Here is a 60,948-nt window from a genome sequence, read left to right as displayed (position 1 = left end):
GCACGTGTTCCTGGAGGAACTTGCACACAGTTTTCAGGAGCCAAGGTGGGCACAAAAGACCCCCATTCAAATATCGGGGATGTGCACTTTGCAGATTGCTGCTGCAGATCACAAAGGTGCAGACACAGAGGTGGCAGCCATTGTCCCCTACTGTTGCAAGACACCCCCCTCCAGCTAAAGTGACATTCAGGGCTAGTGCTCTTCCTCTCCTGCTTTCTCTTTTTCCCGTTTTGGGAGCTAGACATTAAAGACTAGGACATTCAAAAGCAACTACATCCAAGGGAGAATTCAGAACTCCCTCACACATGCCCAGGGAGAGGCTCTGACTCAGAACAGACTTGAGAAGACTTTACATTCCACATGAGGCTGACCCTTGCCCAGAGATAGCCTCCAATAAGCACAGGAAAACAAAACCAGTTAACACACAAGAACAGCAAACCCTGAGAAGAGGGAGCATCCGGTTTCCAGAGTTCCCACATGATCAGATCCAAATGTCCAGGTGTAACTCCAGGGAGAGGAAATCCCGGGGCAAAATACCTCTAAAAACAGAAATCAGTCAAAGGGAGAAATAAAGTTTAAAACCCATTTATTGCTTACAGACTGCAGTCCAGGGCCATCTGTCTCCTCTGTTACATAAGAAAGCCAGCCCCTCCCCTTTAACTCTTAGGTTCAGACACGCCCTCCGTTGCTCAGGTAATCACCCATTGACATGGAGATGAACTTCTCACCACCCTTAAGGATACGCAAATGCACAGAAGCCAGGCAAAATAATCTGGAAATGTTACAATTTTATCCACAGGCCACCCCTCCGGAAATCTCACTTTACAATCTACTCGTTCCCTTCTTCCGCAATGGTCCCTGGGTGAGAAAACTGGAGAACTGTGTCCAGACTAATGACATAACAATAGCAACAGCAATAAAATTATGACAATCCTCAAACCAGATGATTCAGTTAGATTCAAAGACTTATGCAGATTCAGTCCATAGCCCGTCCATTCCATACACAGGCAGTAGCTGAGGGTTCAGAGCAGTCAACACACAGCGGCTGCAGCCAAGGGGCGCATTCAGGCCACAAGGACTGTAGGAGAAAATAACCTTAAGGGCGGAGGCACTGGAGGAAAGGGCGAAGACAGTGCAGGCAGAGCAGAGACAGCGCCAAGTAGCTCTGTGCCTTACGGGGAAGGAACAAACAGCTCTTCCTGGATGCCAGTCCCATGACTTGCCGACAAACCCTGGATGCAGACTCCCTCCATCTGGAAGGAGACTTCTGGCTGCCCATCACCCAACCCTGAGCCAATAAAAACTCCCCACCTATCCCTAGCACAGCCCCCTTCCCCCTTCCCTGTTCTCTTAAAAAATCCCCACCTCCCCTCCTGGGCGTGACTTCCCCGGCCTGTGATAGCCAGACCTGGGAACATCACCGGGGAATAAACTGCCTGACCCTTTGTTGCCTCTCCTTGCGTGTTTATTTTGGCTAGTATTTATCTTACAGTGATAAGATACATGTTTTAATGACACCAGCATAGGCAAATCTTGTCCATCAGGTAGGATACATGCAAGAGAGGGGCCCTGTGATAGGACAGTGGCAGGAATGGGATCTCGTCCTGGTCTAGTACGCCAGACTTTCACCCCCCTCCCTGTGGGCGTTACAGATGGGTCGATACACAGGGCTACGGGAGGTACATGCACTGGCTGTAAAGATAAAACAAAACTTCCCCGCAAGATGCCCTGACCTCCTGGACGTTTCAGGTATAATACCGTGACCTTTGGGGGGCCATTCAGCTGATACTCCAGGAATACACACACAGGAGGCCAGCTTCCAGGCCTTTCCCCGAAGGGGCCAGAAGGGCCAGCCATCACTGGTCTGTGTGTTAAAATGTCCAGGGCCATTCAACAGTGTCTCCAGGGCTTAATGCAGCAGGGGCGGGTGGCAGGATGTTGCTCTGCTGGCCGTATCCTGGCCTCAATAGCTCTTCTTTGGTTTGGACATACAATTGTACAGGAGAGGTGGCAAGGTGCGTGAGCACATCCACAGGGCTCAAAGCTCCTTTACGTGGCTTCTCATTCAAATGCACAGCACTGTCCACAGGCGAACTGACCAACCCCATAGACTATTGGTGTCCAACTTCAGGCCAGATTTCAACAAACCACTGTACCTCTCTATCATGCCTGCCCCAGTAGGATTATATGGTACATGAAATTTCCATTTTATTCCTAATTGCTGCACCCATTCTTGTAACCCATGTCCAGTAAAGTGGGTGCCTTGATGGCTTTCAATCACCTGTGGCCGGCCATACGCTGTAGAGATGCTCCAGGCCCCTCTTGGTGGTTTGCTGATCTACTACTCCAGTAGATGTGTTCACACAAGGTATGGCATACAGACATACTTCTGATATGGGCAGAGGCCCAATATAGTTTATTTGCCAGCTGACAAGGGGTATTGGCCTTCCTATTGTCCCATGTTGCTGTGGGACTCAGTGTAAGTCCCTCTTAGAGCACACAAGGCACTCCTTCCAGGTTCTGCTGACTTCTTCAAAGGTCAATGGCAAGCCACACCTAAGGACTAAAGCCCACATTGTCTTTTGTGCGACATGCAACAAACGCTGGTGTAGCCCCTGGGCCACCTCAGAGGCAGGCTTTCCTTCTACCCAGCGCACCTGGGCCAATGTGTCTGCCTCTTCACTCCCTGGGGATGCCAAAGGCAAATGGCCAGTCACATGATATACAGTAACCGTCTTAAGTCTGACCAGAGGCCCATAGGTCTTGCCACAACTCTTGCCCCTAAAGGGGCCAGTGACCATCAGCTGGCATGATACCATGTCGGTAGCCACACGGTCAAGCCCAATAGAATGCCCAGCTGTTAGTGCAGTTATACGGGAAGGCTCCTGTGTGAACATGAGCCATACTGCCCGCAACTCAGCCCACTGACTGCTCTTCCCCTCTCCATCCAACTTCCATATTGTCTCAGTCTTAGGATGCAGAGCAAGAGCCCTCAACTTTGGGGCTGCCCATGACTGGAGCTGTCTGTGTACCAAGCATCTTCAGGTATAGGGGCTTTTCTGTCCTGATAAGGAGTCTCGGCTACCAAGGGCTGAAAAGCAAGTTCTTCCTGTTTTCCACTGGTATAGGTCACTGGCCCCAATAAGCACTGGAGTCCTCCACTTAAGGGGCTAGTAGAGAAGGCACTGTGCTGCTGTAAATACACGCCCCATTTGGCCAGTGTAGGTGTCTGTGCCAGGCCACTCCATGGCCTTTGGGTCCAGTCGCACACCCACCCCGTGATGGCATAGGTGGTTTATTACCTTGGTTGGAGCTGTTCCCGTGATGGGCTCCATAGCCAGCAAGGCCTGGTACACAGCAGCCAGTTGCTTTTCTATCAAGGTGTACCGGACCTCTGCTCCTTTCCATAGTTGTGACCAGAACCCAGGAGGTTGCTGTGTCCATTCAAGCCACTGCCCAAAGGCGCCATCTGTAACTATCTGTAATGTATGTTCACAGGGCCTTGATGAGTCCATTACATTCAAGGCCTACATGGCTTTGCCCACTTGGCAGCAGTAAAAGCAGCTGCACGTCTCATCCCAGTCCCACCTGATGCCCTTTCGTACCAACTGGTATAAGGGCTTCAGAATTTGTGCCAAGTGCAGGATAAACACTCTCCAGTAGCCCAAAAGACCCAAAACTCTTGTAATCCTGCCACAGTGGTAGGGGTGGGGAAAGCCTGGACCTTGTCTATGACTGTTTCAGGAACAACTTTAGTTTTACCCGACCAGACAACCCCCAAGAATTTCACAGACAAACAGGGTCCCTGAACCTTGGGGCTGTTCACAGCCCATCCTTTTTCCTGTAGATGTTGCAGCAGTCTAGGAACTGCCCCTTCTAAATCTGAAAGAGAATCAGATGTGAGCAAAATATCATCAATGTAGTGATACGACAGCACTGTTTGCGGTTTCTTCCACGTGGCCAAGTCCTGGGCTGCAAGTCCATGACAGACGGTGGGACCGTGGAGATATCCCTGTGGAAGGACAGTGAATGTCCACTGCCGGCCTTCCCACATGAAGGCACTGTTCCTGGCTTTCCTGTGCTATGTCAATGGAGAAGCATTAGCAAGGTCTACTGCATAATGATACGCTCCCAGCTCACGGCTGAGGGTGTCCAGAATGTCTGCTGTAGAGGGGACAGCAGCATGCAAAGGGGGTGGGACTTTATTCAACTCCCTGTACTCTACAGTCATACGCCAGGAGCCGTCTGGCTTTCTCACTGGCCACACTGGGGAATCAAAAAGACTATGAGTGGGCTTTATGATGTCCACCCTCTCCAACTCCTGGAGAGTTTCTCCACTTTCCTTGTGCCCCCCAGGCAATTTATACTGCTTAGTATTTGTCACCCGCCGAGGTACAGGCAGAGCTACAGGTGGGTGCTTAGCATGTCCCTTCAGAACTGCCTTTACCACATGTACCTTCAGTCTAAACTCACCTGCAGGGGTCTGTAACCACAGGCCCTGCAGGATGTCTACTCCCAAAATATATTCAGGGATGGGAGAAATGTACACAGTATACTCCTCTGAGGGTAAACGCCCTATCCACAATGAGATTTGGGCTTTCTTCACTCTGACTGCCTTCTCCCCATAGCCACCTATCACAGCAGGGGGCCCAAGAAAACGCTCAGGGTTGGCATGAATCAGATAACATTCAGCACCTGTGTCCACCAGCCTCAGTACATGTTGTACATTCACAGGGGACCAATGAATTGCTAATTCTACATGTGGCCTCCCACCCCCACCATGTCCCCCAAGATGGGGACTTTGACTCCCCTCAGTCGAACCGCGATGCCCAGTCATCCTCCTGTGGGGGTGAGGGCCAGGCAAATCCTGAGTACTGTCTCCCATGAAGTTTTGCAGGGACACAGGCCGGGCATGAGGCCTTGGCTCTGGTTTCTGTGTCCCGGACCTCAGTGGTTGGAACTGCTGCTCTGGCTTTAATTGGTGCCACAGTTCTTACAATATTCTATTGGGCTGCCCATCGAGTTTTTCTTTTACTACCCAGGCCTTTATCAAATCAACCCACATCTGGGTCCTCGAGACCTCCATGGGGGGCCTTTTGCAAGTCTCCTCTCAGTTGTGGCCCATACTTCCCTTCGTGCCCTTATTGTTTCAACCTGGATCTGCTAAAGTATGAGTACCCTCACTTATGGGTTGCCCCAGGTGGTAGACAAGAGTATTCACTAGGGACCCAAAGAGAGATGGGGGAGCTGTATGCAGCACCAGGTTTCTCATTCCTATAGTGAACACCTCCTCATCTGGGCCCTGGGGTTCCATATTACAGATGATGTTTTTCATGCCCAATTCCCACAGTACCTGTTGGAGCTCTGCATATGTTTTCCAGCTACTGGGAAAATGTTAAATCCCCCTGATTAGGCCAAACTATCCTGACAGCAGCTGTCAGCCATTCCAGGAGTGATGGGCATTTTGCAACTGCTGCCGGAGGGAACGGTGAGTCATCAGGGAAGTCGTTCTACTCATCTCAGTACCCGACACAACAACGTTTTCCACCCCCATATCCCAGAGACGTAAAAGCCACGTAGGCAGATTCCAATGGCCTCTGCCTATACCGGACATTCATGTCCACCAGCTCATCCTGGGTGTAGAGGCGGAGCATGGGGCGCTCCACAACCTGGGGAGGGGGCTGCTCCTCCCCGAGGAGCCCGCGGTTGTTTATTTTCTTAATTACAGCTGGGCGGGTCTCTGAAACAGGAGAAGATGGTGCCTCTGGGCGGTGGCCTGGGTAGTGGAACCGCCAATGGCCCCGCCCCCTCCTCCCTCAGGCTTCTCCCTCCACCAGCGGCTCCTCCTCCACCATTTTCAGGGCTGAAGGCACCACTCCTTCCTCCCCCTCCCACACGGCCTCCTGCAACACGGCTTTTCCTGCTGCCTCCCCCCTCGCTGCTGCTAAGGAATCTTCTAGGAGGGTGACCTGTCTTTCCAGTAACTGTCTCTCTTCTTTAACAGCATCCCATAGGTTATCGCCCAGCGCCTTGAAGTGATGCTGAAGTCCCTCTCTCCCCTCACTAACTGGCTCAATAATCCTTTCTCCTGTGTAACATTTCCCACTATCTGGATGAAAAGAGACCCTACAGTACCAGCCGCTACACGACCCCCTAAGGTCTCCAATCAGTCTTCTAACTCATAGAGGACTAATTCTGCAGCTTCCGGTGTTTCCACCCTTCCCCAGTTCTGGGGAAGGCCCCACCCCTCTAGGAGGTACTTTACCCAAGATCAATTCCCCACTAGGGGTTTCCAATTTGGAAGCCCCACAGCTGGGGGGATAATAACAGGTGAAGCGGCACCCTCTGCTGCTGCAGCCTCTGGGGCCTCCCCACCATCCACAGGAGCAGCCCTTCCAAAGGTCACACCCATTATGACAGATTTCAGGTTCAGAGGCATCCTGCTGACTACGCAATATATAAGTCCGGGGAGAGGAAATCCCAGGGCAAAATACCTCTAAAAACCGAAATCAGTTGAAGGGAGAAATAAAGCTTAAAACCCGTTTATTGCTTACAGACCGCAGTCCAGGGCTGTCTCTCTTCTCTGCTCCAGAAGGAAGCAAGCAGCCCCTCCCCTTAAACTCTCAGATTCAGACAGGCCATTGGTTGCCCAGGTTTACCAACTGACATGGAGATGAACTCTCCCCTATGAACTCTTTGAGGATATGCAAATGCACTAAAAGCCAGGCGAGATAATCTGGAAATGTTATAATTTTACCCACATCAGGTAACAAAATATCACAAGGCAAACATAGACACAGGAAAATATGGTCCTTTCTAAGGGATAAAGAAAATAAACAGAAACTGTCTGAAAAAACACCTAAGATGGATATCTTCTAGACAAAAACTTTAAAACCGTGGTCTTAAAGGTGTTTAAATAACTAAAAGGAGGCCAGGGACCCAGAGGCCACGTGTGGGAAGGACTACCACTGTGAATGTAGAGGTCCCTGAATATGCCCACCAGGGCGTATTGGTCAGCGGCCAATGGGGCTAAAGGCTTTGATGAGGAGGCAGCAATGGGAAAGAGTCAGCCTACTGTACAGGGGGGGTGAGGGGTGCTGCCTAGGAGCGGTACCTCCACTTGCTCGGATGAGCAGCCCTCTGTTGTCCGGGACCCATGGTGTGAAGACCCTTCCTTCTGAAGTATCGCCTCATCTGTGATCGCCCAGGCCACCTGCAGCCCACCTCGCACTCCATTCCCCTTTCCCTAACATTCGGGCCTCAGAACCGGCTATCACATGGGAGCCGCTGGGGCAGCAAAGGAAGTAGATGCAGGGTCAGCATCCTGGCTCCCTCCTCCCCTCCCCCACCTCCCCATCCCCCCGACCCCCCCACGCTTAGAATCACCATGGAAACCCTTGGATGTAATGCTCGTTAAGGACCCCAGGGTGGATCAGTGCCACCTGATGAACTTCTAGCCACCCGCCAACTCTCAGGTTCCCATGGGTGGAGGATCAATGGTGTCCCCTGCCTCACTGGCTCCCCTGTGAAACCAAGGCTCCCTGATGCAAGCAGGCACTGGCAGGGGAACAGGTGACGTCAGTGGGGATGCGTGAAGGCCACCAGAAGTGACCCTAGGCCACAGTGAGAGCAGCCCAGCTATTGGCTGAACAGGCAGACCAAGATAAGAGCCACCAGCTGATTGGCCAGAGCCTGGAGGTGACGTCACAAAGAGGCTTTGCAACACACCAGGTGGATATAAAAACTGACGCCAAGAGCCAGCCCAAGGAGAGACGTAGCATTCTCACTATTCCTCATGTTGCTCACTACAGTCTGCAGTGCATCCCAAAATGACGCTCATGCCAATGCCCCATTCTGCCTGCCCGGGGCCCCTTGCCCACACCCTGCACAACAAGGTTACATTGGCATCCACCATCACGTCTCTCTGCAGCCCCATCAGCCTGCACACCCACACCCAGCAACTCCTGGGTCTGGGTCCTCCAGTCAAGTTACTTAATCTCATATCCGCGATCCGCGGCTGGAGGTGGGTGGCTGGGAATCAGAGCACGCTGGAACCCCTCTCCACTGGGGAGACCCCTTGAGTGGAATGTCGGTGAGTGGGGAGAGAGCCCTGGGGTGAACTGGTGCTACCTGATGAACTGCCAGTTACCTGCCAGACCCGCGGCACCCTGCCGCAGTCCAGCACCAGGCCAGGCAGGGTGCACACGGAGGGCGCCGCCCATCTCGGGTTCAAGAGGAGCCCACCCAACCTGCTAAGGACCCTGAACCAGGGGCCGGACTGGAGCCCACTCTCCCAACTCCCCACGTAGCCAGCCAGTTCCCCAGATACCCAGCCTACCTCTGGGCGAACCAAAGGGCAAACAAACCTCCAGGATACCAGGTCTACCCACAAGCCCACTGACACAGGGCACCACAGGGGGAGCAAGTCCCCAGAACACTGACTGACCAGAAGCCACCACACCACAGCACCACAGGTGGCACAATATCCCAGGATACTGAGTCGAACAGAAGTTATCCAACTCAGGGCACCACAGGGACAACAAGTATCCAGGACACCAGGCCAACTGGAAGCCCCATGACCTGGGGCACCACAGGGGAACAAATCCTGGGACACCAGGACGACCAGAAGCCCCTGGCCCAGGGCACCACAGGACCATTGAGTCTCCAGGACACCAGGCACATGGGAAGTCCCCGTCCCCATCTATCTCCCTCTGGACCCCTTGCTCATGCACACTGGAGCCCTTTGCTTCATTTTCTGCTGATACTCCTCAAGTTCTCATCTGCCTGTGGCCATCAGGTCCTCTGCCAGGCCCAGGGGAAGTGGCTGGAAGAGGCTGCTACCTGGTAGAGAAGTTCCTCACAACTGCCCTCATGAGTCCTGTCACCAAGGTACCTTCCAAATCAATGAGTCTGGCAGATGCAGAGAATGGGGACAGTGGTCTTAGAGACCTGTCGCCACCCAGCAGTCTAGATTCCAGTCACAACTCTAGGTTCAGGTGGTGCCTGCAACAGACGGAAAGTGATACACTGGCCCCAGGGACCCCTTCTGCCCTAGTAGGATCCAGCAACTCTGTAAGAAATGCAGAAGACCAGGAGGCGGGGCAGGAAGACCAACATGAACCCAACATCGACCATCTTGTCCCAGATATAAGAGTGAAGATGCCAGCCCAGGGTGACCTCCATCTTCCCAAGGAGGGGCCAGGCTTGGGAGTGTCTGTGAAGGCAGAGTTTGCCACCTCTGTCCCAACCATGCTCCAAAATGTCACTGTGTCATAGTTCATGCCAAGGTCTGGTCAGTGCTGGGAGCCATTTGGAGAGCCATAACCCTGATGGATCACTGTGCCAAAATGCTGCTGGGCCCATGGCCTGAAGACTTCTGGTCTGGAATCAGCTTCAGTCAAATATTCTGGGGGCATTTGATCTGGGAAGCCTTCATCTTCTGGGAGCATCTCTTTAGAGGTAGAAAAGGATGCCAGGCCTCCAAAATAGACATGAGTTTGAGGTTGGAAAAGCTGTCTCTGGCAAGGACAGTCCCAGACAAAGTTTAACCCCAATTAGAGGGAAAGGCTACCTTAATGAAAACAAACTTTAATAAAAGTGGAGAAAATTAAGTTCTCTTTGAGCTAAAGAATTTGCTCATGACATCTGAAGGACAAAACTGAAGTATGAAAAATCTTTCTAAACTTGGTGTCCTGTAAAGGACATGAATGGAAAAATTCACCTGAGGCCCAGGCCTCGCTAGATGCTGCAGAGGAGGAAGGGGGCTGCCAGCTGGCTCCAGAGGAGACCCCAGCCCTGAGCACACAGGGGTCCCTGGCCGAGTTCCACCTTGTTCAGGACAGGTATTCCCACCTGGAGTGGGAGGTGACGGCCTTACAGGAAGAAGCCAAGCAGTTGTGCCGGCAGAACACCCAAATATACACCATGGAGATCTTCTACAGTGAAGGACAGGGATTTCTGGAAGCTTCTGCCACCCGGGAAACGTCTCTTCCCTTGGAAGGGGAGATGTTCCCTGCAGGACAGAGAAGGGGAACGGGGGCAGAACGTCCGTCACCTAGGGTCAGTGGGAATAGGAGTTCTTAATCTACGAGAGTTTTGAATAAATGTGTTGGCTGTGCTGGCTGATTGTGACGCACCGCATGATGCAGTCTTCCATGTCACACAACCTCCGCCTTCTCCTCATGGCACATCTTGACTGGCAACTGTCTTAAGTGACCTTCAGAACACTGCAATGGGGTGGCTGCCATTCTGACAGGAAGTAAAGAAAAGCAGTGTCTGCATAGAGTTGCTCCTACATAGGCCTCTCCTTGACCATCTGTCCATGGTGTTTCTACACAGGACATTTCTAGCCTATCAGCATACAGATTTTTATGGATAAGACCTTTTCTGGCACTTGCATTCGTGTCTTCCCCCAGAGACCACTTGTAGCCTGTAGGCATACAGGTTTTCCTGGGTAGCCTCTTTCTAGCCCTTGCAATATCAGGTGTTCCTGCAGAGACCACTTTGGACCTGTCCACACGCAACTGTTCTACAGAGACAATGTCTGGCCTAACACTGCGTAGAGCCAGCTGGGGCAAAACTTGGGTTTGGACTTTGTCATGATTCCAAACTCCAGCCACAACAGTAGGTCTTCTCGGCTGCAGGGTCCTATGTGACACAGGCCTTTGACAAGCAGAAGTGTGGGGAAGCCAGGATGGAGAAGGGCCTGAAGTGTGGGTAAATGCCATGTCTGGGTGAGGAGGTGTGCAGTGCGGTGGCAGGTAAGAGCTGAGCGGCCCAGGCAGGGGGCGCACGCTTGGATGTCACAAGTGGGCCCTTCTGCCCCCTAGCCCATGATTCCACACTCTGAGAGAGCAGACACTGGCCACTGACCGGCGGGTATATGCCACCTAGAGGACAAGCCCCAGCCTCTCCAGCACCCTAAGCAGATTCCCTCCTGTGGATTAGTTTTAGGGCCTCCCTCTTCCCCATCAAAACCCAGGGACCGAGCCAGACCCCAGCAGCTGTTCCACTGAAAATGGCGAACAGAAGACGGTTGGCTGATGGCCCCCTGCAGGGGTCTTGGAAATGCTGCCACCAGGTCAGTGCCACGGGGATCAACACACCTCCTGGGGTCAATACATCGTGGGGTCACCACCTCAGGAGTTACCAGCTCCAAGGGTCACTGACACCAGGAATAATTTCCTACAGGGGTTACTGCAACCAGGAATCACTGCAACCACGAATTACTTCAGGAGTCACAGCCTCACGAGGTCACTGCCACCAGGAGTCACAACCATCAGATGCCCCATGCAGGACACAGTCGCCTCCACAGCCACACCCGTCGGGAATCCCCTACCCAAACTGACGTGGTGCTCTGAGTTGTCCTGGACTACCCGTGCCTCCTAACAGTCTCCGGGGGGGGACGCGGTTTGACCTAATTCCAGATGTCTGGACACCTGAGAACGACACAAACAGCTCCTTCGGGGCGAAAATGTGCTCTACCAACCGAGCAGGTAGTCAAGGCTAAGAGGTCAGTGCAAGCTAGGGACCTGCCACTTCTATGCCCGGGAGCAGAGGTCCCAAATGGGTGGAGGAGGAGGATGATCACATGGAGACCAAAAGGCAGCATGGTGAGAACAGGGGCCCCTGCGGCAATGGGGGAACATAATCAACATCTAAGCCCCTAGACACAAGCAGAGTTCCCACTGCCCCAGAGAGCAGTCCTGGGCGTCTGGACCATCCTAGGCTCCCAGCAGAGGGCTCGAGAGAGACCACCCAGACAAGCTCCTCCTCTGCAGGGCACACGGGCACCACAACAGCCTGCCTCACAACAGCTTGCCTCGAGGTGTCCTGCCTCTGCAAAACCACCATCCAGAGGCAGCAGTGCCTCTAACCCAACCCCAGGCTGCCAGGGAGGTCAAGGTCAACAGAGTGTGGGCTGGGTGATGGTCATCGGCCAAGTGCTGCAGACCCACCAGCGCCTGGGAAGAGGATGCAGGGCACAGAGACTTCTGACACCCCAAGGAGCCCCTCACTGGGACCTACCCAGGGGAGGCCCCGCAAAAGGGAAACACCCATGCCTCTGACGCTGCCATTGCCATGGCCATCTCGAGCACCGTGGGATCACGGCGAGCTGCCCCCACCTTGGAAATGTGCCCACCTAGCTGCTGCCAAAGACCCAGCCACCAGGAAGGAGAGCACTAACTCTGATGGAGAAACACCACCCAGGAGGTCATGGTCGACGGAAGGGCCCCTCAACCGGCTGCTTCCTTCTCTCCACCTGCCCCGGAGGATGCAGGCTCCCTGACCTCGACCGGTCACAACTTAAAGGTCCCTGCTACCAACGCCAACATGGATGGCCTGTCGGCCAGGCCTCTAATCCCACCAGTCCCACACGAGGCCATGGGCAGCACAACCGCAGGTCTCCTGCGCACCTCAGACGCCCACCGCGCAGGCCGCCAACGTCCAGTATCCCCTGGCCCCATATGATTCTGTGGGAGGCACAAACGGCCTCGGACCTACACGCAACTCGGACTACGACCCGATGGACATGCCACTGCCCTCGCGGACGGCACCTACAAGTCTCCCCCGGCCACAGAAAAGGCCGTGGGCAGCACAACCACCGACCTGAACGCTGACTCCTACTCTGACTCTGAAGACAAACCAATGGCTATGACACCACCCTCGCTGGCCATCATCTCACAGACCCCACAGGCCCAGACAAAGGCAAGGGCACCACAACCTCTGGCCTGAAGGCTGACTCCAATCCAGAAGAATAAACAATGGACATGACGCCACCCTCACTGGCCGTCATCTCCCAGTCGCCTGCCCCAGACGAAGCCGTGGGCAGCACAACCTCCGGCCTGAAGGCTGACACCGACTCCGAACCAATAGACACGATGCCACCCTCGCTGGCCGTCATCTCCTGGTACCCCCAGACGCCAGACAAAGCCCTGGGCTGCACAACTGCCGGCCTCCTGCGCACCTCAGACACCCACTGTGCAGGCCGTCATCGTCCAGTCTCCCCTGAACTCATACGATGCCGTGGGAGGGTCAAACGGCCTCGGCCCTACACCCAAGTCGGACTACGACACAATGGACATGCCACTGCACTCGCAGACAGCACCTACAAGTATCCCCTGGCCGCAGACGAGGATGTGGGCAGCACAACCTCCGCCCTGAAGGCTGACTCCGACTCCGAAACAATGGACATGACGCCACCCTCGATGATGTCTCCTGGCCCCACCCGGCCCCAGACAAAGCTGTGGGCTGAACAACCACTGACCTGAAGATTGACTCTGACTCCATCTACGAAAATGAACGAATGGACACAACGACACCCTCGCTGGCCGTCATCTCCCTCCCAGTCCTTCCCGCCCTAGACAAGGCCGTGGGCAGCACAACCGCCGGCCTGAACGCTGACTCTGACTCTGAATCCAAAGACGAAAAAATGGACACGACGCCACCCTGGTTGGCCGTCATCTTCCGTTCCCCCCCGGGCCCCACACGAGGCGTGGACAGCACCACCACCGGCCCGAAGGCTGACTCTGATGCTCAAGACGAGCCGATGGACACAACACCACCGTCGCTGGCCGCCATCTTCCGGTCCCCCCCAGCCCTACATGAGGCCGTGAGCAGCACCACCGCCGGCCTCCTGCACACCTCAGATACCCACTGCGTGGGCAGTCATCGTCTGATCTCCCCTGGACCCACACGAAGCCGTGGGAGGCACAGACGATGGCCTCGGCCCTACCCACATAAGTAGGCCTGGGACCGGATGCGCACACGCCACCACCCTCGGGAAAGGCTCCTACAACAGCCCCCCGGGCCCTAGACAACGCCGTGAGCAGCACCACCGCCGGCCTCTTGCGCACCTCAGACACCCACCACACAGGTAGTCATCGTCCTGTCGCCCCTGGCCCCACACGATGCTGTGGGAGGCACAGACGACGGCCTCGGACCTACCCGCAAGTCGGACTAGGACCCAATAGACACGCCACTGCCCTCGGGAAAGGCACCTACAACTTCCCCCCGGGCCCCAGACGATGCCGTGGGCAGCACAAGCGCCAGCCCGAAAGCTCACTCTGACTCTCAAGAAGAGCCGATGGACACACCACCGTCGCTGGATGTCATCTTCCAGTCCCCACCGGGCCCCACACAAGGCCATGGGCAGCACCACCGCCGGCCTACTCCACACCTCAGACACCCACCGCACGGGCGGTCATCATCTGATCTCCCCTGGACCCACATGATGCCGTGGGAGGCACAGACGATGGCCTTGGCCCTACTCGCACAACTAGGCCTGGGACCGGATGGGCACGCCACCACCCTCGGGAAAGGCACCTACAACAGCCCCTCGGGCCCTAGACAACGCCATGGGCAGCACCACCACCGGCCTCCTGCGCACCTCAGACACCCACCGCACGGGCGGTCATCGTCCTGTCTCCCCTGGACCCACAAGATGCCGTGGGAGGCACAGACGACGGCCTCAGCCCTACCCCCAAGTCGGACGAAGACCCAATGGGCAAGGCCGTGAGCAGCACAAGCACGGGACTGAAAGCCGACGCTGACACTGAGGACGAGCCGATGGACACAATGCCACCCTGGCTGGCCGTCATCTTCCGGACCCCCCCGGGCCCCACACAGGCCGTGGGCAGCACAAGCGCCGGCCCGAAGGCTGACTCTGACGCTCAAGATGAGCCAATGGACACGACAACACCCTTGCTGGCCGTCATCTTCCAGGCCCCCCCGGCCCCACACAGGCCGTGAGCAGCAACACCGCCGGCCTCCAGCACACCTCAGACATGCCGTGAGAGGCACAGACGAAGGCCTCGGCCCTACCCGCAACTCGGCCTAGGACCTGATGGGCAAGCCACCGCCCTCGGGAAAGGCACCTACAACTACCCCCCAGCCCCACACAAGGCCGTGAGCAGCACCACTGCCGGCCTCCTGTGCACCTCAGACACCCACCGCGCGGGCGGTCATCGTCCTGTCTCCCCTGGACCCACAAGATGCCGTGGGAGGCACACACGATGGCCTCAGCCCTACCCGCAAGTCGGACTAGAAACCGATGGGCACGCCACCGCCCTCGGGAAAGACACCTACAACTGCCCCAAGCCCCAGACAAGGCCACGGGCAGCACAAGCACCGGACTGAAAGCCAATGCTGACGCTCAAGACGAGCCTATGGACACGACACCACCATTGCTTACACCCCCAGCCCTACACAAGGCTGTGGGCAGCACCACCGCCGGCCTCCTGCGCACCTCAGACACCCACCGCACGGGCGGTCATCGTCCTGTCTCCCCTGGACCCACAAGATGCCGTGGGAGGCACAGACGACGGCCTCGGCCCTACCCGCAAGTCGGACTAGGACCCGATGGGCACGCCACCGCCCTCGGGAAAGACACCTACAACTGCCCCAAGCCCCAGACAAGGCCGTGGACAGCACAAGCACCGGACTGAAAGCCGACGCTGACGCTCAAGACGAGCCTATGGACACGACATCACCATTGCTGGCCGCCCCAGCCCTACACGAGGCCGTGGGCAGCACCACCGCCGGCCTCCTGCGCACCTCAGACACCCACCGCGCGGGCGGTCATCGTCCTGTCTCCCCTGGACCCACAAGATGCCGTGGGAGGCACACACGATGGCCTCGGCCCTACCCGCAAGTCGGACTAGAAACCGATGGGCACGCCACCGCCCTCGGGAAAGACACCTACAACTGCCCCAAGCCCCAGACAAGGCCACGGGCAGCACAAGCACCGGACTGAAAGCCAATGCTGACGCTCAAGACGAGCCTATGGACACGACACCACCATTGCTTACACCCCCAGCCCTACACAAGGCTGTGGGCAGCACCACCGCCGGCCTCCTGCGCACCTCAGACACCCACCGCACGGGCGGTCATCGTCCTGTCTCCCCTGGACCCACAAGATGCCGTGGGAGGCACAGACGACGGCCTCGGCCCTACCCGCAAGTCGGACTAGGACCCGATGGGCACGCCACCGCCCTCGGGAAAGACACCTACAACTGCCCCAAGCCCCAGACAAGGCCGTGGACAGCACAAGCACCGGACTGAAAGCCGACGCTGACGCTCAAGACGAGCCTATGGACACGACATCACCATTGCTGGCCGCCCCAGCCCTACACGAGGCCGTGGGCAGCACCACCGCCGGCCTCCTGCGCACCTCAGACACCCACCGCACGGGCGGTCATCGTCCTGTCTCCCCTGGACCCACAAGATGCCGTGGGAGGCACAGACGACGGCCTCAGCCCTACCCCCAAGTCGGACGACGACCCAATGGGCAAGGCCGTGAGCAGCACAAGCACGGGACTGAAAGCCGACGCTGACACTGAGGACGAGCCGATGGACACAATGCCACCCTGGCTGGCCGTCATCTTCCGGTCCCCCCCGGGCCCCACGCGACGCCGTGGGCAGCACCACCACTGGCCTCCTGCACACCTCAGACACCCACCACGCGGGTGGTTATCGTCCTGTCTCCCCTGGACCCACACGATGTCGTGGGAGGCACAGACGACGGCCTCGGACCTACCTGCAAGTCGGACTAGGACCCGATGGGCACGCCACCGCCCTCAGGAAAGACACCTACAACTGCCCCAAGCCCCAGACAAGGCCGTGGCAGCACAAGCACCGGACTGAAAGCCGACGCTGACGCTCAAGGCGAGCCAATGGACACGACACCACCATTGCTGGCCGTCATCTTCCCTTCCGCACCAGCCCCACACGAGGCCATGGGCCTCCTGCGCACCTCAGATGCCCACCGAGCGGGTGGTCATCGTCCAGTCTCCCCTGGGCCCGTACGATGCCATGGGAGGCACAGCTGACGGCCTCAGCCCAAACCCCAAACTCGGACTCCGACCCGGTGGACACGCCATAGCCCTCGCCAACAGCACCCACATGTCTCCCCCGGCTCCAGACAAGGCCTATGTCCGTTTATAGGGGCTTCACATCCCCCTATCCATGTAACAAAATATTTCCCAGAATATGTGTGTATATTATATATTCACACTAAACCCTGTTCTTGCTAGTATGCCTCTGCTGTTTGCTCTTTTGACTCGGCGACAGAGGAAGAACACACATACATGAGTGATAATGTTCTGAGCCACACTTAACTACGCAACGTGTTCCATGCCCCAGTGACTGACTGGGATGTGGAAGGAGCCGCGTTTTATGACTGTGCGTGCTCACCGCGAGGTCTGCATGCTGAGCGTTTAATGGGTGACAACCCAGGGGGAGGCAAGTCCAGAGGAAGGAGACCAGGTTGGCTTATGTGGCCCCTTCCCTCTCCTCTCCCACTGCTCTGCTCTGAGCTCACCGGAGGCTAGGGAATCCCTGCTGTGACACAGGAAACCACTCTTCTCACTTTCGTTTTTAAACATGTTTAATTCTGTATGTGTGTGTCCTGTGTAACTTAGACTTTGGCCGATCATCCTCACACACTCCCACTTCCCACGAGAGAACAGATTTGGCATCCAGGTCCTCGAGGCTGGAGGAACGACAGAAGGAAGTGCTTCTGCCTGCTGTATGATTATTGAAAATTTATGCTTACTTAGAATTTATCACGCAGCTTAGAAGTATCAGAAAAGGCCCTCTTTAATGAATGGCTGGCCTGACTCTAACCTAAACTGCTAAAATGTCAAACCACGTTGAGTCACAACTGTGCCCGCTTCTCGCTGACCCTAGAGTCTGCAGGGTCTCCACCAGACTTAATACACGCAGAATTCCTAACTTGTGGAGACCACATTCTAGTTGGAGGGGAGGAAAGAGACAATGAACATCTGTAAGTTTTCCGGTAGCTTAGCCGGTAACAAACACTATGAAGAATAAAAAGCAGGATATGGAGGACTGAGATTATAGGCAGAGAAAAGCAGGGCTTTCAAAATGAACAGTGGACAGGGTAAGCCTCACCAGGCTAGAAGGAGGTGACTAAACCAGGTATCTGAGGGGAAAGCATTCCATATAATGGGATAAAATACTGAAAAAGCCAAGAGGAAGGATACTTCTGGTCTTCAGGGAGCAGTCAGTCAACAAATGCGGCTAGAATACAGTCAGCAAGGAGGGAAAAGAGGACCGGGGACAGAGATATGGGTTGAAGTCCCTGCACCACCATTTACTAGTTTCGTAATCACACGCTGTTGACTCGACGTGCAAATGTCTCAGTGAACCCAGTGCTGCCTCTACGGCCTAGTTACCTTGCAAGTTTTTGGAAACCTAAGTAGGGAAGTGACATATAAGCCATCTTGTTAACTGTTCTGTACAGAAGGATAGATGCGAAGACAAAAAGATGATGATAGATAGATAGACAGATAGACTGATTGACTGATAGATTAGATAGGATAGATGATAGGTATAGATAAACAGAATAGATAGATGATAGATAGATAGCCAAGTTAGATAGCCATCTTGTTAACTGTTCTGCACATACATAAGGATAGATGGGTAGACAAAAAGATGATGACAGGTAGATGATAGGTGATAGATTAGATAGATATAGATAGATGATAGATATTCATAGATTAGATGAATAGATTGACAAAGAGATGATAGATAGATAAGATATATAAAGATGACAGACAATAGATAGATGATAAACTAGACTGGATAGATGATATAGGTAGGTTAGATAGATGAGACAGATAGAGATGATAGATATTGATAGATTAGATAGACAATTGATAGATTAGATAGATAGATAGATGATATATACAGAGTTACAGCCTGAATTTTTGGGCCCTCACCTCACCATCTTCCGCTCCTCCTAACCCCTGCTGCCACCACACACACACACACACACAAATTCATATTTGAACTGAGCCAGGGTTGAAGCCCTAACCCCCACTGTCATGGTATTGGGAGGTGGGACCTTTGGAGGTAATTAGGTTTGGAAGATATCATGAGGGTGTGGGTGGAGCTGCCATTACACAATCAGTGCTATTAAGAGGAACAGAGGACAGAGCTTTCTCCCTCGACCCTGTGAGGACACAGCAGGGATGCGGCCGTATGCAAGCCTGAAGAAGGGACCTCACGAGGAACTGAACCTGCCTTGGTCTTGGACTTCTGTTTCCAGAATGGCGAGAAATCAGTGTCTATGGATGAAGCACCCACTCAATGACACTCTGGTTATCAGCTTGAGTAGACTAACATAGACATGTAGGCAAACAGAGACGCACTTAGACGATGGATGGAGAGAGCCTACGCATAGATATTTGTGCTTAGGTGCCTGCATAGGTATCTGTGCCCATCCACCTCTGCACTTTGAAGTCCACTCCCTAAGGGGGAACAACAGGAGCACAACTTAAGCACATTTTTTTAACGTGTGGGCTGCAGTTGCTGATAACTGGGGTCTCCGTTAAGTAGTGTGTGCGTGCGTGTGTGTGTGTGTGTACACCACTGCCCCTATCGGTCTACAATCACAGGAGATGCAAAAGTAACTAAGGAACGCAGGATAGAGCAAACATCTTGCAAACTGTGACCAGAAAGAGTGAAATTTTCCACTAGCCTCTGGGGATATCTTTGCCAAGTGTTTCTATGCAATTTCAGAAAGATCTTGCTAGAAATGTTGCTGGGACCACTCTGAACCATCAAGTTAGTTAAATAAGCCAGGACAGGAGAGCAGCAAGGAGCACCCACAGTGTGTCTCCTATGTATCAGGCCAAGGTGTACAGGCTTTAATTCTACTACATCACTTCATCTCACCATGGCTGACGTGGGATGACCTTATGAACCACCTTTATCCGTGAGTAGAAAGTTACTTCAGAACCACTTCCCTTAACAGAAAATAAATAAATGCAGGGACATAAACATTCCTAGAATTCCTGCCACCATCACTCAACTCTTTATGCTCAGCACCCTTTTCATACGAACACAAAACATGGCTCTCAATGCTACTATTCCATTTCAGATAGACCTCACTCACATCTAAATGCCTAAATGCACTGAAACTCCACCTCCACCTTGACAGCAGATGGGAGCAGTTTCCCCACAAGCTAGCTGGCCTGCCGCCTCAGCAAGCCCACGGGCCACCGGCCCACAACAGCCCCGTGTGTCACCAAAAGGTAGTTCCCTTAACCAGTGACTACACGCATGCTCTCTGGAGATGGGCCACCAAGGTGACATCGGTGCACAGGCACAAAGACCTACTACTGGGCGTGCACCTGCCTCGGCCCCCCGCAGGCCAGCCAGGGTGCTCCTTGCGTGGGGCCTCGGATACACCCCGCAGCTCACGCAGCCGCCCCAGCAGGACCGGCCCTGGGGCAGAGCAGTCGGAGGGTACCAGCCCGCACAGGTTCAAGAGTCCAGCCTGCCAACCACACCATCCATACCCAGCTGACGCGTGCCACCTACCCAGGAGACGTTCCCACCCAAGGCCACTCTTCTCAAGACCCAAACACACAGCTAACTCACATAAACACAAGGAATCGAGACTGAGAAGGACACAGAGGAATGAATGTGCACCTAGTGACAGAACGTTGACAGAACGTTGACAAAAGTGAGAAAATAGATGCATAGATAGACAGATGATTGATAGATAGATTAGACTAATACACATACATATAGATGATAGATTAATTAGATAGATACAAAGATGGTAGTAGATAGATGATAGATCATAGATAGATGATAGAAAGATAGATAGATAGATGATGGATAAAGAGATAGATAGGTAGGTAGTTAGGAAAGCATACTAAACAAAGCTATCGTTCACTCAAGACCATCTACATGCTCCATTACAGGAGACTCACTTGAGATCCAAGGACATAAACAAACTACAAGTTGAAGGGGTGGGGACAGGTACCCTACACAAGTGAAACTGAAAAAAAAAAGGGGGGGGTTCTGTTTGAGTTCCCAGAGACAGTCAGTAGAAAATAGCCCTATCTAGCCACCGTGAATTCTTTTTGTTTGGTTTCAGCAGTGCCCAGCCATAGATTTAGTGGTACAGCAACATCCTTCTCATTTTTTCTCACCTCAACAACTAAATTGTTGTAATAATATGTGTCTGGGCTTTTGAAATCAGTGGATTTTATGATGTTCACGAATGTAAAGAAGTAATAACCAGATTAAGAGGGAAGCTTGGACACTCAAATAAACACGTCACTCCACAACACACTCTTTGCTCCCAACTGCTCCTGTCTAGAACTTGGTGTTCCTTTTTACTTGTCCCTCCTCCTATCAGTGGTGACGCTGATGTCCCTCAAACATGGCGGTGAGCAAAGCACCAAGTTTACTTTTCTGTCTACAACAGGCCCAGAGGAAGGATGCTTGTGGTCTTCAGGGAGCACTTAGTCAATGGCTAGAATATAGTCAGCAAGTGATAAGGAGGTAAAAGAGGACAGAGGACAGAGATACGGGTTCAAGTCCCTGCACCACCATTTACTGGTTTTGTAAGCACATGCGGCTGACTCGACCTGCACGTGTCTCAGTGAACCCAGTGCTGTCTCTACGGCCTAGTTACCTTGCAAGGTTTTTGGAAGCATAATGTACGGAAGTGACATATAAGCTATGTTGTTAACTGTTCTGTACATAAGGATAGATGGGCAGACAAAAAGATGATGATAGATAGATAGATAGATAGATAGATGACAGATGATTAGATAGACGATAGATGGATAGATGATAGATAGATATAGATACATATCAATTAAAACAAAGCTATTGCTCATAACCAGGAGAGCAATGATGAAAGCACAGAGCGAAACTACAAACAAAAAAGAAGAATGAAATCCAGTTTAAAAAGTGCAATAAGCAGCCATAAGAAGAAAAGAAATCCTACCATTTGCAACAACATGGATGGAGCTAGAGGGTGTTATGCTCAGTGAAATAAGCCAGGTGGAGAAAGACAAGTACCAAATGATTTCACTCATCTGTGGAGTATAACAACAAAGAAAAACTGAAGGAACAAGACAGCAGCAGACTCACAGAACCCGAGAGTGGACTAACAGTTACCAAAGGGAAAGGGATTGAGGAGGGTGGGTGGGGAGGGAGGGATAAGGGCGGGGAAAAAAGAAAGGGGGCCTTAGGATTAGCATGTATAATGTGCGGGGAGGCACAGGGAGGGCTGTACAACACAGAGAAGACAAGTAGTGATTCTACAGCATCTCACTACACGCTGATGGACAGCGACTGTAATGGGGTGTGTGGGGGGGACTTGGTGAAGGGGTCTACAGCATCTAACTACGCTGATGGAAGTGACTGTAACGGGGTTTGTGGGGGGGACTTGGTGAAGGTGAGAGCTTAGTAAACATAATGTTCTTCATGTAATTGTAGATTAATGATAACAAAAAAAAATTTTTTTAAGTGCAATAAGGACACAGCTCTCAATTATCAGAATAAAAGGACAGGCTTTAAATGCTCCAATCAAAAAACATAGGGTTAAAAGAAGGGATGAAAACTCAAGACCACTTACGTGCTCCCTTACAGGAGACTGACTCACTCGAGAGCCAAGGACACAGACAAACTACAAGTCAAAGGGGTGGGGAAAGGTACTCTACACAACTGAAACTTAAAAAAAAAAAAAAGATGGGTTGATGGGATTAAAGACAACGGCGTGAGAGGGGAGGTAAAAACCTCCTCCCAAAACCAAAACCACATACATACGTACAATATGGAAATAGAACAACTACACCAAATCCTGGAAGAGCAGCAGGGAAGAAGGCTGCTGCGGCAGGCTGTCACCTCAAGGAGAAGGGTGACGTACCAAAGCCTGTGATCCAGAGAGACCCCAAAGCCCTTCCCGCACCCGAGCTCATGGGGGGGAAGATGAGAAACGAAACCGGGGAGGGGGGTGGAGGCCTAGGGCTGCTTAACAGCCAGCCCTGGAGACGTGCTCTGGGAGCACGAACCAACCTTACATGATGCTCTGGAGGATCAGTGGGGTTGGAAAGCGAAGACAGGCGAAGACCTCAAGAGACTTGAGATTCCAGCCACTTGTGGGACAACACAGGGATCCACATCCGGCCGCTATGGGACAAAAGAAAGGCGGGCAGTCTGAGAGACTTCCTAACAGCGAGAGAACTGCTAAAGGGGCAAGGCTTCCGCAGGGCTTGCCGCTCAGGAGAAAGGACAGGTGCGCCAAACTGCCCAGGTGCACTCTGCCCGGCAGGTGGGGTAGCTTTCAGGAGCTCCGGGCACTCCATCCCCCTGGCTGGGCTCGCAGCTCCGAGGCCCCTTACCGTGCCGTGACTAGTACACGGCCTGCCTCCCCGCCGGCACCGGCCTGCAAACCGGCTGCCCCCACCATTGCGCCGGGCCAGCGAGAGGACAGCCACACCTACGGCAGCTTCTCCCTGCGTGCTCCGCAAACTGGCCCTGGCGGTGGAGACGGGCACTGCAGCCAGGAAGCAGGAAAGATCTTTTTCCTCCCGGCAGGGGAGGGCACCAGGGCTGCTCCCCCTTTGACCCCTGCCATACCCCCAAGGGCTGAGCAGCTCCAGAGAGTAAAGCTTCTGGGAGCTAGAGGGCATCACCTACAAATATGAACCTTCAAAGGAACCTGGTAACTGGACTCAAACCAATCTTCCTGAGAAAGAGATCTCAAAATAAACATCAGGAACATGCTCATGGAGCTACAGAAAAAAACTGCCCCTGTCTCTTGAGCGCAATTCTCTCTCTCTCTCTCTACCAGGAGCGCTGTTGAGGCCCTGTTCTGAGAGGGATGCTGGGACAGCCCAGCAGGAACGGCACAGCTCTCAGGTCCACCCCGGTCGGTGCCAGGACAGTCCCACAAAGGCTCTGACTGAACTGCAAACGGGGGACGCCGCTCGTCTAACTCAGCAGGAAAGACAACAGTGCCGCATGCTAGCCTTCCCATTAATGGCTAGTGGCTACGTGGCTCCACCGATACCAGGTGACATCAACACCCCGGGCTTTATCTCCTTGGCAATCTTTTTTCCCTACGACCCTTGAAAGCAGCACATGGAAAGATACCACCTATCAGTCTCCACACCATCTCACTTCTCAGCTTAGGCTCGATGTTCCTGTATCACAGCTTCTCCTCTTCATTCCAGTTTTCTCGGCTGGTTGGTGTTCTGGGGAAAAAAAAAAAATTAGATTTGGAATGAAATGGCAGGGGGGGATAAGATTCTATTTGAACACCATCAGTAGAACAAAAAGACATCCTACAGTATGGGAGAATATATTCATAGATGACATATCGGATAAGGTGTTGCCATCCAAAATACGTACTAAGAGCTCACTCACCTCAACACACAAAAAGCAAATAATCCAATTACAAAATGGGCAGAGGATCTGAACAGACATTTCTCCAAAGAAGCAATTTCAGGTGGCTGACAGGCACATGAAAAGACGCTCCACATCATTAATCCTCAGGGAAATGCACATTAAAACCACAATGGGGTATCACCTCACACCAGTTAGGATGGCCACCACCCAAAAGACAGACAAGAACAGATGTCGGCGAGGGTGTGGAGAAAAGGGAACCCTCCTACACTGCTGGTGGGAATGTCAGTCAGTTCAACCATTGTGGAAAGCAGTATGGAGGTTCCCCAAAAAACCAAAAAACAGAAATACCATTTGACCCAGGAATTCCTCTCCTAGGAATTTACCCTAAGAATGCAGGAGCCCAGTTCGAAAGAGACAGATGCACCCCTATGTTTATCGCAGCACTATTTACAATACCCAAGAAATGGAAGTGACCTAAGTGTCCATCAGGAGATGAATGGATAAAGAAGATGTGGTACATATACACTATGGAATATCATTCAGCCATAAGAAGAAAACAAATCCTACCATTTGCAACAACATGAATGGAGCTAGAGGGTATTATGCTCAGTGAAATAAGCCAGGTGGATAAAGACAAGTATCAAAGGATTTCACTCCTCTGTGGAGTATGAGAACAAAGCAAAAATGGAAGGAACAAAACAGCAGCAGACTCACAGAACCCAAGAATGGACTAACAGTTACCAAAGGGACAGGGACCTGGGAGGATGGGTGGGAAGGGAGGGAGAAGGGGGGAAAGGGGACATTACGATCAGCACACATAATGTAGGGGGTGGGGGGCCATGGGGAAGGCAGTACAACACACAGAAGACAAGTAGTGATTCTATAGCATCTTACTACGCTGATGGACAGCGACTGTAATGGGGTGTGGGTAGCGGACTTGATAATGGTGGGGGAGGGGTGGAGAGGGGGAATCTAGTAACCATAATGTTGCTCATGTAATTGTCCGTTACTAACATCACACACACACACACACAAAAAAAGATTCTGTTTAAGTCCCCAGAGAGACAGTCAGTAGAAACTAGCCCTTCCCGCCCCCGTGGATGCTTCCTGTTCGGTTTTGGCAGTGCCCAGTCATAGATTCAGTGGTACAGCGAGGCCCTTCTCATTTTTTCTCACCTCAACAACTGAATTGCTGTAATAATATGTATCTGGGCTTTTGAAATCAGTGGATTTTATGATGTTTACAAATGTGAAGAAGTAATAACCAGATAAAGAGGGAAGTTTGGACGCTCAAATAAACACGTCACTCCTCAACACACTCTTTGCTCCCAACTGCTCCCGTCTAGAACTCGGCGTTCCTTTTCACCTGTCCCTCCTCCTATCAGCGGTGACGCCGATGTCCCTCAAACATGGTGGTGGGCAAAGCGCCAAGTTTACTCTTCTGTCTACAACAGGCCTGTGGTACAGGTCCTCTCAGAGGAAAAGCAGTAGCGGCGGGAGAAAACCCAAAGACGTAGACCTAGAAGATGGGACAGTACAATGAAAACTGACACAAGGGACTTCTGAGACCCGTACTTAATTCCTTCAGAGACACGAAAGCAGCCGCCCCCATACAACAAAACTACACCACAACGGAGAAAGCACAGGCAGAGAACAAGAAGAGATCTGGAATCTTACCCCACTGGGCCAGGGAGAGGAGTCATCCCAGCAGCAGCAGCAGCAGCAGCTGGGGCCTGCCCCACACACTCTGCGCCGTTAAAGATAAGGTCGTGGGCTCGGCTCGCAGGGCCTCTCCCTAAGCACCCGGAGGCATACACAGCAGGGACTGAGGGGTCGTTGGTGGCATCTCGCCCGCATTTATGTTAAGCACGGTTTGGAACATAACGAACGGTTGGCAGATGAGCGAGCGGCACCAGGTACCACTGAACGGGCAGCTGAGCTCTGAAACCGAGTCCAGTCATTCACTGTCACCACTGTTCAACAGATCCCATGACCCGAACAGTGATGTGCACGGGCTGACACACTCACATTTGATAAGGGAGGTTCTCACCAAGTACGGAGAAGGGAGAGGAGGGCACGCCTAAGTGAGAGTGCACGGGAGGCCTCCAAGAGGAGGTGACTAGAGAGGTGGGTCTTCAACAATCCATGTTGTTCTGCTGGTGTGAAATGTCTTAAAAACCAGAGGCAAGAGGTGGGAACCCCCAGAGGAAATAATTTAGAGACAAAAAGGCACAAGACACAATCTTTTCAAGGAGCAGGGAGCTTGGCTCATAGGGATGGAGATGTAGACAAAGTGAAGGCCAGACCGTGAGTCGGGGCTGGAGAATTTCACATTTTATTCTGTAACCGTGTCAGTGCTTCCACAGGGAAGCAGTGAGCAAGCAGGGCCTAGGTGCACCAGGAGAGACCTGAGAAACCAGAAGCAGGGTTACTGACACGGGACACGAGCTCCACAGGTTATAACATAAAGGATTAACAGTCAAGATTGGGAATGGACAGGCTGACTGCTGAGAGGAGGCGAGGTCGCCCCGCAAGCTTCCAGCTTGGCTGACCGGCAAGAACGGCGACGCCATTGAGACCGAGAGTCTAAAGGAAAAGCATTTTAAAAATAAAAAGTGTTTCCCAGTTTACTGTGCTGTGTTATTCACATACGAGACACAGGCCCCCAAAACTAGATCAGAGAGAAAATCTGGGCAGCCGGGTCCAGTCAGAATGCGGGATGTGGCTCTGCTGAGACCCGGTGGTCCCCGACCTACGCTTTCTGTGAGAAGCAAAGAACGAACCTGCCCACTAGCTAGAAAGGCAAGTCATGGGGTCTGCGCCCTCCTCAGAAGTCAGCCGCCTGGCTGGCCATGGCCGAGAAAGCATGCCTGGCTCCAGGTGTCCCAGAGAAGCTGGGAAGGCCCGGGAAAGGGCGGGCCGTGCCCTGGGCAGCCTCTGGGTGGCTCTGTGCCGGGCTGTGAGCAGGCCCTGGCCTCCGGGGCCGCGGGGGCACAGCACTGGCTGCCCGCCACACCCTAGGTGCCGAGCCCATGCAGAGCTGGCACCCGGGTGGGCTGAGCTCTGACAGACGCGGGCACTGCAGCCCTCGACGGTCTGCATGGTGGCCTCGGTGGTCCGAACACCTGCACAGCTCTCAGCGGGCAGTCCCGGGGGCTAGGGATTCTACTGGAGTTGGCCTTGGGGCCGCGCCGTGGCCTTGGCCCAGGGTCTCCTCTGGGCAGGGCCGGTGTGCTCAAGGCAGTGGGGGCTTGGTGATGCGGCCCCTGGGTGACGTCACAGTGGCCCAGGCCACTTTGTGATGCGTCCCTTGGCTGACATACATACCAGGCTCGCCCTAGCTGGGCAGCTCAGTGCGTGCTTGGCCTGAGAAGGAGTTAGTGGCAAAGGAGACCCTTTCCCTAGCTTCAGACCCTTTCCTCGGATCGTTTGGCGCACACCACAACCCATTTTTCCGTGTGGACAGTTTCCTCCTTCCTAAGGTTCATGCCCCACCCCGCCCGCGGCCTCCCCAGCTACACCTTCTTTGCCCGCCGGTCCTTCCCATCCCCGGGACACTGCCCCCTCCCCTCCTGCTAGGGAGTACCCTGCACCTGCCCACTGCCCTGGTCACAGGCTGTTCCACCGGGATCCTGTGCCTTTAGCAGCTGGCTTTTCCCACTTTTACCAGCAGAGTTCTCACTTCCACAGGGAGCAGCCCTGGGCCTCTGGACCACCCTAGGCTCCCAGCAGAGGGCTGGAGAGAGACTACCCAGACGAGCTCCTCCTCTGCAGGGCACACGGGCACCACTACCAGCCCGCCTCGAGGTGTCCTGCCTCTGCAAAACCGCGATCCAGAGTCAGCCAACATACAAGGCCGTGGGCAGCACAGGCGCCGGCCTGATGGCTGGCTCTGACGCTCAAGACGAGTCGATGGACATGACGCCACCGTCGCTGGCCATCATCTTCCGGTCCCCCCCGGCCCCACACAAGGCCGTGGGCAGCACCACCACCGCCGGCCTCCTGTACACCTCACCCACCGCGCGGGTGGTCATCATCCGGTCTCCCCTGGCCCCATACAATGCAGTGGGAGGCACAGACAACGGCCTTGGCCCTACCCGCAAGTTGGACGACGACCGGATGGGCACGACACCGCCCTCGGGAAAGCCACCTATAACTGCACCCCAGCCCGAAAGCCGACGTTGACGCTCAAGACGAGCCGATGGACACGACGCCACCCTGGCTGGCCGTCACCTTCCGGTCCCCACAAGCCCCACACGAGGACATGGGCAGCATCACCACCAGCCTCCTGCACACCTCAGACACCCACCGCGTGGGCGGTCATCATCCTGTCCCCCCTGGACCCACACGATGCCGTGGGAGGTATAGACGACGGCCTCGGACCTACCCGTAAGTCGGACTAGGACCCGATGGGCATGCCACCGCCCCACCGTGCGGGCAGTCATCATCCTGTCTCCCCTGGCCCCACACGATACCGTGGGAGGCACAGCTGACAGCCTCGGCCCCACCCCTAACTCGGACTCCGACCCCGCGGACACACCACAGCCCTCGCCAACAGCACCCACATGTCTCCCCCGGCTCCAGACAAGGCCTATGTCCGTTTATAGGGGCTTCACATCCCCCTATCCATGTAACAAAATATTTCCCAGAATATGTGTGTATATTATATATTCACACTAAACCCTGTTCTTGCTAGTATGCCTCTGCTGTTTGCTCTTTTGACTCGGCGACAGAGGAAGAACACACATACATGAGTGATAATGTTCTGAGCCACACTTAACTATGCAACGTGTTCCATGCCCCAGTGACTGGGATGTGGAAGGAGCCGCATTTTATGACTGTGCGTGCTCACTGCAAGGTTTGCGTGCTGAGCGTTTAATGGGTGACAACCCAGGGGGAGGCAAGTCCAGAGGAAGGAGACCAGGTTGGCTTATGTGGCCCCTTCCCTCTCCTCTCCCACTGCTCTGCTCTGAGCTCACCGGAGGCTAGGGAATCCCTGCTGTGACACAGGAAACCACTCTTCTCACTTTCGTTTTTAAACATGTTTAATTCTGTATGTGTGTGTCCTGTGTAACTTAGACTTTGGCCGATCATCCTCACACACTCCCACTTCCCCACGAGAGAACAGATTTGGCATCCAAGTCCTCGAGGCTGGAGGAACGACAGAAGGAAGTGCTTCTGCCTGCTGTATGATTATTGAAAATTTATGCTTACTTAGAATTTATCACGCAGCTTAGAAGTATCAGAAAAGGCCCTCTTTAATGAATGGCTGGCCTGACTCTAACCTAAACTGCTAAAATGTCAAACCACGTTGAGTCACAACTGTGCCCGCTTCTCGCTGACCCTAGAGTCTGCAGGGTCTCCACCAGACTTAATACACGCAGAATTCCTAACTTGTGGAGACCACATTCTAGTTGGAGGGGAGGAAAGAGACAATGAACATCTGTAAGTTTTCCGGTAGCTTAGCCGGTAACAAACACTATGAAGAATAAAAAGCAGGATATGGAGGACTGAGATTATAGGCAGAGAAAAGCAGGGCTTTCAAAATGAACAGTGGACAGGGTAAGCCTCACCAGGCTAGAAGGAGGTGACTAAACCAGGTATCTGAGGGGAAAGCATTCCATATAATGGGATAAAATACTGAAAAAGCCAAGAGGAAGGATACTTCTGGTCTTCAGGGAGCAGTCAGTCAACAAATGCGGCTAGAATACAGTCAGCAAGGAGGGAAAAGAGGACTGGGGACAGAGATATGGGTTGAAGTCCCTGCACCACCATTTACTAGTTTCGTAATCACACGCTGTTGACTCGACGTGCAAATGTCTCAGTGAACCCAGTGCTGCCTCTACGGCCTAGTTACCTTGCAAGTTTTTGGAAACCTAAGTAGGGAAGTGACATATAAGCCATCTTGTTAACTGTTCTGTACAGAAGGATAGATGGGTAGACAAAAAGATGATGACTGATTGATAGATAGATAGATATAGATAGATGATAGATTAGATAGGATAGATGATAGGTATAGACAGATAGAATAGATAGATGATAGACAGATAGCCATGCTAACTGTTCTGTACATAAGGATAGATGCGTAGACAAAAAGATGATGATAGGTAGATGACAAATAGATGACAGGTGATAGATGATAGATTAGATATAGATAGATTAGATAGATGCTAGATATTCATAGATTAGATGAAGATTGTCTGACAGATATGATAGATATTTATTGATGACAGATGATAGGATGATAGACTAGATAGGATAGATGATACAGATAGATTAGATAGATTAGACAGATAGATGATAGATATTAATAGATTAGATAGATGATAGATAGATGATACAGTTATGGACTGAATTTTTGGGTCCCCACCTCACCATCTTCCGCTCCTCCTAACCCCTGCTGCCACCACACACACACACACACACACACACACAAATTCATACTTGAATTGAGTCAGAGTTGAAGCCCTAACCCCCACTGTCATGGTATTGGGAGGTGGGACCTTTGGAGGTAATTAGGTTTGGAAGATATCATGAGGGTGTGGGTGGAGCTGCCATTACACAATCAGTGCTATTAAGAGGAACAGAGGACAGAGCTTTCTCCCTCGACCCTGTGAGGACACAGCAGGGATGTGGCCGTATGCAAGCCTGAAGAAGGGACCTCACGAGGAACTGAACCTGCCTTGGTCTTGAACTTCTGCTTCCAGAATGGCGAGAAATCAGTGTCTATGGATGAAGCACCCACTCAGTGACACTCTGGTTATCAGCTTGAGTAGACTAACATAGACATGTAGGCAAACAGAGACGCACTTAGACGATGGATGGAGAGAGCCTACGCATAGATATTTGTGCTTAGGTGCCTGCATAGGTATCTGTGCCCATCCACCTCTGCACTTTGAAGTCCACTCCCTAAGGGGGAACAACAGGAGCACAACTTACGCACGTTTTTTTTTGAAGTGTGGGCTGCGGTTGCCGATAACTGGGGTCTCTGTTAAGTCTCAGCCGTGTGTGTGTGTGTGTGTGTGTGTCTGTGTGTCTGTGTGTTTGTCTGTGCGTGTGTGTACACCACTGCCCCTATCGGTCTACAATCACAGGAGATGCAAAAGTAACTAAGGAACGCAGGATAGAGCAAACATCTTGCAAACTGTGACCAGAAAGAGTGAAATTTTCCACTAGCCTCTGGGGATATCTTTGCCAAGTGTTTCTATGCAATTTCAGAAAGATCTTGCTAGAAATGCTGCTGGGACCACTCTGAACCATCAAGTTAGTTAAATAAGCCAGGACAGGAGAGCAGCAAGGAGCACCCACAGTGTGTCTCCTATGTATCAGGCCAAGGTGTACAGGCTTTAATTCTACTACATCACTTCATCTCACCATGGCTGACGTGGGATGACCTTATGAACCACCTTTATCCGTGAGTAGAAAGTTACTTCAGAATCACTTCCCTTAACAGAAAATAAATAAATGCAGGGACATAAACATTCCTAGAATTCCTGCCACCATCACCCAACTCTTTATGCTCAGCACCCTTTTCATACGAACACAAAACATGGCTCTCAATGCTACTATTCCATTTCAGATAGACCTCACTCACATCTAAATGCCTAAATGCACTGAAACTCCACCTCCACCTTGACAGCAGATGGGAGCAGCTTCCCCACAAGCTAGCTGGCCTGCCGCCTCAGCAAGCCCACGGGCCACCGGCCCACAACAGCCCCGTGTGTCACCAAAAGGTAGTTCCCTTAACCAGTGACTACACGCATGCTCTCTGGAGATGGGCCACCAAGGTGACATCGGTGCACAGGCACAAAGACCTACTACTGGGCGTGCACCTGCCTCGGCCCCCCGCAGGCCAGCCAGGGTGCTCCCTGCGTGGGGCCTCGGATACACCCCGCAGCTCACGCAGCCGCCCCAGCAGGACCGGCCCCGGGGCAGAGCAGCCGGAGGGCACTGACCCGCACAGGTTCAAGAGTCCAGCCTGCCAACCACACCATCCATACCCAGCAGACACGTGCCACCTACCCAGGAGATGTTCCCACCCAAGGCCACTCCTCTCAAGATCCAAACACACAGCTAATTCACAGTAACAGACACAAGGAATCGAGACTGAGAAGGACACAGAGGAATGAATGTGCGCTTCGTGACAAAACTGAGTAAAAGAGCAGATGAAATTGAGTAAAGGAATCTACCTTGATACACAGTTCAAGATTATGGTTACACATGTACTCACCAAACCTGAGAGAAAGAACAGGTGAACATGGTGAGGACATCAACAGAGGGAGAGGAAATGTGACAAAACACCAATCAAAGCTGAAGTACAGAACAACTGAAAAGGAAAATACCCTCATGGGATCCCATGTCAGATGAGAGGATGCAGAATGGACCCATCGCCCGGAAGACGGGCTGACGAGGACACCCTAGCTGATAGCAAACAAAAAGAGTACTTGTCAAGCATGAGGATGTTCTAAGTGACGTCTACCAGAACATCAAGCACACAGACATTCGCATGACAGGAGCCCTGGAAGGAGAAGGGATGGAATTTCGTGTAAACTCATCTGGAGAAGGAATAGCTTGAAACTTTCCCAATCCTTGAAACAAAACAGATACCTGGGCCCAGGAGTCACAAAGAACCCCAAACAGGAGGAAACCAAGGAGACCACACCAAGACCCATTAACGATGAGCATGTGCAAGGCTCAAGATAGAGAACCGTAAAGACAGCAAAGGAACAATGCTGGAGAAACCACGTCATTCTGTCAAGATGACTGTTCAGCAAAAACCTCTATGGGTCAGAAGGCAGCAGCAGGATATATTCACAGTCCTGGGAGCAAAGGAGCTCCAGTCAAGAACCCTCTACCCAGCAAGCTTACCCAGAGTTGAAGAACAGATGAATCGTTTCCTCAACAGGAAAACCTTACTACTAGAAAGGTTCAAAGACAAAACTAGGAAATCTATGTTGTGTAACAAATTAGGCAAGGGAGTCATCCTGAAAAGCATGCAGTCGTATGCAGAAAACATGGGTGAGAGGCTGCAACCATTAGTGCCATTAGAATGTATGGAACTTAGATGGCCATTTCTTATAGACCACTGTACACTTAGGATATTAGAAGTTAACCTCATGATAACCACAAACCAAAAATCTTGATGGATACACACAAAAACATAAAGAGGAAAGCCTAACAGTAAACAAAGCTATCACTCATAACCAGGAGAGCAACGATGAAAGCACAGAGAGGAACTACAAACAAAAAGAAGAAAGAAATCAAGTTTAAGAAGTGCATTAAGGACACAGCTATCAATTATCACAGTAAATGCAAAGACTTAAAATGCTCCAATCAAAAGACACAGGATAAATGAATGGATGAAAACTCAAGACCATCTACATACTCCTTACAAGAGACTCACTTGAGATACAAGGACAGAAACAAACTACAAGTTGAAGGGGTATGGGAAAAGTCATCCTACACAAGTGAAACTGAAAAAAGAAAAGATGGTTTGATGGGATTAAAAATGGCGGTATGAGAGGTGAGGCAGAAACCTCCTCCCTAAACCATATACATATAATATGAAAATATAACAACTACACCAAATCCTGGAAGAGCAATAGGAAAGAAAGCTTCGTCAGACTGTCTACACTTGGGGAGACCAGCAGACCTCAAGGAGAAGGGTGACTGATGTACCAAAGTCGTGATCCAGGGGGACCCGAGCCCTTCCCCCACCTGAGCTCACCGGACTGGGAAGGAGCTGGAGAACTAGGGACTACTGAACACCCAACCCGGGAGATCTGCTCTGGGAGCACGAACCTACTTTACCTGGTGCTCTGGAGATCAGTGGAGTGGGAAAGCTAAGTCAGGCGGAATGCTTCGAAAGACTGAGATTCCAGCCACGTGTGGAACACAGGGATTCACATACGGCTGCTCTGGAACAAAGGAAAGGTGGGCAGTCTGAGAGAGACTTCCTAACAGCGAGAGAGCTGCTAAAGGAGCAATGATTGCACAGACCTTGCTGCTCTGGAGAAAGGAAAGGTGGACAAAATCGTCCAGGTGCACTCTGCTCAGCAGATGGGGAACTTTTAGGAGCTTCAGGTGATCCACCCCCCTGGCTGGCTACGCAACTCTGAGGCTCCCCACCATGATACACAACCTGCTGCACCTTCCTCCCCCTAGGCACCAGCGTGCAAACTCAATGCTCCCACCACTGTGCCTGGCCAGCGAGAGGATGGCCCACCCTACAGTAGCTACAAATGCAAATCATAGATGCATCTCTCTGCGTGTAAATGGAACATTTTCAATAGATCATGTACTAGCCTACAAAAAGATCCTCAGTAAATTCAAAAAGATTGAAATTGTACCAACCAGCTTCTCAGATCACAAAGGTATGAAATTAGAAATAAATTACACAAAGAAAACAAAAAAAGCCTACAAACACATGGAGGCTTAATAACATGCTCCTAAATATTCAAAGGATCAATGACCAAATAAAGACAAGAGATCAAGCAATATATGGACACAAATCACAACGACTCAACACCGCAAAAATCTGTGGGATGCAGCCAAGGCCGTCCTAAGAGGCAAGTATACTGCAATAAAGGCCTACCTCAGGAAAGAGGAACAATCCCATATAAACAGTCTAAACTCACAGTGAAACTAGAAAAAGAACAAATGAGGCCCAAATTCAGCAGAAGGAGGGACATAAGATTAGAGCACAAATAAAATCAAGATGAACAATAGAATCAATGAAAGCAGGAGCCCTGCTTAGAGAACAATAAACAAAATAGATAAGCCTCTAGCCAGACTTAACAAGATAAAAAGAAAGAGTCTACACACAAAAAACAGAATCAGAAATGAGAAACGAAAAATCACTATGGACACCACAGAAATACAAAGAATTATTAGAGAATACTATGAAAAATTATATGCTAACAAATGAGATAACCTAGAAGAAATGGACAACTTTCTAGAAAAACACAACCTTCCAAGACTGACTCAAGAAAAATCAGAAAATCTGAACAGACCAATTACCAGCAACAAAATTGAACTGGTAATCAAAAAATTACCTAAGAACAAAACGCCCAGATCAGATGCCTAATCCACTGAATTCTATCAAATATTTAGAGAAAACCTAATACCTGTCCTCCTTAAAGTTTTCCAAAATGTAGAAGACCAGGGAATACTTCCAATCTCAGTCTAAGTCCAGCATCACTCTAATACCAAAACCAAGCAAAGACACCACAAAAAAAAGAAATTATTACACACCAATATCCCTGATGAACACAGATGCAAAAATACTCAAGAAAATATTAGCAAACCGAATTCAAAACTATATCAAAAAGATCATCCACCATGATCAAGTAGGTTTTATTCCAGGGAGGCAAGGATGGTACAATATTAGAAAATCCATCAACAACATCTACAACAAAAAGGACAAAAATCACATGATAATGTCCACAAGATACTGATAAAGTATTTGACAAAATTCAACGTCCATTCATGATAAAAACTCTCAACAAAATGGGTAGAGAGGGCAAGTACCTCAACATAATAAAGGCCATATACGAAAACCCACAGCCAACATCATACTTTACAGCGAGAAGCTGAAAGCTCTTCCTTTTAAAATTGGGAACAAGACAAGGATTCCCACTCTCCCCACTTTTATTCAACATAGTTCTGGAGGTCCTAGCCATGGCAATCAGACAACACAAAGAAATAAAGGGCATCCAGATTGGTAAGGAGTAAGTTGAACTCTCACTGTTTGCAGATGACATGACATTGGGCATAAAAGATCCTATATAATCCACTCCAAAACTGCTGGATCTAATATCTGAATTCAGCAAAGTTGCAGTAAACAAAATTAATACACAGAAATCTGTTGCATTCCTATACACTAATGATAAACTGGCAGAAATAGAAAACAGGAAAAGAATTCCATTCACAATTACATCAAAAGAATAAAATACCTAGGAATAAACCTAGCCAAGGAAGTAAAAGACATATGCTCTGAAAACTCCAAGACACTCATGAGAGAAATTTAAGAAGATACCAATAAATGGAAACACATCCTGTACTCATGGATAGGAAGAACTAATACTGTCAAAATGGCCACCCTGACTAAAGCAATCTACAGATTCAATGCAATCCCTATCAAAATAAAAACAGCATTCTTCAATGAATTACAGCATATAGTTCTAAAATTCATATGGAACCATAGAAGACTCCGACTAGAGAAAGCAATCCTGAGAAGGAAGAAGAAAGCAGGGGGGATCTCACTTCCCAACTTCAAGCTCTAGTACAAAGCCACAGTAATCAAGACAATTTGGTACTGGCACAAGAACAGAGCCACAGACCAGTGGAAAAGATGAGAGAATCCAAATATTAACCCAAGCACATATGGTCAATTAATATACAATAAAGGAGCCATGGATATACAATGGGGGAAATAACAGCCTCTTCAACAACTGGTGTTGGCAAAACTGGACAGCTACATGCAAGAGAATGAAACTGGATTACTGTGTAACCCCACACACAAAATGAACTCAAAAAGGATCAAAGACCTGAATGTAAGTTATGAAACCATAAAACTTTAGAAGAAAACATAGGCAAAAATCTCTTGAATATAAACACGAGCAACTTTTTCCTGAACACATCTCCTTGGGCATAGGAAACAAAATAAAAAATGAACCAATGGGACAACATGATGCTAAACAGCTTCTGTACAGCAAAGGACACCATCAGCAGAACAAAAAGGCATCCTACAGTATGGGAGAATATATTTGTAAATGACATATCCGACAAGGGGTTAACATCCAAAATATATAAAGAATTCACACACCTCAACACCCAAAAAGCAAATAACCCTTTTAAAAAATAGGTGGAGGATATGAACAGACACTTCTCCAAAGAAGAAATTCAGACAGCCAATAGACACATGAAAAGATGCTCCACATCGCTAATTATCAGGGAAATGCAAATTAAAACCACAGTGAAGTATCACCTCATACCATTTAGGATGGCCAACATCAAAAATATTAGGAACAACAAATGCTGGTGAGGATGGGGAGTAGGGGAACCCTCCTACACTGCTGATGGGAATATAAATTAGTTCAACCATTTTGGAAAGTACTATGGAGGTTCCTCAAAAAACTCATAATAGAAATACCATTTTGATGTGGGAATTTACCCAAAGTAAACAAATTCTCAGATTTAAAAAGACATATTGCACCCCCCCAAGTTTATTGTAGCACTATCTACTATAGCCAAGAAATGGAAGCAACCTAAGTGTCCATCAGCAGATGAATGGATAAAGAAGAGGTGGTACATATACACAATAGAATACTATTCAACCATAAGAAAGAAGCAAATCCTACCATTTGCAACAACATGGATGGAGCTAGAGGGTATTAAGCTCAGTGAAATAAGCCAGGTGGAGAAAGACAAGTACCAAATGATTTCACTCACCTGTGGAGTATAACAACCAAGCAAAAACTGAAGGAACAAAACAGCAGCAGACTCACAGAACCCAAGACTGGACTAACGGTTACCAAAGGGAAAAGGACTGGAGAGGGTGGGTGGGAAGGAAGGGATAAGGGAAATAAGGGGCATTACGATTAGCACACATAATGTAGGAGGGGGAACGGGGAAGACAGTATAGCACAGAAAAGAAAAGTAGTGACTCTGTAGCATCTTACTACGGTGATGGACAGTGACTGTAATGGGGACGTGATAATGGGGGGAAATCTAGTAAGCACAATTTTGCTCATGTGATTTATATTAATAATACCTAAATAAATAAATAAATAAATGTTTGATGAATGAAAAAAAACAGACAGAGAACACTTGCTGTACAAGTGATTCCAGAATCGGACAGCTTCACTGGAGAGTTTTACCAAACTCTTAAAGAAGAATTAATGTCAACCTTTCTCAAAATCTTCCAAAAAATTGAAGAGTACAGAACACTTTCAAGCTCAATCTATGAGGCCACCATTACCCTGTTATCAATCTGGATAAGGACGCCATGAGAATACACAACTGCAGACCAATATTTTTGTTTGAAAATAGATGCAAAATTCTTACTATGCTGATGGACAGTGCCTGTAATGGGGTATGTGTTGGGGACTTATAATAAGGGGTAATGTAGTAGCCACACTGTTGCTCATGTGAAACGTTCATAAGATTATATATCAATGATACCTTAATTAAAAAAATAAAAATAAAATACATGTGAATTTTCTAAAAATATTAGTAAACCAAATACAAGGTCACATTAAAGGGATTTCCCACATGACCAGCTACACTTATCCCAAAGAGGCAAGGATGGTTCAATATGCAAATCATACAAGATTAGTAGAAATAAATGAACAAAAATCATATTATCATCTCAGTAGAGTCATAAAAAGCGTGTTACAAAATACAATATACTTTTACCATAAAAACCCGCAAGAAACAGAGCAGAGAAGGAACATCTTCAGCATGATAATGTCCATATACAACAAACCTATAGTTAACATTATACTCAGTGGTGAAACATTGAAAGTTTCCCCTCTAAGGTCAAGAAGACAAGGACTCTTAAGCCTGCGCATAATGATGTTGGAGAACTTTGGACTCTAAGCCAACTGAGGTCATGAAAACGACAGGAAGTCTATGGACCAGAATGCAGACATGTTTTTCTCATAGTTGATGCACTTGCTGATATTTAAAGCTGGTCTGCAGGTAAGAATTATCAACAATTTTGGTTTCCTAATGTGGGTCATGTAGTATTTCTGTGGTAAATTGTGCCTCTAATTGGAAAAATACAGTGGACAATTTTCTTTCATGGAGCAACTGTAGTGGTGCACTGACCACTGGAAAATCTGAATGAAGGAATATCAGGGATATTGCAGGTTTTCTGTAAGTCTGAAATTATCTGAAAACACTCTTCTAAATGACTGTGTTCATACTATGCCAGTAAGGTGATCTGACCACAAAATATGTTAGATGAAGAGCTTGATTTACCCCAGATGAAACAAGCTGTAAAGCTCAAGCTAGTCAACCCTGTAAGAAGCTGAACATTTAGAAGGCAGTACATGAGTACTGTATTAATGTTACTGTACCTCCAGTGTGATGGATAATTTGTGGAGCCTGAGGAAATACAGAACTTTAAATCCCTTTTTCTTTCATGATGCCTTTCCTCACCTGGCTACTATGAACACTCTCTAACCCTTGCCACAGGGCACAGGAAAGGGACAAGGACATTCCCTCTTACCACTGCTCCTCCCGTTAAGGCCCATGCCCCACCCCCTGAACCACTGCACCGTCCTCTCCACGAGGCTGACAGAGGACAGAAGCTGGGGTCTCAGCTGTCACTTTGCTTCTTGCGTGGTGCTGCTCTGAGTCTGTCCCTGCAGGTATGACCCTGCAACATGAAGAGAGGGGACTGGAGAGAGAGAAGAATCACCACTCTGGCTCTGTTCAGGTGGGATTCTCTTAGGACAAATTACCAGGTAAGCGGCAGGAAGGAGCAACGTGACCTTGTGGGAAATTTACAGTGCAGAGGTATGTGGGCTATGGGATGAAGACTATCCCCTTTGTGCTGCCGTAGGGGACTACACGTAATCGGTGCACTCTGACACAGGTTAACATGACTCACAAGTTAATATATGGAATATCAAAGGAAAATATACACTGCTGAATTCAAATCTTGATAAAAAATCATTATATATATAGAGAGAGAATTGTATGCAAATTAGCACCATAGAATGATATTTTGAGTGACTAGAAATAAATTTTAGGTCTCTCCTGACAATTTTAAGACTCTCCTGAAAACTGACAATTTAATCAAGCAGCATGATCATTAGTTCACTCATTTTTAAAAAACAATGAGAGGATATAAATTTGGAAGTATGTTGTATGAATGTAAAACTTTAATAAGGCACATGGATATACTTTATGAATTTGAAAATCAAAAACAGTAAATTGGAAATGTATCTGGCTTTAGTACAAATATGTAAACTTGAAATACTACATTGTGAGATATAATACATCCACTCTTTAAATATTTAAGAGAATTTCAATTATTCCAGTGTCATAGGATATCAACCATTATGAGAATTATTAGAAGCACTGGTAGAAAGCATCTGAATTCCACAGTCAGATACTGTCCACAATTCAAGCAGACAATCCCCTGAATGTACACCTACTTCCCCTGTGTGTGAATCTGTGTCGGGCTTCCTCCATGGAAACAATTCAGAAGTAAAACCTACAGCATGCTATTTCTTCACCAAAATAGACACCCTTGTAAAATAAGATTCTATACAATAGTTAATGAGAAACTAAAACAAAACACGTGTTAATAAGTCCAGAAAATTTTAGATTCTTTAACTAATTAAGAAAACTTTCTCAGGAGTTGCAACACATAAAAGACACAGTGCTAAACTCAGAAGCACACTGGCACAGACAGACTCTCAAATTTAATGCAACTGATCATGATGAGATGATCATATGAATCATAAGCAAATGGTCAAAAAACAGCTCTAGTGAAAAACCAGGACAATATGCAATTCCTCATGCTTATTAGAATGCCTGTCGCCTAGCTTCCAATGAAGAATATTAGGTAGAAAATATATTAGAGGAACTTAAGCTAAAGCAAGGTTTATGTACATTTTTTTCTGAAGCTCAAAATAGACCAAAAAAGTAAAGGAATGAGTATGCTAAAGAGAAACTTGAATTTTGCATTATTGCAAGAAGGAAGCACATAAAAAAGGAAGGAGATTAGAAACATCTCACTGTCATCTCAGAAACCAAGACACACAAAATTAAAGTACCTTCAGATTTTCTACTTGGAACTTAAGAAAATCTGTTTTCCATAAATGCATCTCATTTAGAAAAAGCAGCCAATGTTTTGGCACTTAAGCGTTATGGTGATTTCAGTCCTAAAGATGTTTTGTAACTGCACAGGCACTCCCTGTCTGATAAAGGCCCTCAGACATCTCATTGATACAGAAGACTGGGTCCATCAATTATAACCCACAGTATGGGAACAGAATGCATAAATCGAGATTAAAGAAAATGGGAGTTTGCAAACCAAGAAAAGCAAACTAAAATGGCCCAGGACTCTGATTTTCCCCTCAAGGCCACAGACTGACTCTTGACTCATGTATCCTTGACTTGTTTTGCAGGAATTTAGGCCCCACCAGACATGCCATCTCCTGACAATGAGCACATAAACTCCAACCTTGGTGGAGCCAGAAGGCTGACAGATTAACAGTCCTGAAACAGTCCCCTGTATGTCATTGCTGGTGGGAATGTAAATCAGTTCAACCATTGTGGAAAGCAGTATGGAGGTTCCAAAAAAAACTCAAAATAGAAATACCATTTGACCCAGGAATTCCACTCCTAGGAATTTACCCTAAGAATGCAGGAGCCCAGTTTGAAAGAGACATATGAACCCGTTTATCGCAGCACTATTTACAACAGCCAAGAAATGGAAGCAACCTAAGTGTCTATCAGTAGACAGATGGATAAAGAAGAGGTGGTACATATACACAATAGAATATTATTCAGCCATAAGAAGAAAACAAATCCTCCTATTTGCAACAACATGGATGGAGCTGGAGGATATTATGCTCAGTGAAATAAGCCAGGTGGAGAAAGACAAGTACCAAATGATTTCACTCATCTGTGGAGCATAACAACAAAGATAAAACTGAAGGAACAAAACAGCAGCAGACTCACCCAAGAATGGACTAACATTACCAAAAGGAAAGGGACCGGGGAGGATGGGTAGGAAGGGAGGGATAAGGGGGAAAAGGGGGCAATACAATTAGCACATATAATGTAGCGGGGGTGGGGGGTACAGGAAAGGCAGTATACACAGAGAAGATAAGTCATGATTCTATAGCATCTTACTATGCTGATGGACAGTGATTGTAATGGGGTACGTGGGGGTGGGGGAGACTTGATAATAGGGGGAGTCTAGTAACCATAATGTTCAAGTAATTGTACATTAACAGTATCAAAAAAAAAACTTTACACTAAAATACATACAATAAAATGCACAAATCGTAAACCTCAATGAATTCTGACATATGTATACACATAACCATTGCCTAGATCAAGATATGAAATATTCTCATTTTCTCACCCCTCACCTACTTCAAAGACATTTTTGCCAAGGGGGCATACAGACGGCCAACAGACATAGAAAGATGCTCAATATCTTTCATCATCAGGGAAATGCAAGACTAAACCCTATGAGATGTCACATCACATTAGTCAGAATGTCCAAAATCCAAGAGACAAAAAAATGACAGGTGTCGGCAAGGATGTGGAGACAACAGAATGCTGGTGGGACAACGGCTCCTAGTTGGTGCAGCCACCGTGGAAAGCAGGAGGGAGGTTTCTCAGAGAACAGCTGTGCTCTCTGTCATGCTATGGGATGGGGAAGGGCACTGAATGGTGGCTTGCTAAGGATGCTAAAAGGCATTACCTACCTGCCTCATGTGACCCTGGAGGTAGGGAACAGCAGATGTTTGCAGAAATGGATCAAGTAGAACTTTCATGAGATGATTTCAGAGAGATGAAGTTGTTCCCTGGAGACCTTACAGGAAAAACAAAAATTTCAGTAAGAGGGTGAACCTGACCCACTGGGCTTCCCAGTGGAGGAAAGGAGGCAGCTACTTACTATGCCTGAGGCTGCTGCAAGGCGGCGAGGCCTGTGTGGGAACAAGGGAGCTGGGTCCCTGGCAAGGGGGTCCCTGTTGGCGGTGGTAAGAGTCTGACGGCGTCTGGCAGTGGAGGGCCGTGAGCGTCGGCGTCAGCGGGAGAAGGCATTGGAGGGCGTCTTGGGCAGGTGTCAGTGGGAGGCAGCGGCGGGCAGGGACAGGAGAGAGGCAGGCTCCGGTCGAGTGGCTGCGCTTTGGTGGAGAGAAGGAGCGTCGGAGGCCGCTGGCTTTGCCTGGTGGGGGGGAGCATGCTGGGCGTCGGCTGCAGGCAGACTCCAGCCCCTTACGCTGCTGCCCCTCCGTCCCCGCAACCGACACCAACCGACACCAACCGACACCAACCGACACGGCCAGCCGCTGCCAACTGTCGCTCACCACCACCAGTTGCCGCCCCCAACCGACGCCATCACCAGCCATGGAGGCTGCCCTCCCACTGCGAACGCCACCGCTGCCACCGCCTTGCCCTCGCCTCTGGCTGTGCACCTGCCGACGGCAGCCTCGGAGGTCCGCCTCGGGCACAGACACCCGCGCCTCCCGCCACTGCGGACGCCACGGCCCACCATGGAGCGCAGCCCGTACACGCTGCCGCCCACTGCAGACTCCGCTTCACGGCGCACCCGCAGACGGCAGGCTGGACTCCGCCCCCAACCACAGACCCGCCGCCGAGGCCCCCCAGCCCGCAGCTCCCAGCTGCAGACTCCTTCCCCGCCCGATCCCTCCCGGAGCCGACGCGGCCTGCCCCCTGGGGGTGGCTGCTTACGGTGAGCTGCCGCTGCGAGGACAGGCCTGCGTGAAGAAGAGGGCGCAGGGTCCCTGGCGAGGTGGGCCCCTGGAGCCGGCGGGAGGTAGCCGCTGTTGGAGGGCTCCGGCCGGCGGCGCAGGGCTTTGGCGGGCGACGGCGACATCAGCAGGCGGAGACCTTGGCGGCGGCAGGGCAGCAGCCGGCAGGGACGGTGTGAGCGGGAGGCACATGCGATGCAGCGGAGGGGAGGGCGGGACTCAGACAGGAAGCTTCGTTCTCTGCGGCGGGTAACTGCGCCGTTGAAAAAAACACATGGCGGGCACCGGAAGTGGGCGGTACTGGCCGGTGGGATGAGCGTGCCCAGCGTCGGTTGCGGGCTGACCCCGCCCCCTCGGCACTGCCCCCAACGACAGAGTGCGCGCGCATCAATCCCACACTCCCGTTTCTGCACGGCATCCATGTAAAATAAAAGATGGTACTCACAGAACCCAAGAATGGACTACCAGTTACCAAAGGGAAAGGGACTGGGGAGGATGGGTGGGAAGGGAGGGATAAGGGAAAAAAAGGGGGGGGGGCATTACTATTAGCAGACATAATGTGGGTGGGGGCACGGGGAGGGCTGTACAACACAGAGAAGACAAGTAGTTATTCTATAGTATATTACGATGTTGATGGACAGTGACTGTAATGGGGTATGTGGGGGGCCTTGGTGATGGGGGTAGTCTAGTAAACATAATGTTCCTCAAGTAATTGTAGATTAATGATACCAAAATTTTAAAAAAGAGCATATAACAAAAATTTAGGAGCTCAAACTAAGTTAGCAGAAACAATATTCTGGGAAAATCTTGGTAGCTGGAGTCCAGGCTTCATGCCAAAGCCTCCTCACCATGTCTGTACACATGGAGAAGCTGGAAGGACAGGGTGGGAGGGTAAAATACGGGAACAGGAGACAGTACTCGCACTGAGCTGGTGGAATAGACAAGTATTCTGGACACACACACACACACACTTCGCTTCCCCTACAGAAACCTAGTCAACGGAAAGGAAAGGTAACTTAAAGGCCGTTAGCTTGGGGTTGGTTTGGCCCGTCCCCAGAGCTCAGCAAGGCAGGACGTGGCTCTGACAGGGCGGGGGGGATGTCATCAAGCCACCTCAGAAGGCTTGGGAACAGCTCTCTCAGGAAGCCAGCTCCTCACAGAAAAGGCACACGGACACCACACGAGTCAGCAAGCGTCTCTTGAAGACTCCAAACCCCGGTTCAGTCCCTGCCCTCAGAAAGTACGATCTACAGGTAGAGAAGTTTCAACAAGTCCTGGCCTGGTGGTGTGGACAGGCCACCAGGAGACTCAGAAGGGTGTCAGAAGGAAGTGAGGTCTGAGCCGGGCTTGAGGAATTTCTCCAAGTGAGACTCCAGGCAGAAGGGAGCCTGGACACAAGTGGTGTGTGTGTGGTGGGGCAGGGGTGGAGGCTACCACAGGACGTGGGCAGCTGTGAAGGGACTGAGGGACCCACTTTCAGAGGCCTCCAAGCCCAAGAGCAGACTCCCTTGGCCCAGTGGACAACAGGAAGGGAGTGGTATTTACTGTAGACCCCTGGCTTGGCACCACGAGCACTGTCACCTTACTGAGCTGGAGGGTCCCCCGACAACCAGCTGCCCTGACAGAAAACAGTGCTTCCTGTTAGGCTGGATCCTGCGAGGGCCAGCGAGGGCAGGTCTCAGGGAGCAGGCCGCACAGCAAAGCGGCTGAGCCACCCATATGTGAGGAGAGCAGGACAGGAATGGTCAGCAGAACACAGGAGGCCCAGAACACCCCTGGGAAAGGCTGCTCAGCAAGGGTCCACCTCGCAGTGCACAAAAGACATGGGGAGAGAAGGTCACAGGCATTCAGTCAGCCCAAATAGCAATACATCAGCCACTCAGCCCCAGGAGGGCAGGGCCCCACACAGTCCCCCTAGGGATGACACCAAGAGCCTGAAATTCCTCCAAACAGGAGGCCAGGGGACAAGTTAGGCAGTCCCGGCCCCACTGTGTGCAACCACAAATTCATAGTCCTTCTGTTCTCACTATAGCAACCAAGAGCCCCAAAGCTTAGCCCATCAATATGCTATTGTCAAATAAGTGAATCTTGTGATTCCAAAAATCAGAACATATGGTCTGCCACAAAGACATGTCCTTAAGAGGACAACAGGACAGAGTAAGAGCAGGACAGCTGCCCTGGGTAGGCCGGAATGGAGGGTCACCAAGGTCTCACTGGGGGCAGTATGACTCCCAGGAGTCTGTAGCAGTCCAGAAATGTCCAGAAGCCATTCTAAACAACAGTGCCACCTTCTCAGCCCTGCAGACTCTCAGGCTGTTTCCAAAGAAGCCCTTCAGGCCAGTGGGCAGCCCCCCAGGCCACCATTAACTCTACCCTCTTTGGGAAGGCTCCAGAGGCCTTAGTGAGATCAGAGAGTGGTCCAGGAGCCCAGCCTGCCCCCAGGAGGAGAAGCCCCAGGGCTGGCAACAATGCCATAGGGAATATCAGCTATTTGCAAATGCAAGAACTTAACTCCCACTCAATGATGTAAATGCATTTTGTAACCAAACTTTGCCCTAGAAATATTCTTTGTTCCAGGCACCATTTCCCTACCTACCCATCACCAAGAGGTAACTAAAGGGTCTCATAATCACACCTAATCAGAAGGGCAATGATCCCTTAAAGGACAAACTACCATTTGGGGCCTAGTTGCTCTCAGTGAGCTCACTAACTGAGCTCCTGTAAGAAGATTAACAGACGGGCAAAGCCAAAGAGAAGCAGACAACACTGCCTCAGAAGGGAGTGGCTAGCTGTCAGGGCTGGCTCGGGCCTCCAAGATGCCTGTTTCTGTTACTGAAGTATGTCGGAGGCATGAGTTCAGGTGTGTCACTTCTAGCCAGGTCCTCCTCCCAGCCAGGTGACATCCAGGACTTGGCCTGCCTTGCCTGGGGTTACGGCGAGTCAGTGGAAGGAAGTGAACACCAGTATTTTGCATATACCAAGGTTTACGTATTATCAACCCATTGCATCCTCACAGCCACCCTAGAGGAAGAGGATTACTAACCCTATGGTACCAATGTGGAAACACAGGATCTGACGGGTCAAGTGACCGGCTCAAGGTCACCCAGGCAAGCTACAGGCAGGGTCCAAATAAAGTAATACAGCTTCTCAAAGGGCAACGAATCTCGCCATTGGGAGGCTGGAGGGTGACATTCTGGGGAAAGAGGGCAGCTGGGACCTAGTCTTGAGGGAAGACTATAATGTACATCCAGAAATCGTTAAGATTTCCCACCACCCCCTTAACTTGTGTGATGACACTCTTGCTGGAACTCATTAGGGCCTGGCATAAAGCTGCCACTCATTTTGTTTTTCTGAGATGAAGTGATTAAAGTGGTGACCGTGGGGAAGTTTGAGGCTGAGAAGGGATTTCTGGGTTCTGTTTTCAGCTTGGCATTTGCCCTTTTCTTCCTTGTCCACCTCTTGGCAAAACTGTCTAAACCTGCTTATCTCCAAGGAGTCAGGCTGGAGCAGCCCGCTCTGAGAGTGTCCGCTATTTAGAGCCCTCGTGGGGAGGGGCTGCCAGGCTCCCTTTCCGTAGGAACCAAAGGTTGCTGAGGGGTAGGCCCACTGCAGGCAGCAGCATGGGGATTGAGTGCTTCCTCTGCTCAGAACCCTCCCATGGCTCCCACCTCACTTATAGAAAAGTCAAAGACTTGACCATGACCTCTGAGGCCCCACGTGATCTGGCCCTGCCACCCCTCTGCCCTCATCAGGCCTCTGCCCTTGAGGCCCCCTCCCTGAAACACACTTCTCCATCACCTCAGGTGTTACTTCCTCAGATGCTGCCCTCCTAGTGAGGCCCTACCTGGCCACCCTATTTAAACCAGTAGTCCTGTACCTCCACACCACCACACTCCCAAAGCACTGTCTCTCCTCCCCTCTTTATTCCTTTGCTCCACTAACCACTCTCTCACATCCTGTAAATCTAATTTGATTTGATTTATCTGTCTCCCTGCCCCTTCCCCACTGTAATGTGTGCTTCCTAAGGAGGGGATGTTTATCAGTTCTGTTTTGTTCACTGGTATATCCCCAGTGCCCAAAATGGTAACTAGCACATAGCAAGTACTCATTATTTGTGGAATGAATGAATGAATGAATGAACAGAATGAATGGCTTGCCTACTAAAGCATCAGGCTCTGTGTCCAGTCCTGGGATTCATTAGCTCCTTTGATCCTCCTCACAACCCAGACCAAGTCTTTAACTCTCCGTTCTAAGATGAGGAAACTAAGGTTCAAAGTGGTGAAGGTTCTGGCTAAGGACACAGGAAGTGGCAGGGACTCAGGCACTGCTCTGGGTGGTTCCAAACATGATGATCTTTTCTGCCTGTGGCTGCTTTCAAACTGTCTTAGTACAACACACGACATTAACTTGCTTTATTCTCAGCAACAAGTGCTGTAGCTTAAGGATTTTGCCAAATATGCCCAGAATTTGATGTCTAGTGTAACCAAAAGGATTTAAGGGGGAGGTGGTATGATCAGATCTATACTTTTAAGTTACTGACTTTGACTGCATCAGGACCTCTTCTTTCCCAATTCTATCCTTAAGCACAGACAATTCCTAAGGCCCATTAAAAGTTATGATTTATGAGTGTACGTTTAAATAAAAGACGAATGCTTTGGTTGAAATATATACTCCTAGAAGTCCTGGTTTCTGTAGTTTGCATAAGTCATGCCTATGGAAACCTCTTGAATATTAAGTGACAGTTGTTCTTCATGTTTATATTATTGTGGTCCCCAAAGGAGCAATTCTGTGGCTTCCCTATCTGCGGGCATTCAACTTCTGCTTCATTATATCCTTGGGAACTACACTTCTATTATTGAATAGCTCTTTTCATTTGTACACTTTGCCTAGATCAAGCCCAAATCAGCCTCTGTTTAACCTCTTGTGCAGCCTTCTGGAGAGTTTTTCTATTACCTCTTCTACAGGACTGATCCCATGTTCCCCCTTCAAATTTACTCTTGTTCACAAACAGCCCCATTTCCTACCATAGCTCCTCACGTGGTTGTTGTTAGCAGAAAAAGGGAAACAGGAAGGGTGATGATCTGATTTAGTGGTGAATAAGATGAGTTCAAAATTCAGTCACTCGGAGGTTGAGTTGACCTCCAAATGGAAATGTACCCCAGCAGGAGGCAATGCAGGAGTGGAGCCCAACTCACCCTGAAGATGGACATTGGCAGTTACCCTTACAGAGGGCTTGATATACTATAGGAGTGAGTATAGAAAGAGGGCTGTGGTGGTGAGGAGAGGGGCAAGAACCATCAAAGAAGAAAAAGCAAGTGAGCCGGGGGCGGGGGGAAGATGGGAAATAATAGTAAATATCTACAAGAGGCCAGGCACTGGGCACTAGGCAAACACTACCACATAACCGTCTCCCATTTCTGGGTGTCATTCTTCCTGCTTTACAGACAGAGGGAACAAGACTCGGCTGGGTGGGTAACTTGTCTTAGGGCAAGAGAAGCCCAGCGGCTATGAACATCTGTAACAGTGGGGCTGAGGGGGCCCAAGGAGGGGCAGAAAGGCTTCCTGGAGGGATGGAGCAGAGGTCATCTACCCTACACTGACTTGATTCCCAAATCCATGCTTTCTCTAGTCCTGCAAATTAGAATACATCTAGAAAGGAGTAGGAGGTCAGCAGAACACAAAACTACAAAGAAGTCCAAGAGATGGGGCCTGGAAGAGGCAAAAAATCAGACAGAATGGAGCCACTGTGACCCTGAAGGTGGGCTCTCTGCAGACCATGTGATTGGGAATGAGACGGGGGTGGGGGAACATGTGGGAAGGGACAAGAGCCTGAAAGCATCGATCAGCCAGGAAAGGAAGGAGGAAAATGCTTAGGGGTAGTGGGTGTGTGGTGGGGGCTTTACTTTTTTGTTCAGTTGTAAGTTTTTTTGGAAGAGTAAGAAGGGTATGAGAAATTGATAGTATCCAAAAACAGGATTGTTTTCCTGACCAAAGATCAGAATGGAATAATCACAGGTCCCTGGCAGAGGGTGAGGAGGGAGGAACTTATTTGGCAGGGTGCTCACCCAAGTGAGAAAGGCGGGTTTGAAACTGATATTTGAGGGAGAGGCAGGAAAAACCTTGACTGCAAAAGAGGAGCCAAATGCTGTGGAGACTGAGTATACAAGGAAATGGAAGCTCCGCCAGGGTAGCAGCCTGGAAGCCTCTGCAGGGGAGAGTAGGGGTAAATCTCATGGCCCCATATGACTCTGTAATATGGCTATCACAGAGAATGGCCAAAATCCAAAGAACTGTATTTGATAGATACAACATCTATTACTACTGTTTCCTAAGTGCAAGCCTACATGTATTACCTTTCCACATGGCATTCAAATGAAATGAAACTGAAGTGCAGAGAAATTAAGTTAATTTACTCAATTCATACAGCTTCACACAACCAGAAAGTGCAGTCGAAACTCAAACCAAGTTTGTCCATTTTCTGAACGATCAGCCCTACTGAGTCTTCAGGCTGGCAAAGATGACCTCAGGGAACATATTTGGATGGAAAAGATGAATATCAGTAAGAATTCCTTTCTGAAAGACAGTAACCAACAGAGGCAGTAGAGAATGAACTTGGGATGTCTGGGGAGAGGTATATCTGTGTGGGAATTCATAGCCTTGGGGACAGAGGTTGGGTGGTGAGTCACCGGACAGGAGCTCATCATAGGAGAAGCTACAGGTTACAGGTTCCTGGCCCTTGAACACTATGGATAGGGAAGATGTGGCTTTCCTAACATGGATCTCAAAGCTGGTCTAATAGAGGCAAAACAGAATAGTTTCTTCTACCATCTCCTGAGCAGTAAAAATCTCATGTACTTAGAAAGCAGAGTTTCAGATTATTTCTTGAGCTTCCCAGTAGACAATACAATCTCCCAAAGAATACAGACGGCAAAAAGAAAATCCCATCTTGGGCTGAACTCAGCTACTTAAAAAAGAACTAGTTGTGAAGTGGAAGGAAAGGAACTTTGGGGAAATGAGTTACTTCATATGAGCCAGGCAGATCAGACACAAACCTGGACATTAAGAAGGCATATTAAAAAGCAGAGATTTAGATCAAAGACTGTAAAGAGAGGATAGCTTGAGTAGACCAAAAACTTCACAAAAGCAAAATTGTGAAGACACAACCACAATCAATAGGCACAAATAAATAGAATAAGGAGAAAATGGACATGTTGGCATATGTATTAGTATTTTATCAGTCACTGAGAAATGGCAGTTGTATAGTGGTCCAGTTATTGAAGATCAGAGATGGATTTCCAAGGGCCAGGCACCATGAGGGAGCTCTGGAACACAGAGAAGAATATATGATATGATTCCTAGCTCTGAGTTGTATGCAAAATTGTCTCTCCAGTACTTAAAACAGAGTAAGGACTCAAAAAGTGTTCAGATCAGCTTGTGGAAGAACCAAGTGAAATTCTGTAAATCAATTTTACTGTGTTGAGTCTGATGAAAAGATAGTGTCATTATTACAATAGCCATCATTTATTGAGTGGGTCCCACATGCTAGGCATTGTTTGAAGTTTATTTTCCATGCATTGAATATTTACAATAACCCCAAAACTAGGTATTATTAATATCCACATTTTATCCTCATATGAGGATAGAGAGTTGATTAACTTGTCTTGTAGAAGGTGGTCAATAGTCATTACTGTAAGTTAAGTGTTACCTTCACCAAAGGCTGATTCTCTTTGTGTGATATTCAGGAATCGTGAAATCCTATGAAGGAATTTCATTATAGTGGTTTCTGGGTCTGTTACTGCATCATATGGACCCTGCTTTACTCGTGGGGAGACACATATCCTGTTAGAAGAGAAATCCTGCTTCCCAGGTTTGTTCTCATTCTTGAGTCAGTTGACTTTGATGCTGAGCTTCTATGCTGTAATTGTTCCTGGGGATCTGAACAGTGCAGCTGAGGCACAGTGGACCCGGAGCAGGAAGACTTGGCATACAGGGCCTGCCCCAGGGCTTGGACAGGTCACCTGCCACCATGGAGACAGTCAGCAGCAAGCTTAGATCAGGACTTTGGTTCATGGTCAGTTCTGCCTCACAGATGGTGAATGACTGTACAAGTTTATATGTCAGCAACCCAACCCCATTGCTATGGGCTGGACTGTATCCCCCCCAATTCATAAGTTGAAGCCTTAACCCCCAATGTGACTATAACTGGAGTTTGGGCCTAAAGGGAGGTCCTTATGGTTAAATGAGGTCATAAGCGTAGAGCCTCATCCAATATAACTGATGTCTTTCTAAGAAGAGGAAGATAAATTAGAGATCTCTCTCTCCATACAGGCACAGAGAAGAGGCCATGTGAAGACATAGCAAGAAGGCAGCCACTTACAAGCCCAGAAGAGAGGCAGGCCTCACTGATAATCAACCTGAATGGCACTTTGATCTTGGACTTCTAGCCTCCTGAACAGTGAGAAGATAAATCTGTTGTTTGAACCACCCAGTCTCTGGTATTTTGTGATGGCAGCTCTAGATGATTAATAAACCTGCCAAGCCTACTTTTCTACAAGGTGGGGATTAATGATAATACATGCTCATAGCCCCTGTCTGCTCCTGTGTTCTAAGAAAGGCCATGTAAAAAGCTGAGGGTAGTGCCTTGTACACAGTAAGAGCCTGATGATTTTCAGTTATGTTATTAATACTGAAACGTAGTTTCTTCCCCAGTATCCTGGACATGACAGTCCTACTTCCTGCACAGAAGTTATGGGGCTGCAATGAGACCTGTGTTTCTTAAGTCTTCCTTCCATGACAACAGTCTAACAGGAGAGAGTGCACACACCCACCTGGGGACAGGGGTGTGACAAGAAAGGTCTACTGGAATGATTTTTGAAGTCTCATGTTTTATCTTAAAAACACATATGCATCTTGCACTCTAATTCATATATAGTCGTGTTTGCTTTAATTTATAAGATGTTTGCTGTAATTTATCAGGTAGACAACTTATGATCTAGATAGATAACTTGGTCTTGTGGGTCTCAGCCACATGACCACTTCATTCAAATTTTAAGAAGGCCATTGCAAGTCACAAAGAACTGTCCTGATGTGAGGATTTAGTAGATTCTTTTTTTAAAAACATTGCAATTAATTAATTTGGGGGGAACCATAAGGTGAGTTTCACATTACTAATTAACTAACTGAACCAACGGCTGTTAGTGAGCTTCTACTATGTGCCAGTGGAGCAACCACACAGATCCACTCCCAGCCTTCCAGAAGCTTGCAGTCAGACAGGCAGGTGGACACCAAACACACAGTCCAATAACTAACTGTTAAGAGTTATGGCACATCATGACAAGAGCTGTGAAGGAAGAATGCTAGGAAAGCCTGCAGCAGCAGGGGAGATGGTAAGAGCCCTAGAACATTCTGAGTATGAACAGATTCCTGGGAAATCCAGATTCCTAAGGAGAATGCTCTGGAGGCAGCCTCCTGAAGTGAGGTGTCAGTTATCACGCTTTTAAAGCTCAGTTATTGTCACCCTTGGTTTGTCTAAGGAAGATATTGTTTCCACAAGTCTGGGAAGGCTAGGTATGGATTTTTATACTGGGCACCAGACAGGGTGATATTTGAAAACTTTCAGGGAGGTGATGGACTTGGGGGCAGTGCTCTTTGCCTTAGATGTATGATGTGGGAGGTGGGAACATAGGCCTGAGGGGCATTAGAGGTGCCTCCTTTCTCTTCCTGTTTTTCTTCCCTAGTGAGAATGTACGCACTTTGCAAAATTGACCAGGAGTCAGTTAACAGGTGAGAACTGCTTTACAGATCACAGTCTTAGTGCCCAAAGAGCCAAACAGAAGCCCCGTCCATTTCCTGCCTGCCCTTCCAGGCACTGAAAGGAGGAGGTGTCTGCATTATTTTGTTGGGATGGGGTGGATGGGGACGTTGTCTCCATCATATTGGACTGGAAGCCAGGGGTTCCCTACAGAACTCCTGCCGCCTGGCTTTGCCTGTACTAGGAGTGCAGGGGAGCTTATGCCAAAACCTGCTCATGTGCTCATGCTTGTCACCAGCCCTCCTGTAGCTTCCACATCCCCGGTCAGTGCGTGTTTCCTTCCTGGGGGCCTCAGCACAGCTGAGAGGCAGATGAAAGAAAGGTGTAAAATTATTGTAGGGAGGGGTAGGGACTTTCACAACAGAAACAATGCTTCAGTAATGTTGGCACAGCACTCAACCACTCACAAGTACATTCACACCTGCTATCTGTCTGGCTCTCAGAGGTGGGCGCTGATTCCCAGCCTTAGATCTGCCTCCCATTTCTTTACAGACACATGCCCTTTGATCTGTCTAGGCCTTTTCTAGACCATGGGCCCCAAGGAAGACTGAACTCTTTCCTCATGTCAATTTCAATTTCTGCAAGCCATCACCACTTCTGTGAAATTTCTATCAAACACACTTCTGAAAGAGTCGGGGCAGGCAGGGGCTGCAGAGACCATCTAGTCCAACTTAATCACCAACTCAAAGAAGAAAAGGGACTGAGCTAAGGCCACACAGCCTGTCGGGAACCCAGCAGGGCTCAGACACCTGAGGGCATACACGCACACGTACACTGCCCCTATTCTCCCAATGCCTTACATAGCTGCAAACTTCGTCCTCCTAGGGCTTCTCACGGGCACACAGTGGGTGCTCTAAGTCGGGGTGTTTGGGTGTGTAACCTGTCAACCTTATTTTACCCTTACTGAGGGGAATGGGGTGGGAGGAGCTCGCCATTCTCAGGGATCCTGTAGGGGATTCTTTTACAAAATAAAGACTCCAGTATGGAAAACTGGTTTTGCACACAGGAGGTGACTCAGTCCTGGGACTGAGGGACTGACACACACACGGGCTGCCCTAGCAGGAGGCACCTGTAAAGACAGCACCCAGCCTTCCAAACCCTGGTCGCGCAACCCCTCTGAACGCTGCCCAGCCCCCACCCCACCTACCCCTCTCCCACTCCTCCTTCACCTCTCTGGACGGTTCTCCCAAGGTGGGCTGAGGTCTTGTCTGTTTGCTAAAGAGTAAGTTAAGAATCTTACTTCTTAACGTCCTTGGTGTTACAATGCAATCTTATCTTTAAGGTGGGATCCTTTCTGCCTTTTACTATATTGTTTGTGGCTGGGCTTATTGCCGTATTAATTGCCCAGGTTATATATATTACTTGATTAGGAGCTGGAGGAGGAAGAGCAGCATCTGGGCAAAGTTAAAGATAAACTGGGCCTTTTAGACTAAAGTAAATTTTACAACAGCCTCATTCAATTGACACAATGAAGACATGGGCTGTGCTGAGGTATGTTCTTATCTGGGGGATGTTCAAACATTCCAGGCCAGGTTACTCCTGGTTTTTTAGTTTTAACTAATCTTCACTGAAGAATGCTTATACTCCCACTTTGATATTCTACTTTAGAGAATTAATGTGACTCTGACTTTGCTGAATTGTTTAATATGGAGTTTTGGTAGGGGTCTTTTACCAGAGACCCCCACCCTACTCTGACTACACGCACGGTCCCTGTCTCAAAATCTCTGTGGCTAGTTATAAATTACTCAGCTGCAGATTACAAACCGAAAAGACAAAAAGATATGAATTTCTAAATATAAGAATATGCACTGTCAGTTCCCAGATCAAAGTAAAGAAACTTCATTTCCAAATAAAAAATACGAGAGGTACCCATGAAAAAATGTTTTCTTTTAAAGGCGCTGCCTCCAGGCGGCCTCTCCGCCGCCGCCCCGCCGCGGGTCACACTTTAACTTCGGCCGCCCGGCCCTCGCCCTCGAGGCCCCCGCCGAAATAAACCCACACACGGCACAACGCCCACCGGTCTCCTCGTCTGCGCGGCCCGGCCCCTCCGCCTGCGGCCCCGTCCCAGGCGGCAGGAGCAGGTCAGCGGCGCGGCCCCGGGCAGGGCGGACGCGCGCCGCGGGGCGGAGAAAAGCCGCGCTCACCACCCGGGCCGGGACGGACCAGCGGTTCCGGCGGGCCCCTCGCCCCCTGCCCCGGCGAACTTCGCCGGCCGCTCGGACGTCCGCCCCGGGCGCACCCGCTCCGCTCCCTCCCTTCCCGGGCAGCCCCTCCGGCGGAGCGCGTCGACTCCCGTCCCCCGGCGGGGCCCCGCGAGCCAACCATCCGCGTCGGTCGCTTCCCGGCCCCGCGGGCCACGCGCTGCCCGCCGAGCCACTCGCACGGCCGCGCCCTCGTCCCGCTCCCCCGCGCGCTCAGGCGGAGGCAGGGGTCGCCGCGCTCCGTCCGGGTCCGGCCGCGCCCCGCGGCCACGTACCTTCCGGCCTGCGGAGCCGTCGCCGTCGCCTTCACCCCTGAAGCGGGGCCCGCTCTGGACCCTCCACCACAGTTCCACGGCAGCGGGAGCCGCTTCTAGGCCGAGGTCTCTGAAGTGCGGCCGGGCCAGCGCTCCAAGTCCGGGCCGATTGCCGCCCTCCGCCCTCCGCGGGAGAGCCGAGAAGGGGCGAGTGCGGCACAGGGAGCCCAGCGGGCGTGAGGAGACGATCCAAGGATAGGGGCGAGGTCGGTGCCGCCGAGCACGGCGCGGGCCCCTCCTTCCCGGGCCGGCGGACCGAAGCACAGACAGGACGGCGGGAACTGCTTCTCTCGGAAGCGCTCGGGACGCTATTGACTGTTGAATACGGCGGCGGCGGCGCCTGCAGCTACTACGCAGCCGCCGGACTTACGTGATCTGCGCGTGGGTCCAATAACCGGCTGCTCCGCGGCGCCCCGCGCTCATTGGCCGCGAGGAGCATCAGTCCGGGACGGGCAGCCATTGGGCTCAAAAATAACAGCCCCCGGAACAAGATAGGAATGCCTTGTTCAATATAGTTCTGGAGGTCCTAACCACGGCAATCAGACAAAACAAAAAAATACAAGGCATCCAAATTGGTAAAGAAGAAGTCAAACTGTCACTATTCGGAGATGACATGATATTGTACATAAAAAACCCTAAAGAATCCACTCCAAAACTACTAGAATATCTGAATTAGCAAAGTTGCAGGATAGAAAATGAATACACAGAAATCTGTTGCCTTCCTATACACTAACGATGAACTAGTAGAAAGAGAAAACAGGAAAATAATTCCATTCACAGTTGCATAAAAAATAAAAAAATAACTAGGAATAAACCTAACCAAAGAAGTGAAAGACCTATACCCTGAAAACTACAAGACACCCTTAAGAGAAGTTAAAGAGGACACTAACAAATAGAAGCTCATCCCATGCTCTTGGCTAGGAAGAACATTGTCAAAATGGCCATCTTGCCTAAAGCAATCTACAGATTCAACACAATCCCTATCAAAATAAAAACAGCATTCTTCAACGAACTCTTCAACGAACTGCCACAAAAAGTTCTAAAAATACATATGGAACCACAAAAGACCCTGAATAGCCAAAGCAATCCTGAGGAGGAAGAATAGAGCAGGGGGATCTCACTTTCCAACTTGAAGCTCTACTACAAAGCCACAGTAATCAAGACAATTTGGTACCGGCACAAGAACAGAACCACAGACCAGTGGAACATAATAGAGAGTCCAGATATTAACCCAAACATATATGGTCAATTAATATATGCTAAAGGAGCCATGGATGTACAATGGGGGAAATGACAGCCTCTTCAACAGCTGGTGTTGGCACAACTGGTCAGCTACATGTAAGAGAATGAAACTGGATGATTGTCTAACCCCATACACAAAAGTAAATTCAAAACGGATCAAAGACCTGAATGTAAGTCATGAAACCGTAAAACTCTTAGAAAAAAACATAGGCAAAAATCTCTTGGACATAAATATGAGCAACTTATTCATGAACATATCTCCCTAGGCCAGGGAAACAAAAGCAAAAATGAACAAGTGGGACTCTATCAAGCTGAGAAGCTTCTGTACAGCAAAGGACACCACCAATAGAACAAAAAGACATCCTCCAGAGTGGGGGAATATATTCATAAATGACATAATCGATAAAGGGTTGATATCCAAAATATATAAAGAGCTCACACACCTCAACAAACAAAAAGCAAGTAATCCAATTAAAAAATGGACAGAGGAGCTGAACAGACAGTTCTCCAAAGAAGAAATTCAGATGGCCAAGAGACACATGAAAAGATGTTCCACATCACTAATCATCAGAGAAATGCACATTAAAACCACAATGAGATATCACCTTACACCAGTAAGGATGGCCAACATCCAAAGGACAAACAACAACAAATGCTGGTGAGGATGTGGAGAAAGGGGAACCCTCCTACACTGCTGGTAGGAATGTAAGCTAGTTCAACCACTGTGGAAAGCAGTATGGAGGTTCCTCAAAAAGCTCAAAATAGAAATACCATTTGACCCAGGAATTCCACTTGTAGGAATTTACCCTAAGAATGCAGCAGCCCAGTTTGAGAAAGACATATGCACCCCTATGTTTATCACAGCACTATTTACAGTAGCCAGGAAATGGAAGCAACCTAAGTGTCTATCAGTAAATGGATAAAGAAGATGTGGTACACATACACAATGGAATATCATTCAGTCATAAGAAGAAAATAAATCCTACCATTTGCAACAACATGGATGGAGCTAGAAGGTATTATGCTCAGTGAAATGAGCCAGGCAGAAAAAGGTAAGTATCAGATGATTTCCCTCATCTGTGGAGTATCAGAACAAAGAAAAAAACTGAAGGAACAAAACAGCAGCAGACTCACAGAACCCAAGAATGGACTAACAGTTATGAAAGGGAAAGGAACTGGGGAGGGTGGGTAGGGAGGGAGGGACAAGGGGAAAAAAGGGGCATTGCGATTAGCAGACATAATGTGGGGGGGCACAGGGAGGGCAGTACCACACAGAGAAGACAAATAGAGATTCTATAGCATCTTACTACTCTGATGGAGTATGGGTGGGGACTTGATGATGGGGGGAGTCTAATAACCATAATGTTGCTCATGTAAGTATAGATTAATGATACCAAAAAAAAAAAAGTAAATGATCATCTCAAGCTAGGTATATCTTTTTGTAAACCTAGTGAATACAATTCTTATCTCACCAGAATTGAAGTTAGTAAAATATTTCATATTTCCTGTGTGAAATTTGCTCCCTGTATATAAAAAGTAATTTAGTTTCCTTATTAACTTAAGTTCTTCAGAATTTGCCATTGTTTCATGCCAAGAACAAAGTTGTATATTTTAGAACCTTGCTTTCCACCTTTTCCTATATGTCTTCTGTCGCTAAGACCCCTGAGCTATGTACATCAAGGACTCAGAGTTTAAAGCTATTTCAAGAGATGTTCCTTTCTCTCCAGCTAAGGATATTCTCTCCACCAGTTGCCCTTCTGAAACTACTGAAGCTTTTTGCTTTGTTGTTGTTGTTGTTGTTGTCGTTGTTGTTTTAATCTTCTTCCCTGCATGTACTGCTTCAGGGCAACTCACCCAATGATGTAACCAAAAAATAAAATGTCCCTCATTGCCTGCAAAAAAAAAACAAAAATCACAGCACCCACTGAAAACTCCATACACTCCATTGAAGAGTAGCGATGGCTGTTAGAAAACACAGGTCTCTTGTGGGGAGTGACCTAGCTGGCTTAGAAGAACAGCATTTCTGACTAACTCCAAACAACTCAGATCCATGTTTGACTTTTGTTTATTTTTGTTTTGGTTTATAACCAAATTAGAAGTTGCCCAGGGCCAAAGTCCGCCAAATGACCAGCTACACATGCCCCAAAATAAAGAATTCATTATGTGATTATTTTCATTGTTGTGTTCCCGGAACCTAGCCCAATATCAAGCACATAGAAGACTGTCAACAAACGTTTAGGGAGTGAATGAGCAAATGTCCAGATGGTTCCAAGGACCGAAGAAAAGGTGATCACCAAGTCTCTGCAGGGGGTCCCTTACATGCCAAGGACCCTTCGGCAGTCTGTTGAAGCTGACAGACCCCTTCTCAGAGTATTTTTAAATACACAGTATGACAAGGGAAACTAATTATATCGAATACAGACAGAGGAAACTAGTTATATTAAAATATATTGAGATAAAACATGCCTCTATGGCATAAGCTGGGCTTGTCAAGTCACAGACATCGCTGTATGGAAGACTGGCTGGGCCAATTCACTGGCAACACCCCCAAATGACAACATCTGCAGGCTTTTTGTTCAGTTTCTCAGACAGGAATCCTTCAAATTCCTGTCTAGGATGCCACTGTTCTCAGAGGGAAGTGGCAGAAGAGACCAGAGAAGTTCCCAGCTCAGTGAGTCAGTTTTCATGTCACCTACTAGTTCCCATGTGGTGTCATCACCCTCAGCTGTGCCCGCTGTCCCCCAAGCCACAGGCTTTCTGTTCAGCCTCTTCGGTCTGCACTAGGGTAAGAAGGGCACAGTTGTCCAAGTGAACAGGGAGACATGGGCTGTGGGGCCCACCTGTTTCTTACAAAGATTTCCAGCCTGGGTCCTGTATCACTTGCACTCCTATTGTGAAGGATATTTGTGCCTTGGTCCCTGAGCCTTTCTGGGGGCCAGAGGTACAAATCAGCCCACTTTCAGACTTCTCACTTTACTACTCTGGCTTAGGATTCAGCTGTGATCAGAGATGCTTCATCAGTTACAACTAGTATTTCTGCTGCCCATCTCCAAACTCGGGTTGCAATTTTCTTCTCTCCCCTCTGAATGCATGCCTATTTCACTCCTTTACTTTTACTTGTAGTGAGGGTTAGTAAGCAAGCAATGGTATATATGTTTAATCTGTCACATTTTACTGATGTTGCCACTAAAATTTTTATGAAGGAGAAAAAGTTTTAAAAAATCAATCTTTGCAGTAAATTCATCTAACCTATTTTATCACTATGGTTTTTCTATTGAAGATAATCGATAAATTGTTAAAATCAGGCTTCATGAGGGAAGACACCATTTCCATGTTATTTACCACTATACCTAGCATAGTAGAGGCAGTCAGTAAATATGGAATACATGAACTGAATGAATATAGACGCAATAACAAATTGGGATCTCCAGTTTTAATAATCTCAGTACTTATCTAGTTCACCAAGGACTGCAATATTCCCAAAGGCAAACAATCAGAAATAGGTACAACTACCCCGACTTCAAGCTATACTACAAAGCCACAAGACAATTTGGTACTGCCACAAGAACAGATCCATAGACCAATGAAATAGACTAGAGAGCCCAGATATAAACCCAACCATATATGGTCAATTAATATACGATAAAGGAGCCATGGACATACAATGGGGAAATGACAGCCTTTTCAACAGCCGGTGTTGGCAAAACTGGACAGCTACATGTAAG

At 49.4% G+C, this 60,948-nt stretch overlaps 1 long non-coding RNA gene across 3 annotated transcripts; it reads right to left on the bottom strand.

The window, feature by feature from the left end:
• Nucleotides 1-569: 569 nt before the first annotated feature.
• On the bottom strand, nt 570-43,484 carry LOC118930216 (uncharacterized). Of its 3 annotated transcripts, XR_008997679.1 has the most exons (5): nt 43,251-43,484; nt 42,836-43,108; nt 42,645-42,751; nt 33,994-34,100; nt 570-4,012 (listed from the first exon to the last, which is right to left on the bottom strand). It is a non-coding gene; the product is annotated as an uncharacterized LOC118930216 (long non-coding RNA). The 3 variants fall into 3 exon arrangements; XR_008997677.1 differs by having other exon boundaries at nt 42,836-43,484; XR_008997678.1 differs by lacking the exons at nt 570-4,012; nt 33,994-34,100 and adding an exon at nt 22,969-24,029 and having other exon boundaries at nt 42,836-43,484.
• Nucleotides 43,485-60,948: the final 17,464 nt, after the last annotated feature.

This window comes from Manis pentadactyla, chromosome 5 (genome assembly GCF_030020395.1).
Source record: "Manis pentadactyla isolate mManPen7 chromosome 5, mManPen7.hap1, whole genome shotgun sequence".
Classification (NCBI taxonomy): domain Eukaryota; kingdom Metazoa; phylum Chordata; class Mammalia; order Pholidota; family Manidae; genus Manis; species Manis pentadactyla.
Note: the sequence above shows the minus strand (reverse complement) of the source record. Positions and strands in the feature narration are given on the sequence as shown.